Below are 59,895 nucleotides of genomic sequence, written 5' to 3'. Positions count from 1 at the left end.
GGTGGTTTGACTTTGTGGGAATCTGGAAGCAGGTACCCAGCCATGTTGGTGTGAAGCTGGTGCCCTAGTTTCTTTTGAGAAGCCCCTGGGCAAGATCTTTTAATCAATTAGCTACTAACTACCAACGGGGCTAAATGGGCTTACAGTCAGATTAATCGGTGCAGGTAATTTATTTTTTCAACGGTAATTAACATATCTCCAGCAGGGCACAAATAGCTGTTTCAGCAAACTGCAAATGAGACTCCTTCTTAATAGAGAGAGCACCCTGATTCGATGGCACTGAACAAATTGATTTCTTTGGATAATTCCTTTGTTCATTTTTTCTTACCCGTTCCATTAAACAAGCTCTGGGCTGCGGTTCTTAATCAGCCAGCTTGACCCTTTTTTTCTGGGACATAAAACACTTTTTTTTTAAAAAGCTCAAGAAAAAGGCAATTCTCCTATTCCAGAACCGGTTACGAAACCCTTATGAAACGTACCTGTAGTCATGATCCAGTAGGATGCAGTTAGAAGAGCCTGGAGCCTGGAGATGACTGAACACAGGAAGGCATTTTGAAAGCCGCTGGCCAACATACTAGGAGACACCCATCGAATAACATGCTGGGCCTGTTAATAACATCAAGCCCACCCTGGAGAGGATGTGATCTGTGTGCTGCAAACGTTATCCAGCGCTTGCAGCCCAATCCTATCTCATTCAATTCAATGTATTTTTATATAGCGCCTTTCACAAGGTTGCCCCAAGGCGCTCAACAGTGCAAGTCACAGGACCTCCTGCTGTTAGGGGGTGTGGGGTTGAGATGCATGAAACTGCATGAAGGACTGAGATCAGAGGCTTTGCTCTGGTCAGGAAGGTGGCAGAAATCCATTTGGAGCTCCTCAAGCCCGTATCTGAGGGAGAGTCTTCATTAGCCCAGAGAAAGATGCTGATAGTCTGGCCAGACAGTCTCACAGTTTGGTCAAACTAAAGAATATAGCGTGGCAAAGCTGCACAATCCTAAAATTAATCTCCTACAGTCAGTATGCTTAGGCATATTATTTTGATCCACGTTTTGAATGGGATTCATGGTTGTCCATACTTTCACGGACGATCTTAAATTTGTCTTTAATCTTAAAAGGTCTGCACACCATCTCGACTACTTATGTTACTACTAATCTTATGTTAGTGGAAGAGCTCTGACTGATCAATGCTGTTGAATATTGTTTTGTATTGTGGAATTATTCTGTTGTTGTATAGTATTATTGTTGAATGCTATATACGTTTATGAGCTCTTGATGTGCAAGACCAATTCCCTTAGAGGCTATAAAGGTTCAATAGTAACTGAAACACTATTTTTATATTCCAGGGTAAGAAAGAATCAGCACTGAGGAGGGCATTTCAATCAACAACATAAGTAAAATCTACACATGTGCAATCTTATTTATTGCATATTGTTTACACGTCTGTATTGTTTCCAATCAAACTGTTTACTTGTTTACTTGTACAGTGTCTACTGTTTGTTTGTATATTGTCTCGATGCGCTGTTTGCACTTTGTGTTTTTACACTTGTTTTAACAATAGAGAGACTTTCCGTCAGTAAGAATTCCATTGTACCAGTACATGGACCGGTTACACATGGCAATGAAGTTCAAGTTCAAGTTCACAGCAACATGTAAAACCCCTCATTTGCATCTCCAAATTGACCAATTTTAAAGGTACGGGCTGGGCTGATATTGCTGATATTGTCTGCGATACAGAACGAGGCAAGAAAACGTCGAGGACCTGAAGCGGCCCTGTGACATTGTCAACAGACAGCGGTTATGAAGATTGCTCTTTCAATCCAACAGAAATACTGCTCCTCACCTTGAGATGGTTTTGCCAACAAATACTCCTTACTTGTTACCTCTACAGGCAGATCACGATGGAACGTTTCTGCGGAGAAATGCCTGCTGCACAGCCTGTTCTTATGCGCTCGTACTGTACCTCACCTGACATTAGACCTCACAGTGACTAGTGAGCACTGCGTCACAATTCTCGCACACCCTCAACAACATGGCGACTAGCCAATACATTCACAAAGCTCACAATTTGTGTGCTTCATTCAGAATGTGTACAATCCTGCTACACCATCGATTAATTTATTTTGCTACCGAGACTTGATAACCGGTCTGAGAACCTGGAACTGCATTTCCCCCTTTAATTCATCCATCAAGCTAATTCGGTCCTGTTTCTCCCTAATGACAAGAGCAGGAACAGCCACCCCTGTTTCCCAATCCATCAACATCTAACCAGCATTTCTTGGGAAGCCGGGAGTAAACACAAACGGAAATAAAGCCCTGCAAACTCCATACAGACAGGCGTCACAGCAAAATGACCTTTCACATGCAAAAAACAAAATTCCAAACCGGACTCTGACTGAGGCGTGCCGCAGGTCTCAGAGCTGGTTCGCAATGGGCAGCAACCACCCTGGATAACAGCAAAAAAAACATCGACAGGTTGATCCGTCAGATCGCTTTTGAAGTCCGTCAGGAAGGGGGGGGGGAGCCATTCGGCTCATCGTGCTGGTTGGGTCGTTACTGACCTGAGGAAACAAAGCGTTTCTTGATCGGCCCCCTCAGAACTAGGCGACGCAGTTTTGGATTACTTTTACAAAGAGCAGCTCGCAGGGCAAACATCCAGTCCACTTCCTGACCCCCTTATACAGGGTCGCAGGGGGAGCCGGAGGCAGGATACACCCTGGACAGGACGCTCGCCCATCGCAGTACACAGGGAAAATATCCGCTGTGCATTTACAGGAGGCTATACCACCTGCCTCATCTTTCACATGACCCAGGGCTCTGCTGAGCCAGGAGTGCTCGTGTCCTTCATTTCATCTTGTTTTCCTCTCAACATCTGTAAGGAAGAGCCGAAGAAACCAACCTCGCCATCCGCCCATGAGCACAGCAGATGTACGAGAGTGGATTGCGAAGTAGGGCAGGCCTGGTTGGGGGAGGGAGGGAGGGGTTGTGATGAATTAGCGCTGACATCATCTCGTTAGAGGACCCAAGCTGATTAGCCAGAATCTCAGCTTTTGCCACAGTCAACTATGATGCACGCTGGCCTCTAACACTGGGCTCATTATTTTCTGTCTCCTCCCGTCCTCTCTGTGTTGACGTCCTTCCCAGCATCCTCCCACACACCCTGCAGAGCCGGGGAGCCCACATCTGAGCCCCAATATTTGGATGTGTGCCTGCGGTTGTAGGTTCACCGTGAATCTTCCCCAATTAAGCTCCGATTTGCCAGAAGAGTGAAGTAAGTAATGAGGAGTCTGCTAGGAGCCCTGACAGAGGGAATTTAATTAACGTCAGACGGTGCCATGAACCCCAACAGGTGGCACCATGTGCATCTGAGCTTGTAACACTCTGACGAGCTGTTCTGACTCAGCTTCTTGGAATCAGCTCGGAGAAATACGCTCAGAAACTATTTGTCTTCCACCCAATTACTCTGGCCCAGGAGTCAGGCTCCGGTGGATCTGAAACTTGATTTTGATAACCACGGGACCTCCGCCAAGGCTTCCCATGTAGCACGGGCATGGGCGTCAGACATTCACCCTCTGGCGCACAGGACGGAGCAGGACAGAGGAGTGGGCCGCCTCTCGCCAATGTCTCAGCCAGCCCGCGGGCACCGGGCACATCACAGGAGGTGCCGTTTCCCCAGATACCAAAGGACGCCCTGGCCCACACAGCGCCAGCCTCCAGCGCTCCAGCGGCTTCCGTTTCTGGAAATGGCGCCATCTGGCTAGCGACCATGAAGGGCTGCAGCAAAAGTGATGTTGCTCAAACCCTGCCAGCTGCGTAATGACTGAGTGAGTGTTAGTGGGGAGAGCACAAGAATGCTGAGGCTCCTCAGGACGAATGGTCTCAGCTGTTGGAAACAGGAGCTTGTACTTGATGAAGCGGAGACATCAGCGTGAACGAAGAAAGAGATGGTCCGTCCTTTTGTCCGCCAATCTGTCTTTGGGGCACGTGTCCAGCAAGCTAAAAGAAACGTTCCACGGCCCGCGGGCTGCTCTGCGGGGCTGTCCCACTGCAGAACTGTCACCGGCCCCCGCCCGCACCCCCTGAAACCCCACACACGGGGCTCGGGATCACAGGACTGAGCCACTCGGGGACGCAAACCCTGTAGGTGGGAAGCACCACACCCACGGCCGCCTCCGAATGCCATCCCACAGGACTCCGGTGCGACTGCTCCAGTCCCAGGACCGACAGGACAATATCAGGGAGACAGTGAGCCAGGGATAGGGTGAGGACAGGACATGGAAACATACAGAAAAGAAACCTGAAACACTGGATTATCTATGTGTATCTCCAATAAAACCTCCATTGCGGACTTGCCAGAGCCTTTGTGCTACTATCACTACTGACCGCATGAACTACTGGGGTAGATGTCCATTACATCTACCCAGCAAACGGCACTGTTGAACTACAAGCAGATGTTTTAAGAATTTGGACATTTGGTGTGCTTGATTTTTTTTTTTTATATTGGATTCTGCTTCAGAAGGAGTCCCTGTGACAAGCCGGTTTTCTTTCTTCTGCCTTAAAAAAAAAAAAATCTACAAACGGAACAGGAAGAAAAGGGGAAGAAATGGTTTGGAGATGACAAGGACCAGCCTAAAACCTCCCCGAACAGGAGCTCTCCCTCCTGAGTGATCAGAGGTGAGCAGGAACCATCGTGAAGGATGGCTTTAAAATGGTTGTGCAGAAAATAATGGCCTTCCCTGCGCCAGAATCCTCTTTATCAGCGGTATTTATGGCGCCCATGAATAAAAGATGCGTCAGGGCTGGCTGACAGAGTCAGGAGGCCATCTGTGTAAGAGTTTTTGACGGCCCGCTGGGGCTGTGGCAGGAATACTGATTAACCCTTTTAGCGTGGCGCCGCGAGATTTCCACACCCGTCCAGCCGCCGGGCCGACCCGGGCCGCGATAAGAACGGGAGAAACAGCGATTCTGGATTAGTTTGTTAGACCGTTATTAGTAGCTAATTGATCACAGCTCGTTTGATTTTCCAATAGCTAACTGATTCCAGGATCTCATCCAGGGTCTTGGCTTCATCAGCATGGCTGGGCAGCGTGTCCCAGACTCCTACAACTCTTAGCGCAAAGAAACACCACCTGCTTCTCAGTGTTAAATGTGTGTCCATTTTCTGTAGACTGCAAACTGCAAACAGACAACAGCTTTGGATGAGGCTGACTGTTATATTTATTGTCACCAAAGCTCTTAAATTGCCAATGACTCTCAGGGACACCGATTTATTAGTTTATTACCTTCAGAATCATTTCTCAATAATATTCAATTGCAATCTGGTGTCAACACATAGTGAATCATCCAATACGTTTCCGACTTGATTCTGTATTTTAGCTCAATGAGTGGCATCTGTCCAAATGCACAGAAAACTACATTTTCACAGTAAGAGTGAAGCCCCAATTGCCATTGAAATATGTATCACTATAAAGAAAAGTTCTGACCCAGTCAGATACCTGGGATTTCGTTTTCAGAAAGATATGATTGATTTCAATTTCTGGTTAATACTAAGTCCAGTGGAATACATGTCAGAAACACCCTGGGCTGGTCTTTCAGACAATGCAGACATACAAGAAAATCCAACAGCTGTGCGATAGAGAGTGATTGAGCCAAGCTCCACAGGAGCTCACGCACTTGTCATACAGCGCTTTAGCACACCGGTGAACATCTTGATGGACTGTAATGGGGGAATCGCGCTCCAGACATGTCACATTCTCTACTGGATCCAGTCACATGGTGCACAATCCATTAACGCCACCCAGGTCTCTACATGGCTCTGGGCCATTAGCAAAAAGCCCATTAAGTATGTAATTATGCCTCACCGAGACAGATTCGTCAATTAAACACAAACAGGGCTAATCCGGCATGATCTGTGGGGCCTTTTGAGAAGCTCTTGGATTCGAAAACGTGGGACAAAGGGAGGAACCTGCCGAGACATTTTAATTCAGAGATGCCTTCTTTCCAAAGATGTGCCATTTGGAAACGTCACAGCCCCCGTTTGGCCAAAACTTGTTCTGTTCCCAGATGGGCGAGTTTGAGTTTGCAGCACCTCAATCCTCTCTCCCTCTTCCTGCAGGCAACCCAAGTGACTCCCCCACTGCTTCTGAAAAAAGGCACTGGATGGAAAAGGGTTCGGTTTGGCTTTGGTTTTCAGAAATTGGCAGATTTAATTGTAGCTCGAAAATCCCAGATTCCCATCTGATGTCCAGTTTATCCAATGCATCCTATCTGTCATTAGAAGAGCCCTTCATTGTGCAAAAAAAAACTGTTTTGCAGCCCTGGGAGGCTCAAGAATATAAAGAACACATAAAGAAGAGGATGCCGTTCAGCCCCTAGTTTGCTTGATCTATGATCAGAACTATGATCTCTGGGCGCGAGCCGTGGGGCACAGTGCTGACTAATGCTTTGCGGACCGGAGCCGAACTGGAGTGGGCAGGGGGGTTAACGAGCACTGGCCTTGACCAGCCGTGTGGATTTCCCAGTGCACACACACGAGGCTCACAGACCGTTCAGAGGGACAGCGAGCTGCTTTTCCCCACAAAGGGCACCTACAGGAAACAGGCAGCCACTGTCACAGCTCCAGCACAGGAGTAACCCTCCCAGCCAGAGGCAAGGGCACAGGGAGATCTGTGCCTGAGAGAGCCTCACCAAGCCACGTTTAAATAGCACAAAGAAATGGGACAGCGCCTAGCACGTTCTGAGCTTCACCCCGTTTTAATTTCCTATTGTCATTTGCATTTCACAACTGTCTAGTCGCTTCATTGCATCCATTAAATCCATTTCAGTTTTATTCTAGTATTACTTTATGCCTGTTGCCCTGAGCAAGGATTACAGTGAGTGTAATCATAGAGCCGTGATACTGCTGCGGCGCTCTGATCCAGCAAACTGGAAAAGGAGGATTCAGAGTTCGCCCTGAACCAGCTCTTTAAAGTTCCTATCTTTACACGTACATATGGCACACCTGTGCTAGTGAAGCAAGGGTACTTGGTTCATGAGTAAGCAAGACTCATTAACACAGATTAACTAAATTCAGTTGAGTAGAGTATTTATTGTCTTATGTACACATACATTGGAATTCTTAATCGCGCTGATCTCTCGGGACATACACAGTACAACACACAACACTACACAATGTAGACAACAGGAACAATAATTAGATTGTGGAAAATTAGTAAATTAGGAGTGCAGATGTGTATTGAGTCTGAGGCCCTGCAGTTAGCTGTTGTTGAGGATGCGCTTTGCAGGGGGATAGAAGCTGTTCAGTAATTACTATCCAAGCTCCTATCTGATCGATCCAAGAAACATCCCTGGTTTTGGGGGAAACAAACCTTATCGCCATTAATTAAATACTAAACCTGGTATCAAAGCCTGTGCTGACTTTGGAGATGGCGGGCACAGTTATCAGAGAATACATCTCTCACAGGCAGTCTTCACACAGGCTGCAGCCTCTCACGTCAATCTCACACTACAAACGGGCTTTCGCCAGTTGCCTGTTAATGCGAGAAACACTGAGATGTGTCAGGGGATCACAGATTCACTGCGACACTGGAAAAAAAACGTGTCAGAGCAGTGCTGCTCAACCAGGGATATTAAAGGTCAGCACATGCTCAATTTCTGGAATGTCAATGGGTTCCTTTTTAAACCTGTATCATGTATTAAGAAAATGAATGCAAAAAACGATAATGCAAAATTAATTGAAATGATTGTAAAAAAAAAGATGCAAGAAAAATGCTCAGAGGATATTGCCAGGCAGTGACCTATGCTGTAGATTTCATGCAATTTGCTTTCTTTAAAGAATGAATGATTGTGTCTAGCCCATACAGTGTTACCCGATAATTCCTCACCATTGCTTTCTGTGGTGCGAGAATGTCGTTTTATTGCGAAATGTGCTTTTTGTGTATTGAAAAGAGCTTTGAGATGATTGCTTTCAAAGGTGATATATAAAACAGAATTTCTTATTATCATTATTTGTTAGCAATACTTTATTTTGCAGGAATTTGATCAAACGCCAATGAAGACGGACAAGTGATGTTTTTGGGGGTAACTCAACTGGCCGCAGAGAGCAACAAAAAATGCTAAAATGGGGCTGTCGGTAATTTCCCCCTTCCAGTTAATGAGGCGCGAGTCAGGGAGTGACAGCTGTACGCGCAAATTCGGGAGGAAGGAGGGACACAAAAACATAAATCCGCAAGACGCACAATATTGATTAATTCGACAAGTGTAAGTGGGTGTGATTAGGATTTTACCCCTTCATGGATCTTCATTTTACAGCTCATTCATCTTGGATATCAGTTACACTGCATCAGAAAACAAAAAAAATATTTGTGGGGTATGGCACAGTCTGGACTTGAACCAGTAAACTCTTGGGATTTCTGAACATGTCCTGGGTGCACTCTGCCTTGCACCCGTTGCTTGCTGGGATAGGCTCCAGCTCCCCCACAGCCCTGAATGGGTCGAAGTGGTTAGAAAACAGATGGATGGAGACCAACTACCACACTCTTCATCTCACTTTACAAATCCCCAATCAGCCTGTGTGTACTTGAGTCGCTCCATCTCAATATATTGCAATATATGAGATGCTAATACAGAACTTCAATCGTCCCCTTCCAGAGTAGAATACAATAAGACCGACAACAATTTCACACCAAAATGGAAGGACTGGAAAATGAGATTTTCCAAAACACGCAGACAACACTGGTGTAACAGTGGCTGAGGCCTGCGATCTGCTGCCTTGTTTTTAGTCAGCTTTCTTGTGTTTTTTCAATAATTTGTTTCATTTCTCTCACCAGTTTCCTTTCCTTGGCCCCATAATCGCATGCATTACTCACCTGGTTTAACTGCAACCTGTTGGGGACAGGAGATCTTCTCTCTTGGCTTGCAGTGTTGTGGAGGTTTTGAACCACATAGTTCTGATCGTACACTGACAAGCTAAACTGAGTCTCTTTCGTCTTGAAGGAAGACAACAAGGGACCTGAGATCCTCAAGGGTACTTTTCACTGAATCCCACAGAGAAATCGATTAACAGCAAAAACACAATCCGGATGACCCCCGTGAAAACTGTGGGGCTGTGGGAGTGTGGAACAAGTATGGTATAGTATGAGGTTGCAGTCTTCAATCTGGATTCTTACAATAAATGGATGAGTTCCTTGAATCAGCTGCTAACTACCAGAAGGGCTAGATAGCCGAATGGTCGACTGTGTTTGGTTGAGAGTTTTAAGAGTTTTCACCTCTTCTCTGCTACGCGACAGGTTAAACTATTTTGCGTGTTGCATACACCGAAATCTAGCATAAATGACTATTGTAAAACCAAGCCAAAAAATGTTTGACCTAAAAACAGCATCAGTAACACTGTTCATTTAACGACAAACTAACGTCGTTTAATGCTATCAGAACTGCGTAGCGAGTATTTAACCAGAGAAACATTTTTTTTTACAAAATAATCAGCATTTTCTGTAAACGTAGCATATGCTGAAGTAAAAATAACACGTACAGAAAGAGTAAAGAAATTAACCTGTAAAAATACACTTTCGAGCCGTGACCCAGATCGGTATAAAAGACGTTTTCTGACTCATCCATAGGAAAAAAAACGGGGAATATAATAATCTAACACGCTTTCAAATTCCTCAAACTATGAGTCATAATTTAAATTGTTATCCGCCGTGGTAAAATGTGGGGAACTGGGAGAACAAGCAGAAAATAAGTCGTAGCCAAGGAAGGTTTTAGCTCTAAATTAAGGAGAACTAACCCCTGAATCATCTGTAAATTCAATTTAAAACACTGGCTTCCTAAATGGCGGGAATCATCTGCCTTTAAAACGCAAGCAGTATACTATCGATTTTTTCCTTGGAAATGATCTTTTATATGATAATGCATTTCACTCCACACTTAATAGCACTGTTGTTGCTGAAAGCGAAATTCACCCATCCTCCCTGCAGTCAGACATTTTTACCTGCAAATTGGAAAATACATCATTATTACCTTGCCACTCTAGACCTTCTCGGGTGAACATGTGCTGACTCGGGGTGCTTCTTGAACTTCCTAAACCTGCTGTCCATTGTGGATCGTCCATCGTATCGGCCCCCCCCCCCCCCCAAAGTACCTACTGGTTCCCATCTCTATAAGTAGCCCAACTGCGACTTATGTTTTCCTGTGATCTGAAAAAACACTGCGTTCGGGAAAGACTATTTTATTTTCTTCCCTCATCCTAAAGGTAGGACAAATATATTCGAAGGTAAAACGTGCATTTTTGTTCGTTATTTGTCTTGTATTAGCAAAACAATATTAGTTTATGAAGATTTGTATAATAACACGTTTATAGGTACGAATCACTACGCTACAATGCAAACCTAATTCTTAGGTAAAGGAAGAAATATAACGGGTTTCAGAATCTCAGGAGTTCGCTATGAGGGCAACAAGTACAGGCTTTGCAACATTTAATTGAGGTTGTCAGGTTTTTAATGAGGTTCAGAGCTCTAAGCGTTGAAAAGGTATTTTTAGAAATGAAATGAAGCGACTTGTCCATTAGCCCCTAACCATACTGTCAAATCATACTGTATCTTGTAAGGATAAGCATATAACCAAATATGTCCCAGAATTAACAGGGGACCTTACAATTAATTATATTAATTTATTTTTAAAACTGATAAATAGTGAATCCAAAAAGATTTGAAATAGATTCAAATTTGTCAGATGTATTTGGAAAGTTTAGATACAGATAACGAGTCTGTTGTAGAGGCTGTGCATTGATATAACTCTCAGAAATGAACACAAGCAAGCAAAGATTTTTTTTTTCTAATCAACGTTCATTTGTTTTATTTGGTTTTCAGGCTCCACATAATCTGAAGAGGAGAAAAACAGCGAACAAGTTACAGACAGGCACACTTCCGGCAGTGAGAGAGGCCAAGAGGCAGAATTCTGGTTTCCCTTCCTTCCGCAATCATACTCAGAGACCCCCAACTTCCTGACCGCTCCCCCATAAACGAATGCGATGAATGGTAATTGATTTCTAACCCCTTTCTTGATGACCTATCAATGTCCCCCCAAATATTATTTGTCCTATAATTTCCTTAATTCTGATAACTCTGACATGGATACTTGTTGTGAAAGGTGCTATATAAAAATAAATTGAATTGAATGAAAATGTTCTAAAGGGGGATTTATTTGCTTTTGCTACAATGGCATTCCTCAAACCTGGGGGAGTTAATACCAGAAAATTCCAGAGGATGGAAAAAGAGGCGTCTGTTCTCATTTATTTTGCGACTGTGAGTTGGGGCTCTTGGTTAAAGACATAAGCAGAGGAGTTATGGTGTTGGTGGTGGACAGTAGTATGCACAATGAGTTTCAGTAAAATGAATTCAGTGGCTCTGCTTTCAGTCTAAAAAGCAGTTCTCAAATCCTACTCCTAAACCAAACCAGCAGGTTTTACATGTAAGCATTAAATCGCAGGTTTCTAAAGACTCAGAGTAGTTTAACTGTAATTCATTGGGAGGCGATGTGCAAAATTAAGTAACGTAGAAAGCATTTGGCACAGAAATGATCAGCCCTCAAGGTGCCGAGTTCCCTTAATTGAGCACATTACTTTCTTAATTATTGCTTAATTGGACATTGCTTATTGCTTAATTGGCCAATAACTTACAAGTGTTTGTAATCTTTAGAAACAGGTGATTTAGTGTGACCTATAAGACTTACTGGAATGGGGCTCACCAGGACCAGGGTTGAAGTCACTTGATCTAATCACAGAATGGTAGATTAAGTTGAAAATCATAAGGTGTTTACACCTATTGATGACAAAAAAGAGCAATAAAATAAGAGCCTGGCATATGAGATCTCATCGTCACTGGTTATTTGGTTCATCTTAACACCATTCTCCCTGTTAACTACATTATTTGGTTTGTTAGTCCTTTTTTTTAAAAAAAAAAGACAGCTCTTTTAAAAAGTAAGATGGACAGAGTGACAGAAATTCAGTATCATTAACTCTGTAGCAAGACGCCGGGTTTCAGAACACCAGCCGTTTAGGTCGATTTTTGTCATGTACAGATGAATAAGGCAACTCAAGGACAAAACATCCCCTTAGTTCCCTGCTTAAGGGTTCCTTAAGGGTCTGACTGAAAAAGTGGACTCAGTGAAATCAAAGTACAGATGAAGGAAACAGTATCTATACTGCTTACTTAAGATTTTTAGTTTTTATAGCATTTTATACAGCCAGAGCCTGTCAGAGGTAATTGAAGTGCACAGTTTAGGTCCCACCTTTGTCCTCCTCTTATTAATTGATAATCTGTTAAGAGCTGTTTAGACAGGGGAAAAGCATTGTACTGATCAACCTGATGAGAGTCTGAACTCTCTTCACTAAAATGTACTGGGAAACCACATACCCACGGCAAGCTCTTTTGGGCCGAGCGAAAAATAAAGGGGATTCTTAGGAAAAGTAAAAAAGCATCTTAATCTGGCGATCAAACACGGTAATAAAATGTTCAGATGGAACAGAAACACCAAGGGTGGGGTGGACTGGGGTGGAGAAACTCTGGCACTTGTGGGGTACTGGGGGGGCGGCTATGAAGACTATTTATAGAGCACATGAAAGAATAGTTGAACACAGCAGGAGTTCCCAAACAGAAACGTCTGGAGTATGGAGTGGGATGAGGCGGCAGTTTTTCCAGTCTGATATTATATCAGACAGACCCTGAACACAAGAGGATAAGAACAGAGACATTTCTTTTTTTAGGAATTTTGGTCATGGCAGCAGGAAGGTGCCGTCCCGTTAATACGAGCTGTTCTCTGTTTTGAAACTGAAACAGGGCCTTGGTTGCACAGAGCTTGTGGGAGCCGACACTCCTGACGAGCTGAAAGCAGAGAGGAAGGCCAATTGCCTGTTCTCGTTGTCTCAGTGTGACACTGTTCATGAAGTGCAATCGATTTTCCTTTGTGTTTGTGATACTGTCCGATGCGACTGTCTCTACTGTAACATTACACTGCTATTCTGCAATCACCTTCACTATATAATGCAACTCGTTCAGGGGTATAAAGAGTTGAAAGTATTCTCTTACTGCCTGTTATATTTTAAAAGAGGAAATGAATCAGCTTTGTGGACTTTTTAGAGGAGCACTCTATAGGTTGCTTTTTCAATTAACTCTTTTATGAAGAGCATGGCTTCACAAAAAAGCATATTTTGTGTTTCTTGTAATTCTTTGAAGTGATCCCTTTCCTATTGAAGAGAGCTCTGGGATATGCTTTTCTGAAAGTAACCAAGAAGTATACGAGAAGGATCAGGCCTACATGAGCTCAATACATAATGAGTTGCTGGAACGGGAATTGAAAACGAATTAACTGTGATGAATGATCATGAAGCAGACAACTGCCAAACAAAAGCTGTATAATAATGAGTGAATCTTCCCCCTTTGCCCCATGCTTTGAAAAAGTATCAGATCCTGGAAATTTGATTTAGCCTACTGAGTAGCTACAGTATATCATCATCAGTCGTGACTCATCTATGACCAAATTGCCCCCTGAGGTGTACTCATTGTTAAAAGAGATACAGAAGTACTTTCCTAAAAAGAATATGTGCTCTTTTTAGGAAAAGAAAAATGCATGCAGTTTCTTTTTGTTCTGGTTTTCTGTTCTCTATTGCTTGTCTAATGGCAAGACCGAGCACCGACAGTGGAAGATCCCACTCTGACACCAACATCCCATACTCTACCACCCATATGTAGGTTTCTGCCTATGATTGTGGCCTTATTCCATCAGACACTGCCTGTTAGCCCTCTTCCTCACCGGGAGACACACTGCCAGTTTCAAGAACACATTAAAGCTTTCGTTTAGTTGGTGTCACAGACAAAAAAAAATATGGATGGTTTGGAAAAGGAAAAACAAATGTGTTAAAGCATTTTCATGTCTCATTGGTACTAGCGTTCAGTCTCTAGTTCACTACATCTTACATTTTTCTTTTTTTCTAACCAGTGGGTTTGATTGGCAAACAGAGGGGATGAAAAAACCAAGCACAACTGTGCCGTAGTATTTGAACAGAAAATGTGTCTATAGACGCCTTTCTTTATTTCCCTTGCCTATAAATGAGATCGTTCCTGGCCGCTTTCTGTGTGGAGAAGCGGATAGGATTCTGGGCTTTGACCCAAAGGATTGCAGGCTCATATCCCAGCTGGAGAGACACTGGTGCTGTATCACTGAGCACGGTGCCTCACTCTGTGTGCTCCAGCCTGCATCCAACCGCTACCAAAAGGTTACACCATAAAAAGAAAATAACCTCTGTAAGAGGCTTTGAGGAAAAGCCAGCCAAATACATCAGTCATCTGCTTTGTCCCGCTGACTAACATAAGGACATCAGAATGCTTTTCAGAATTAATCAACCAAGGAATGGGAAACAAATGATTTTCCTTATTATTTTAACCCGTCTTCTTCCAGAGCTTGCACCGCACATGCTCGGATCCAGAAAAGCACTGAACCCGCCTGTCAAACTCATCCGGCTGGTTTCCCTTCCCTCTGTGTATTTTGTTTGGCGGCTGCGGGTTCACTGTTTCAAGATCTCGCGCGTGGGGCGAGGAGAAGTGTTGTCTTGGCTTGCTGTCTTTAATGGCAGGGCCTTTCTCAGTGGCTCTGCAGGCTGTGGTAGCGCACAGGCCTTGCAGGGCTCTGGGAGGAGATACAGCACCAGGGTCGTTTCCAACAGACACGCGCCAGAAAGTGTCACTCACACTGGGGGGGAGAAACCTGAGAAGATCTTCCTGTCAGAGGGGCGGAGGAGACTTTAGTGTTGAGGTATCTGACATACAGGCTGAAATTATGGCTTATAGTCTTATGGCTTCAAGTTCAGTGCATCTCTTTGGATTGGGCGGACTAAGCAAAGTGGCAATAGTTTGGCCAGAAGGCTTTCTTTGACAAAGGCCTCTGGAAACGTGTGGCACAATAAAGGATGAGGGGATGATCTTGCCCAGACCGATCTCATGGGCTCTCAAAGTTTCTTGGCAAGACTAGGCTGGGGCAACAGTTTTGAACTGCCCCTGATCTGCTGAGCAGTGAGGTTCCCGGTGCAGAACAGCTGCCCGGTGTCACCCAGGTGGGGCTCCACTGGAGTGGGGGGTTGAAGTGGGTCCCCTCCTACACGCAAAGCACTTTAAAGATCCTTTGGGATGAAAGGCGCTATATACATGGAATTCATTGAAAACAACAGCATTGTAAAGGTGTCAGCCACACAACTGAGTGAGTATAAGTTTTTGGTCTTGTTTCCAGCTCCAATATATTGAAGTAATTCACCCCTCCCCTAATTTTTTTTTTACCAAAAAAACCCACTGTTCATTTTGTAAACCCCTAATCAACATCTTCACATTATTCTGTAGCTGCTACAAAACAAAAAGTCTCTATTCCTTATAGAGGTAAAAAAAAAAATCAAGAGAAATTCAAAAGCAATACGAATAACAACAATAATAATAATTATTACAACATTTAACAAAAAAAATGAACATCTCAGTTTTGGCAACGTTTCCCATCCTGCAACGGGAAGAACAAATGGTGGGGAAAAAAGGAGTTCTAGAAAAAAAGAACAGTGAAACAAAAGTACACAAGGGTACTCCGTTTAGCCGCTAAGTTTCAGCTAAAGAACTTCTCCCGTCACAAAAACACAACACAACTCTTTCTTTTGGTTTCATTTCGCTTCACTTCGGTAAAAGAGCCACAGGAGTTCTGTAAATGTCAGGCTGTAGTGTGCTGGGTTAACCTTTAACACTCATTAGGGTTTAATTCAACTCTGAAGACAGCAGGGACAGGAATCCTCTGGAGACAAATTTGATTTTTTTTTCTTTCCTCTTTTAGGCAGCTTCCCAATTTTTCATCTTCCCTATTTTGGTTATTTTCAAAATTCAGTCAGAGTGAGGCAGGACTGTCCAGTCTGTGTTCTCTCTGAATCCCATCTGTACTCCTATAAGCTCAATGGGTTGACGATGTTTAGCTAATCTAATTTAAGATCAATCACAATAGCCCGGAGCTCTGCTAAAACCATTCTGCACTCTCCACAGGCCCCAAGGTATTCATTGTTTTAGTAAATTAATCTGAATTTTGCATGGTTTAACCTATAGCTACTTTTGCATTCTGACATATCCATTTCCTGAAAGCAGATGAGATATTTTGGAAGAGGGAAGTTTATACTGCCACAAAGAATTATGAATCTGTCTGTGGCGGTGTTTTTGTGGCTGCGATTTCCCTGCTGTGTTCAAGGTTTAAACAGCTGTCAGCAACCACAGAACACACACTCATACAGTGTGTGCTCTCTCTCAACGCACACACGCATTGCTGTGCTTTGGTCATGAGTAAGTGTCGAGGAAAAGTAAAGACTATGAATGTTAAAATATGCGAGAAGTATTTGGTCATTTTCTGGCAGCTTTTTTTTTGGCAAATTTCAGCTCTACCTTTAGAAAGAGAAAGTAATCCATAGAAGAACACTTTGTAACGTCATAGAAAATCTCCTTGAAAATATATCCCATTTTCAAATTCTACTCTTCTCTTAAAAGTTAAACGTAGTTTAAGAAAGAAAACGCTCCGTCATTCCATGTCTTAAAAGCGAGAATGTGAACAAAATGCCGTCGGAAATATGTTATTATCACTCTTAATTTTCTTTCATAACTTTTGACAGGAAAATATATTTTTATATATATTGGCTTTGGCACATAAACAGCACGTTACATATCCCCGTGCTTTTTATTCGGCTGTGTAATAACGGCAACCTTTCAAGACAGGAAGTGGAATATGGATTTCTAGAAAAAGGAAAAAAATATCTTTTAAAATATGGCAGAAATAGTTGAAAAAGGAAAGCCATTTAAATTCTACATCTTTGGATATAATTCAGCTTGGTTTCCATACAAAATATTTGGGTAGGGTCACAGACTGGGATCCTTCCACGGGAGCAGTGACGCAGCCACCCGCCATTGCCGCGTACTCACGGCAACAAGGGGTTCCCACGGCGACGGGGAGGCGCCCACCAATCGGCTCGGCTTGGGGTCATGGCGGGGGCGGAGCCTCCTTCCCTTTTCGTATAAAAGCCCCGCGACTCCATCGTCCAAGGTGAGAAAAATCAAACCTTCTTCACGGTGGAAGAACATCATCGTTCTCCCATTTTCACATTTTCATCCTCTCCTTTTTTTTTTTCCTGTCGGGGGGAGGGGGGTGCGTAAAGACCGTTCTGAAAGGGCCCGAACACATTAAAGCTTAAATTTCCTCAGGTCCAACATTTCAAAACGAGCCTTCGTGACGAATCGGCAGGTTTGAGCTGGCTCGGGCTGGGTGGGCTGGCCCGCACGAAGCCGGCTCACAAAAGGACACACTGCGGGTGACGCAGGATGCAGCTCTTGATGAGCACAGGTGTATGTCTATATATAGCTTCGTCTGCATCCGTTTTCTCTCTCCCTCTCTCTGGTCAGAAGGGGGGCGCCGTGTCTGCGATGATGGTGGGTAAGGGTGTCACGGCAGCAGGGGAAAGACTCTGGCAGGAAAGCCATCCCTGGGGTTTTTAGCCTAAACTGAGCTCTGTCACTGACCACATGGAATAATAAATGACAGTGACGGGGGGGGGGCAACAAATCTAGCAGCAGAGAAATCAATCTGAATTCATGGGGCACCCTTTTCAGTTTGGGGGTTCAAGTACCCTGCCTCCTGCTTCTCATCCGTGAGCGGAAGTGAGTCCACTCCTCGCGTTGCCAAAGGGCATCGTCAGCAGGATGGAAATCGCGGGGCTTGAAAATCCGCTGTTGAGCACCGATGCGGGTTCTGATCAGCCCCAGGTGCTGAAGGGACGGAGCGGACTGGCGGTTCCCCTGGTCACTCCGGAGGTCAAGGCAAGGAGAGAGGGGCTCTGGTCCAGGGCGATGCAGTCGGGCGGGACTCCGAGACCGCTGGCAGGCTGGCGCGGGACACTGGCGTTGGCACACGGTGGGGGGTGGGGTGGTAATGGCCTCAGGAAAAGGACTATGGGTGGTTGAGGTAGTTTTCCCTGCAGGGGTTTCGTTCCCCGAAATCGCCCGCAAGGAGCCCTGAAACTGCTTTGGCTTGGACATTCTCGTCGAGGTGAGGTAGCTCTCTTTGGGTGAGGTAAAAGTTTGTTTTGGGGGAGGTGGGGGGGGGGGTATAGGCGTGTCCTGCGGTTCCTCCAAAATACCTGCCCCAAGGCTAGCGTGGCGAGAGACAGAATTTCCCAAACTAGGCCGAATAACAAATGGCTAAGGCTGCAGGCGGCATTTTTCCTGTGAAAGCGCTTCCGCTTGTGTCGCAGGAAGCGCTGGCCTGCCCTGTTGACGCCTTAGATGGCAGTAAGGACTGGGGCGAACTCCGAGCGTTTCGCAGTGCGCGCCTGGGAAATACACAGACGCCAATCTGGTCCTAAGGCGATCATTCAGGATCTGTATAGAAATATATAGCCACTAGTCTATAATAAGGCTTTGTGTTTTGGAGTGGGGCTCAGACATAAGGAAGACATCGGTTCTTTTTCTCCCCCATGCAGGCGCTACTGCAGGGGGCATCGGTGACCCCTCTGCTTCGGGGGCGGAAGAGTAAGGCGATCCCCAGCAGCAGCAGCAGCATGGCCAGGGCTGGGGGAGGGGGGGAACCGCAGCAGGCTGTGTGGGAGAGGAGGGTGGGGAGGGGGAGGCTGGCACCGTGTGCTAGCCAGTGCCCACTCCTGCGCTGGCGCCAGTCTGGCCGGCCTGGTGCTGCTCGATGAGGACCTGGCACTGAGACGGCCCTCCCCCTGGCACCTGCGGGGAACAGTCCCGGTTCTGCTGGGGGGCACAAAGAGGGCAGGTGTTAGCCGTGAAGTGGGGGAGGGGGACACACATATACTGTATAGTTCAGGTGGGGAGCTGCGTCAGCATGCGTAGGCTGCAAAGGAACAAGTAATGGGTTTATTCCCTGCTGAAAAGAGAAGAAAGAAAACAACGTTTCGGCCGTGGAGCTTCTTCAGCTGTGAGAAAGACAGGGCAGTCATGTAGGGGGAGAACAAAGGCTGGGAGAGAGGAGGAGCGAGAGGCGGGAGCAGGGGACAGAAAGGGAGGCCAATCAGGAGGTGTGAAGTCAGGATAGGTGATGTGAAGAGAGGTGTGAAATGAAACCTACAATGAATAGAGAGAATTTAGTTATTAATTTGAGAGAAGGGGGAAGGTGTGATCCCAGCTGCAGGATCATTTTAGTTTCTGTTGTCTTTCTGATGTATGAGTTAGGAAAACCATCTTTGCACTCAAAGATGGTTTTCCTAACCATAGTGTCCCTCCCACGCTACATTACCTTTGCTTTCTGCCCTGTCTTTCTCATACCTGAAGAAGGCCGAAACGTTGTGTTTTCTTTCTTCTCTTTTCAGCAGGGAATAAACCCATTACTTGTTCCTCTACTGTATATACTGCTCCTATTCAGCACTGCAATATTCCAACTGAACCACATTGTGGAAGGTTTAATTTAGCCTGTGACAAAAGGTATAATAAGGCAGAATAAAGGTGATTTGCTTTAACAGCTGCAGCAACTAAATCCTTCTACTTGATGTTAAGAGTAAAAGTAATCACATCCAAGGACATGACTGACTCTCAAAGTGTAAAACCAACTTTTGTCACGCGCTGAAGGACAGGACAAAAACTCACAAACAGGATGGCCGTTTCAGAGTGTGAAAGAAAGGTCTTTCTGAGCCTGTGTGCTGTATCTAAGAGCTGTATGGGAGAGCCTTGCAGTGGCTGTAAGCACAGAATCTGCACAAGACTGTGTCCTGCTCCTCTGGTGAAGGATTTCCCACAAGGGCAGGACCCCAGGCAGGGCGACAGCAGGCACAGCAAGAGACAGGAGACTTCGTGCCCCTCAGTGGAGCTTCACCCTACCTGAGGCACTAGTTCGATGGCTTCAGTGTTGCAGGTGACCCCTTCCTTGTGCATGCTGCTCTGCTGGGCCAGGGGTCCCTCTCCGTCTGCCCCCCGGGGGACCGACCAGCTGTCCTGGGTCCCCTTTCGGCAGAACAGGCTGTGGGAGAACAGACGCCAGTCAGTGCCCGCCTTATCCATAGCTGTGTGATTCAAGAGAGAACTCTGCCCTCCTGCTCTCCTCTGATCCCCGACAGAGCTGAGCTGCCTGGGGGTGAGGGGTTGTGAAGCTGGCACCGGGGAGAACCTGTGTGGGGCTGGTAGCCAGGGTAGTTGGGTACTACAGCAGGACACAACTAGCCCCATCCTTGTCCTGGAAATGGGGATCCCTGCTCTGTGTAAGTCCATGTTGTTTTAAGACCCCAATTTTTCTTATCTACCCCTCCAATTTGGAGCTGCCAACAGGTTTAAGACTCAGCTGCCTGGCACTGATTGCTGTGTGGCTCATGCCCACCTTTCTGAGCCAGCTGCAGGCCCAGCAGTGCCCTCTCTCTGGTGCCAGAGCGAGCCCGCGGGTGCCCAGGAAATCAGGAAACTTCGGGACTCTCACTGGCAACCAAGATGATCCCGGCCAACTCAAGCCCACCCTACCCCTAGAGGGTGCCGTGAGGGCTCTGCACCACTGCCTGGGGCTCCCAGGTCAGAGGCAGCATCGACACAGCCCAGGCCTGAGGAAACCAAGCCAGATCACAATCTGCACTGCACTGATGGTCAGCTGGGGAACCAGCTGGGCTCTGTTCAGGGGCCAGAGACTGTTTCGTTCCTTTCTGACGCAAGTGCAGCAGCAGTCTCTTCCAGAAGAGAACCAGAGACCTCAGGGACTGAGCAACAAATTGCGCTGACCTGCGCCATTCATCACTTTAATGGGATTTTTATATCACATGGTGAAAATCAATTATTTTTGAGTCTGCACTCAATAAACTACCATTATTTTTTACCTCCCGCCCCCCATTAAAATCCTTGTATCAGTTGCAAGTTGTATCCGTGACCCTCTTTCTTGATGGCATTACAGAAACGTGTTAATGATGTGATGTCACCCAGTCAGTTATGGGAGTTTATAACCCAGCATATAAAAGCAAAGGGCCAGGAGCTCACAATTATATACTGAATCACTGGGAAATAAAAAGTGGGACTCCCGATCCACAACTACGTGTTCCGTTTCAGGTTTCGTGAGTTGCACGATCATGTACAATAGTCTATTGCCTTGGTTTTGTTCACTTACATCAGTACCATCAGATCTGCAGCTTGGAAAACATGAAACGGAACCCGAATCTCTTTTTCCCTTACCTGGATCGGACCGCTTGTGCCACAGAGCAGTGTTTAGATTGATTACAGACCCAAATATATCAATTCACGAAATGATCTTGGATCTTTGAGGGTTCTGCCTGACCTCTGAAACACACAGGCCTGCGTGTGTACAAATTTCAGCACTGTGATCATTTCTGCTCAGGACTGAAGGATGAAAACACGCAGATGTTATCAGACATCACCCGTTTCTTCCCTGTGCAGTTCCAATTAAATCTGGATTTATATATTTACCTTTTAAATCCACTCTTATCTCCCTTCTGCTTCCTGTCTGCATACATTTTCTATCTTATAAAGAAAATATCCTGTGTAAATCTAGCATAGGCATGCTCCTGAGCATAGCCGACAGTGACTGGCATGCCACTGCCACTAACTGGGCTTCGTTGCCCACTGTGGGAGAGCTGCCCACCGGGTGGCGTGTGAAGGAGATGAGGGTGAGCCCTGCGTGGGCAGCCGTGTGCCCTGTGCTCACCTGCGGCGGTACCCGAACATGAGGAAGAGCACGCAGAAGATGATGCAGGCCATGGCGATGTGGATGCCCACCACGATGCCCGCCATGGAGCCCTCGCCCTCCTGCCGGCAGTTGCACGCTGTCTCGCCACCTGCGGAGAGCGAACCACGCCCGTCAGGCCCGCACGCAAGCACCGTCCTTAATCCGGACCCCAGTCAAGGGCCGGTTGATGCCCCCCCGCTTCACAAAGACCCCATGCCCTCGGCTCGTTATTCAGAGAAACGAGCCGGGAGAGGAAAGACCAAAGAGCTCTGCCGTCACGCAAGCTGTATGAGCAGACCTGGCGAAACACCCTGGGACAGCTAACACGCTGTGCTCCAGATTGCTTTGCAAACAATTCCCCCTGCAGACCCCCTAAGGAAGGTGAACCCACCGTCATTGAGGAGCAGATTCCTGTGGATTATAATGGGACTTTTCAATTAGCCAATCAGGACCTAAAACGACAATTGACTTGCCAAGCACATACATTGTTCAATTAAGTAATTGACATCAGCTGACCAAACCAACGTGCTGGGGTTCACCAGCCCTGATCTAGGGCCACCTGTTTGCCAACAGTCTTGATCTTAAGTGACTGACTTATTTATTGTAACAAAACGTCTCCAGTCCATTAGTCTACGCTGGGGAAAACCTGGTGAGTGTCGCTTTGCCATAACATACATAAGACAATTTCATTGGGCTGATGTTTCCAAGTGCACAGTGAAATGCACTGGGTAATTTCAGAGCTCTCGGGAGCTCTGGTTGAGATTTTGTTGCCCTCTCCCCGACATCTTCTGATCCCTAGCCTCTCTGCACACACCAGCAGGAGAGAAGTCCCCTACGCCAAAGGGCCAGCCCTCTGGTGTGGGGAACGTCAGTGCTTCTGGTGCGTGCTATCCCTGCAGCGGCCCAGTCTTGGTTCACCTCTTGGTGCCCCGGTCCTGCAACTCGCCTCAAACGTGTGAAGCCCAAACAAGGAAGCGCAGCCAGGGCAAGAGAAAGAAACGACACGTTTTTGCCCAGTTTGGGGAAAATCAGAGATCATTGGCCACTGGAAGCAAGAAATAAGAAATACTCTTTAGGCCCATGTGAGTGTTGCAAGAGGTTCCAGAGCCGCCAGTCTTGCCCCCAGCACACCCGCCCCTGACTGCCGGCGTCTCTCACCCGTGCTGGTCCTGGCGCTGGCACCGTCCTCGCTCAGGGGCACCAGGCGCATGGTGCCGTTGCTGTCCCCGTTGCCGTTGAACGCCACCAGCTTGATCTCGTACACCGCCGAGGAGTCTGGGAACAGACAGCACCTTCAGGATGTGCCAAGCACAGAGGAGGAGCTGAGCATCGAGCAAAGAGCTTGCGAAACAACTCGGGTATAAAGTTGTAGAAAGGCACTGGCCAAGAGAAACATTTCCAAGACACCAAGCATTCCCTTTCAGCACAATGACATCAATTGTTAAGACGTGGTGTAGCTTACAACCCGGGCACTGCCTAGATCAGGCTGTCTCTCCAAACTGAGCAGCTGGGCATGGAGGAAACTGGTGAGGGAGGTCACCGAGAGGCCAACATCAGAGTTTAATTGGAGGTTGTGCTCTCCCCATTCAAACCTATACTTTTACCTATCCACCCATTTTCTATCCTCTTCATCCAGTACAGGGTCGCGGGGGAGCTGGAGGCGGGCTACACTCTGGACACTGGGTGGGACACCAGTCCATCACAGGGCAGACAGACACAGACACACACACTCACACCAGGGCCAGTTTTCCCAGAAGCCAATTTACCCACCAGCACGTCTTTGGACTGTGCTGTCACCCAGATAAAACCCATGCAAATACTGGGAGAGCATGCAAACTCCACACAGACAGCACCCCAGGTCTGGAATTGAACCCGGGGCCCCAGTACAGCGAGGCACCACTGCACGACTCCCTGTTCTTTTAGACACGCTAATATTTCAACAGACCTGTACAGTCAGCTTGGGGTGGAGGGATTTGATCTTCACAAGCCTGTCTTATCTTTGTTTTTCAGGGCTTTGCTTAAAAACTGTTCGCTTCACATTGTCTCTGCTAAAGCTCCCCCTTGAGATCTTGGTCTGACTGAAAGAGACTGCCTTCTCTCATCATGAAAAACTAATCCCTGGCCAGCCTTAGTTCTGCATTTTAATCCCAACTTAATTTTTATTCAGTGTCTGTGTCTGCTCCATTTTTATAATGACCATGTGTCTTCTGTTGCACCTCTTTCCACCTGTGTTTCCTATATGACTATCCTGCAATTTTCTATCCTTATAACTGTTCGTTTTGATGGGCTTTGAGATGCTACTGTTAAAGGCGCTATATAAAACAACGTTAATTATCGTACATGACTTGGGATTTTATTACTTTTTTTTCTTCTGAATGGGGAAGAATGGGTATTTTCTAGGTATAGGTCACAAACTCAAAGTGCATTTTGAAAACTACAGAAAAATGAGATTCTGAGGGATTCATTGAGTTGTGACTCAATGTATTCCACAGTGTGGATTCATACAGGTGAGCGGTACTGGGAGGGAGGATTACTGTAACTACTGTAAGGATTGATATAACTGGATTCTGCACTGACACTACAAGAGTGAATGAACAGCTCTCCAGTGAGGGTGGCTTGGCAGGCACTGACCCAGCTGGCTGAGGATGAAGGAGTTGGTGTTGCCGGGCAGGACGTGGGGTCCCTGGAAGTCGGGCTGCGGCACCCTGCGGTGGTACAGCTTGAAGCCCTCCACCTTGCCCGGCTTGCTGGGCAGCTCCCAGAAGGCCTGGACCGCGGTGGCGTTGACCATCTTGGTGAAGAAGCTGGGTGTGGCAGGCACTGAGAAGGAAAAACAAAAAGAGATTGATGTCACATCAGCTGGATCCAGGCTTCGGCGTCTTCTCCTCTTACCGATCAGCTCTCTGCCGTCCTCTCCTGTGTGCCTGTGATACTCGCCTCATCTGCATGGCTGTGCTGCCCCTGTGTCATGACTGCTAATTTGTTTCCTTTCCTTTCCTTAGAGGCAGCCATGTCACCCTGCAGCTCTCAACTGGCTACCCACTGGAGCTCAGCAGGTGTGAGCCTGGTCAGTACCTGGATGGGGGACTCCTGAGAAGCTATGGTTGCTGCTGGAAGAGGTGTTAGTGGGACCAGTAGGGGGCGCTCACCCTGCGGTCTGTGTGGGTCCTAATAGTGGTTGGGACACTAAACTGTAGTGGGCGCCGTCTTTCGGATGAGACGTTAAACCGAGGTCCTGACTCTCAGTGGTCATTAAAGATCCCCGGGCATTTCTCGATGAGAGTAGGGAGTTATCCCGGTGTCCGGGCCAAATATCCCCCCTCGTCCTTTACCGTGGCCTCCAAACTGTCCCAATGTGTGACTGGCTTGCACTTGCCCTGCGATGGACTGGCGCCCCCTCCAGGGTGCACCCTGCCTTGCGCTCACTGCTTGTTGGGTTGGCTCCGGCTTCACGCAACACCGTACGGGACACAGCGGTTTGGCAAATGACATGACATGACTTTCCTTCAATAAATACCCCCCCAATTTGGAATCGCCATTTGCTTCTGACTCATCTTCATGACACCGGGAGATTGAGGCTGTGCCTGAATGGCCACCTGTCAGAGCCACTCGCCATTTGACGTGCTACAAATCACACACTGCCTCATGGGAGACAGGCTGACCAACTGGAGAGGCTCCTGACCAGCACCGGCAAGCTTGCAAGTGCCTGGAATGTCACAGGAGTTGATTCTGCCCCGAAAATGGATCAAAACCCACCCATCCCCAGGGAAAATACCTGCCACAGCTGGTTAATGACATCTCCTTCGTCACGGTACTTACCTGCATTCATCTTAGGGTGCAACTCCTTTGATTCTCAACAGGATCTTCCCAAGAGCATCACCCCTATTGAGCCCGATGGCCGCCCTGAACCTATGTCCCTCTCCACTACGATGACACGTTCCCATCCGCTCAAAGGAAGTCAGCACCTGGCCCCTCCCACCTACCTCACCCAGCCACGCCCCCTAACGTCGTCCAATAGGTGTGCTGGAGTAACTCACCGCCCCCCAGGGTGGTCGCCACGACGACGTTGGACTGCTTGCTAGCTCCGAGCGGGGAGTAGGCCTTGAGGTAGATGGAGTAGGTGGTGGCGGGCTCCAGGTTGTTGAAGGCGTGCTGAAAGGTGGTCTTGCTCACGGCCTCCTGCAGCTCACGGCTGTCCGGCTCTGGGACAGCAAGATGGGCAGAAGACAGAGGTCAGCCAGGCCCTCGGCATCGTGCCAACACAAAGAGTCTGCCCACGGGCACCAGAAAACCTTCCTTATTTTGGAGAATTTTAATATAAAAAGTGGCTTTATTTTAAAAGAAAGCGGTTAGGGCTAGAGGATGAGGCAAAAGAGGCAACATGCTTGTCCAAAAACAGGCCCTCCAGGGATCCATCTATCCACCTTTCAACAGCTTTGTCCAATCCTGGGTTTTGGGAGAGCTGCAGCCAATCCCAGCATGCAACAGGCACAAAGCAGGGTACACCCTGGATGGGATGCCAGTCCATCACAGAGCACACACACACACACACACACACACACACACACACACACACACACACACACACACACACACACACCATGGACATTCCTACCTACCAGACTGTAGGAGGAAACCAGAGCATCCAAAGAAAACCCACACGAACATGGGGAGAACATGCAAACTCCACACAGACAGCATCCCAGGGCAACACTGCTGCAAGGCAGCAATGCTCTGCGCCACCGTGCTGCTCTCCGCTGTCAGCTCTCGATATTACATCACATCATCTGCGTCTGCACCGAAAAACCAGGCCCAGAGCAGAGCCCTCACCTCCCATCCTGCGGATGTGCAGCACGTATCCGATGATGCCGTCCGTCACCTCTGGGGGCGGCTGAGCCCAGGAGAGCTGGACGGAGGTGGGGGACAGCGGCGTGGCGGTTAGGCCCTCGGGGGAGGAGGGCAGCTCCCGGGCCAGGGACACGGCCAGGCGGGCGCTGGCCTGGTTGGTGCCTGCGCTGTTCTCCGCGATGCACTGGTAGATGGCCTCGTCCTCCGTGGTGATGCGGGTCACAGCCAGGGTGCTGCCGGACGGGAGGGAGCACATGGGGTTTTACTGCCAAGTGCGGCGGGCAGGAAATACACAAACCCAGAGGGCACAGCTGGCACAGCGGGGGAAAGTCAGCACCTACTGCAGAGCAGGAGCAACAGTCCCAGCGCAAGAGTTGACTTCTAAAAGAGGAAGAGGTCGGGGTAAATTGGAAATTGCTCTTTAAGAGTTAACAGAGCAACTGTACGCATCCAAACCCAGAACATCTGATGTTAATGTTCATTTTAAAAGCATCCTGGGCTTTGGAAAGGTGCTTTATGAATAAACGTTGTGGTGTTATTATTATTATCACACCTGAAGAAGGCTCCACAGCCAAAACATTGTGTTTTCTTTCTTCTCATTTCAGCAGGGAATAAACCTGTTACTTGTTCCTTTGCAGCCTACGCATGCTGACGCAGCTACCCACATGACCTTATTATTATTATTATTATTATTATAATTATTATTATTATTATTATTATGCGCACAAGCTGTTACTGGGGTTCTTGGCAGTTTTACGTTCTTACTCGGAAAACAAACGAAGAAGAATTTCCACCTTCTTGCAGAACCAGAATATATGTTTGCTGTTTTGGAATCATTTGTAAAAGGACCTGTTTTTACACGGGAGAGCTCGGAGTGGAGTTATTTCCCGACCAGAGACAACACTGACATCTCGTGGCAACGGAGGGTAACAGCGCCGAACAATATCTGCTTGATGCAGTGATGCACACTATCACTAATAACTCCTCACACTTCTATAGCGCTTTTCTGGACACTCCACTCAACACACTTTACAGGTCATGGGGATCCCCTACAGCACCACCAGTGTGCAGCCCCACCTGGATGATGTGCCAGTCCGCTCCCCACACACCAGCTCTCAGTGGGGAGGAGAGCAGAGTGATGAAGCCAGTTCAGAGATTATTAGGAGGCCATGATTGGTAAAGGCCAGGGGGAAATTTGGCCAGGACACTGGGGTAACACCCCTACTCCTTTTAAGAAACGCCCTGGGATTTTTAAGGACCACAGAGTCAGTCTCTCAGTTTTACGTCTCATCCGAAGGACGGCGCCTGTTTACAGTATAGTGTCCCCGTCACTATACTGGGGCATGAGACCCTCATTTGCCCAATTCATTGACCTCAGAGAGGCTAATGTCCAAAACTTGCAGTGTTCAGATAAAACTGACAGTGAAGTCTCTCTACATTTTGGCAGAAGATATGTTGGCGAGTTCATCTTTAGCTGTTGAGCAAGTGAATTCCTGCTTTTTAATTAATTTACCACGCTGAGCACAGGAATGCCGAAGTCCTAGGTTTACCACTCCTTTTTAATTTTCGTCTTCGATATCATTCACCTCCGGCAAAGCGCCAGAGGGGTTTAAAAGTCATATTCACAGTGGGAATCATTTGGCTAAAAGAAGGAGGATAAAGGTAACACATGACATCCGGCTCTTCAAGTACGTCCGTGAAGAAATGCCTTTAATATACAACCATACAGTACATACAAACATGCACACGAAAAACCTACATTGTGCATTCACAAATACACACACGTACATACATATTCATTCTTGCACCGATACATACCAGCATATAGTATAAAAAGCCTAGCTCACCATCTGTACACTGCTTGTGGATTTGGTACAGTTGATGGCTGGCCAGAGGCGATCTTCAGATAGGCTCTTCCCTTTCTATTAGTGTTTAATTTCAGAATGTCAGAAATTGGCTTCTCAATTTTGGGGGAAATAAGCTCAGTTGAACCTGCGATGCAGCAGCTATACAGTAAAATGAGCGCTGTGGAGCGAGCGGACACCACTGTAATGCAGTTATTAAAGTTTTTCAACTGAAAAGTAGCCTATTCTGATACCATTATAACGGGAACAATTTATCCCTACTGATCGGCCTGTCTCTTTTTTCTGCCCTCACTTTGATCTCCCAGCGTAGTCCCATGAGGTGTCCTATTGAATAGCGAATCGGGGGCAATTTTGAAGTGCCAGACAACAGCGTGCGGAGGTATGAAAACAGGGCTCACGTTGCAATGCATACAGAAGACACCCGAGGGCCCTCCGTCACCTCAGCGAGAACCGCGTTTCTGCTGCCGATGGTTTGCAGGACACGATAAACGCCTTTATGGAGCTGGTCAATACACGATTTCTCTCTTTCCACGGGAATGTCCCCACGCCCGGGCCCGTTTGGAAGGTAAACCAAAGGTCACTGTTGCACCGAGCCCAGTTTTCACATCACTCTTCCGTACATCCAGGTTTCCTTTCATTAACGTTGTAAGAACCCTGCACGTTAATGGACAAGTAAAGGTGTATTCCCTGCTGAAAAGAGAAGAAAAAAACCCACAAGGTTTCGGCTGTGGGGCCTTCTTCGGGTGTGGTCAGTTAATTAAGTTAATATCCGTTAATAAATCCAGGTGAAATGGATACCTGGGGAGATCGACTTGATAAGTATGGTGCTTCAATACATGAAGCCGAAACGTCATGTTTCTTTTCTTCTCTTTTCAGCACGGAATAAACCTTTCCTTGTTCCTTTGCAGCCCCTACTTGAAGTACTTCACCCTGGGCGTTATACCTGTATCCCTTGCAAAGCAGGAGTGTCTCGCTGGGGGGCGTGGGACAGGCGACCGTCTCCCCCGCAGGGTCTCAATGGGACGGGATTCCCGAGCTCACCTGTTGTTGTTGGTCAGCTTGACATTGTCCCCCGGCGTCAGGATCTTGCCGTTCTTCAGCCAGATGAGGTGGGGCTCCGGCACCCCCTGCGCCACGCACGTGAACACCGCACTGCCCCCCGCAGGCTTGGAGACGGACTGCGGCCACTGCAGGAACTCCGGAGGAGCTGCGGGAGAGACGCAAGAGAGGTGTGGCCCGTTGAGTTTGTTCGTGTGCTAGTAGCTAACCGATCCAAGGATATCCCCATTTCTTGAAAGGTCCCCGGGTAGTCTTGAAAAGCTTGTTCCAGTCACCCACCACCCTTTGTGTAAGGTGTAAAACGTGCTGCTGCCACTGTTATATACAGTTTCATTCTGCCTGTAATGCATTTCCTCTCAGTCATCCAGAGGGGCAGCAGAGGAATGAAATAAGGAGGGAAGCAGATTTCTGTGCCTGGTTGCCTGCATCTGTAAAAACCTGTGTGCTCCTGTGTATTTTTTCTTCCTTTACTTTTTATTGTACTTTTTTTTGTCTTTTTCTTTATCCATCATGTATGGCGTCCTTTGGTTTGGAAAGTCACTTTATAAATAAACGTTGTTGTTATCATTATCATCATCAATACTAATGTACTGTGGAAAAGAAAGGGAGGAGAGAGAATTGATGCAGGAGAGGAGGAGTTTGGGAAAGGATACAAGCAACAGAAGCTCGGAAGAAGAGGGAAAGGAAGGCAGGAAAGGGAGAGAGGCAGACATTGGTAACTGGAGGGAAAACAGGGGAAGGGGGGAGAAAGAGGGGTGCGGAGCTTGTGCAAGAGATGCAGGGAACACAATTCAAGACTTGCATTCAAAACCTGCCACTTCGAAACAAAACCCCATAGAGCCTGGCCAGGACATGGCAGCTATTCTAGATTAAAAAAGCTGCCACAACTACCAGGCTCTGTTATATACAGTTTACTTGTTCAGTTCATCCTTAATTCAAGTACACAAAGGTCAGGCGATAAGACTCCTGATCATTTCTCAACGGGATGTAAGCGTACCCTGCACTACCTCAATACCTCCAGCAGAGGGCAGGACTGCACCCCAGTACTTCTTTTATTAAGTCTGCTTTGAATTTGCATGAGCTACAGAGACCTTTTAGCATAGCAGGGGGACTGGAGGCATGGGCAGGGTAGACAGTTGGATACATATACCTTCCAAGGATCTGGGAAAGACACTGGGAAACTTTCCAAGACATGGTAAGAGCGCTGAATGATCAGTCACCTAGTTCAGGTGGATGGTGGGGAGTTGATTTTTTTACATGTCAATTTTTGTGATCATCCTTCTCAGGTCCTGGTGATTGTAACCCCTACGCAATCATCTAATAATTAATAGATAGATACGAACCAGAGCATTATCATTGAAAACCGACCCCCCCCCCCCCCTCCTTACAAAGCCAAGCCGTTAACCCCGCCCTACTCTGGAACACAACCACGCCCCCCTCCACTCGGCCCCGCCCCTCAGCCCCCAGCTTGTGTTGAGAAGGGACCAGATGTGCCTCACTGCACAGCACAGTCCCTGACACTGATCTCAATGGAGGACAATGCACATCTTACACAGGCTGGGTGTCTCACCCCTGCATCTCATTGATCTATCGCCTGCCTGTGAAAGGAGCCCCCTCTCACAGCTATTGAAGGGGCTCTGGGAAGGGCCAGGGAGGACCAAGCCTTTTCAATAGGCAGCCATTAATCAATTTAGAGAATTCATTTTTCCACCCCAGAGCCCTCATCTCGCATTCAGTTTCTCCTTCCCGGGGAAAAAAAAAAACAGAAAGAGAAAAGACGATTCCCAGTTTTTGTCACCTCTGAAAATAAAGAGCCCGACAAGTCACTTTTTTTTTTTGACTTGTCAGTTTCACACCTTTCCCAACGCCTTCAAGACAGTGTCTCCGATCTGCCAGAATCCTGAGATCCTTTAAAAGCAAGAGAACGACCCCCCCCACACACACCCCCCACAGCCCCACAAGTCAAAGTGAGAGAGCCTTCTCAGTGCAGACAGGGAGCGAACTCACATGATCATCCTGATCTGCAGCACTTTGCCTCCCGGAGCACTGCAGAAACTCGGATCAGGCACAGATTTGCCTGCTTCAGCCTAAAAGCACAACCTTGGAGGCACCCTTGATGGAGAACCCCAGAACCCCAGAAACGATCAGGGTCAGAACAAGCCGTGAGCTCCTTTATCACTGGTGAATTCCTGAAGGATTAAGCCCTCTATCAGTCTGGAACCAGGCCCGGGGTATTGGTCTGGTTACCAGCAGGACCAATCCGTGCTGCGGTTTGGCACAGGGTCTGCGCTGGACGTTGGAAATGAGGCCCCTGTTCTGCACCCCAGCACTGCCTTGCTGGGGAAGAGGCTGATGGTTTGTGCCCAGCTGAATGGAGAGGCGGGGGGAGGGAGGGGAGCAGGAGTCCTCCCAGCCCCCCACTCCACACACACAACTTCGGAGAGGCTGTCTGAGGGTCCGGGGGGCTCCTGTCATTAATCTAATGAGCCAGCGCCACTTCTCCTCCTCAAGCACTCTTCACACTTGAACTTCGGGGGAGCAGTTTATCTGTGGCTCCAGACAGGGGTCTCCCCTCCCCCCCAGTTAATGACCGAGGACGGGGGGGCTCAAGTTGATGATATCTGCAAGCCCTTGATTTTGAAAAGATTGTTAAAAGACGAAAAACTGGTTACTTAGCCTGGGACACTACACAGTCAACTGTATACCTGGATGTGAGAACATTCTAGTTCTTTTGTGGTCAATATCTGCTCCCCTTGTGTCACATATCATACAGGCCAGGAGAACTTTTTCACTGAATTCACACAGAATCTTCAAGTTTCTCGATATGGTTCTAGGTCTCTGTAGAGGCGTTATCTATCCATCCAGTTGCTGTCTAGCTGTCTCTCCAGCTTATATGGAGTTTATCTGAGCATTGGACTAACCTTTTCAAATTCTCATACTGTAATCAATGGATTTCAATTGGATCACGACTGGGTTTTTTTTCAGTTTTGTACAAATGTGATCATGAAAATGTGACTTGTGAAATTGAAACATATTATGCATTTGTATAATTGAATATTAAATGTGATTTTAATATCTAAGCCTACATTAGGTATCACTCTTTATTGCTATTCATCTCTCTGTCTGTCAGATATACTCTACGAAGGTTCCCCTGACTAATCACGGCTAATTTTCCCTTTGTGGATACTGAAGACACTCTCTACTAATTAAGTGTAATAAATATGATTTGTTTAACTGTGGTTACACGTGTACTCTGTACATTACAAGCAAATAGAAATATATATACAATAATATAGCAGCAAATTAAAATAAGGCAAGTTAGATGTAGGCTGGGCCCATTTTTCTAAGCACTGTAATGAAAGTTTTCCCTGTCTCGTGAGAAGATTGTGAGTTACATTACAGGTCTGTTCCTGTTCTCTAACTGCCCTAGTCTGAGGTACCGGCTGCCTGAGTTCTTCGAAGGGGCCGTGCTGGTGAAAGCATGACGTCGTGTACTGCAGCCCTACCCAGGAGAGGGAAATGACAGGTGAGCCCCAGGATGGAGCTGTTTGGAAGCACGCTGTGGGTTAAATAAGAAAGCAGTTATCCAGGGTGTCTAGTGCAGGCCGAAAACACCCAGATTCATCTTCTGCTAAACCAGATGTTTCCAACATGTAAATAACCTCCTTCCTGCAGACCACTGTTTTCTAAAGCCCACATTACCATATGGCCCTGTCTTTGTCAGCATATTAAAGGCCCTTTCAGAATTTTGCATGAAAAATCCCAATTTAAATCCCATTCTGTCCTGGGAAAATGGCCGGAACCCCTCAATAGCTGTGGTGTGAACACAATAGCCGTTCCTCATCCATCTTCTTCCTTTCTCCCCTCCTGCCCTGCCTTGTGAACTTGGCTGGGGTCAGGGGGGCGGCTGACCGCCAGCTGTGGACAACGTCGGCTCCGATGCCCACACTCCCCGTCCCGGGACCGCAGTCACCTCCTCCACGGGCCATCCGTCATCGCCGCCACCCCAGAAACAAAAACCCCATCGGAAAACGCTGCTGCGGGCCTAGGGCCTATTGTCGGGGGTCAGAGGTGAGAGGTGAAGGGTCGCTCCTCACACCCACACAAAGCCTCCTCCCCTCTCCCATCCACCTCCCCCGCCTTCCTCCTGCCCCCGTACCTCAGATGGCTGTCCATTGTCCCACGCCCTCCCCCACCGCCCTGCCCTACATCTGCGCCCCCACAGACGCTCTCGGCGCCCCACCTGACCGCTGCCCCCCCCGGGTTCAAGAGCGAGCTGTTCGGGGGCCGGTCGGGGCTGTGTGAAAGGGCAGACATCCTCGGATCTCCCCAGCCTCCCATCTGAGGCACGGAATCCGGGATAGAGAAAAGAAATCCGCTACACGCAGAAGAGTAATTGACCTAAAACCTGAACACCCCTAGATGATCGTGTTGGGCGGCTGCAAAACGGGTTTGGAGACTGAACGCTAAATGTTTGAGCAAGTCAAGGGCTGTGAGATGCTGAGGATCCTGGGTGTGACATACAGATAGACAGACAGGCAGTCAGAGAGACAGAGGTAGACAGCTGTTGTTGGCTTCAGAGTTTTCGAGCCCCGCTCCCCTAACACTAGGCTTCTCAAGGTTCATTCGTTCTCAAGAATGATTCTTCATTCAATTTGCCTTTTCCTCCGTAAGTTCTTCTAAGCCTCCTGGGCTCGGAAAGGATATAGACTGCACACCTATTGCAAATAGACACGTGGGGCTCCTTTAAACTCCTCTGTACAGGCTTATCAATACAGTCCACAAAAGATCACCGAGAGTTAACCTCAAAGAGCCAGGCAGGAGGTATGCAGATGACATTCGCAGCGCCTTTTAATATTTCGCCTTTATCGAAGCAAAGGAGCGCGATTCGATTTCATTTTCATTTCATTCATGGGGGCCCCGCACCCCCCCCCTATCATTTTTGGGGCGAGACATTGCTGCTTGAACACGAGAAACGACTCAGAAAAGCAGGGGGATAGATAGGATTTTAGCTTTGGCTGAACTGCAGCGAACTGATTGAAAAAGACGATGACGTTTTTGTGTCGCATGCAAGGTTGGATCGATCATAAAACCAGTCGTGGAAGATGTTCTGGACACACCTTCTTTCTTAAATAGCCAAATGTCTTGCTGTCGGAAGCGCTGACGAACGGATAATCGGATTATCAACAAAGCGGATGTATAAATCTTACCACATTAATAGAGACAAAACCAGGGACTTTAGTTGAAAACTATTTCCCGGTATCCATCTTTAGCGGGGAGTGCAGAGACACATGCACACGTAATGGATCTCGTTTCCATCGTCTCATTTCTAATTAGTTAATCAGAAGAAGGAGACCCTGGTCTTGGCAAGAGCTCAGCCGTTAATGATCGCCGCAGTCTGTCTTTCACTGGCGAGTGTGCGTGTGTGCTGGGGGTGTCAGCTGACCCCAGAGGTCACGGCCACATCCAATACAGGTTAATGTAGTCTGGCCTGCCTAAATTCTGCCCCCAGCCTCATCCATTTTCTGCTCCCCTCCCCCCTCCCTCTGCGGCCCCCTAACCCTCTGCCCCCAACCCCCTCTCAGGGTGCGACTGGGATAATGTGGGACAATGGCCGTTGCTGGGATTCGCCCCCCCCAGTCACACCTCCAAGGCTCCGTCCTGCTGCTTGAGAGCCCGGCTGTCCTGCCTGGGCCGAATCAAATCAGTACAGCCCCCCGCCCCGACCCGGGACGCAGCAGGGGGAGACGTGCTTGATGAGACCAAAGGCCAGGAAGAGCCTCTGGGAAGAGATACAGCCCGAATGGCTGAGCCTCAAGCTGTTTCAACGCACAGCTCTTCTCCCATTTCGGGCCCAGCTGGTCTCCGACGGAAACGCCCTGGGTCTCTACGGGGGCGTTTCCCTGCCGGCGAGCGCTGTGTGTGCTCACGCCGAAGTGGGGTGCTGTTTGGACCCCCCAAACTGGGTTGTGTGACCTGTCCAACGGGATGTCGAATGCCGGAGCGGAGCTATATTAACCTACATTGTTTTAACTCCACATGAACACCAACCTATTTTATTTTATTTTAAAAATCACCGTGTTTGAGCATCGCGGTGTCCACATCTGTGGAAAATACTCTGGTTTACTCTGGCGGAGCGGTGTCACTGGGGCTCAGGATCTACGTCTGTGGCTGGAAGGTTGCCGGTTCAAATCCTGCGGCCAGCAGAGGAATCCTACTCCGTTGGGCCCCTGAGCAAGGCCCTTAACCCCAACTGCTCCAGGGGCGCCGTATAAATGGCTGACCCTGCGCTCTGACCCCCAGCTTCTCTCCCTGTCTGTGTGTCTCATGGAGAGCAAGCTGGGGTCTGCGAAAAGACAGATTTCTAATGCAAGAAATTGTATAGGGATCATAAAGTGATGTTATCTCCTGAGCGTTGTGGGGATATTGAGCCTGCCGGGGCGCGGCGTGCCGACCGGGAAGCCCGGGCCCGAGGGACGCTCGCTCACCTTGCACGACCAGCCGGCCCAGCGCCGTGCGCCTCACCCTGGTGCCGGGGCGGTTGGCGGCGCACACGTACACCCCCGAGTGCTGCAGGGACACGTCGGAAATCATCAGGTTCCCCGTCCCCAGGACCTGGATCCCCTCCACGCCGATGGAGCGGCCGTCTGCGGGGGCACAGAGAGCAGGGCAAGGTCAGGGGCGCGGGGACCCCTCAGGTCACAGAATGGTTGACGTTTATTTGTCATTCCTGCCGTTTTCAAGTATACAGTGGAACGAAATATCGTTCGTCCTGGGCCACGGTGCAAATACAGACAGGACACGGACATAGACATTGTAGACAGGATACACATAGTGCAAAGTGCAGATAGTGCAAATGACAAGGCAATACATAATACAATCTACACAACACACTGGGGGGATTTAAACCCTGTTTCTGGAATTGGGGTGGGTGCAAGGAGATTCCAGGGTGTTGAGGAGCCTGACAGCCTGCGGGAAGAAGCTGTTACAGAGTCTGGTGGAGCTGGGCCGTATATTCAGCTCTGTGGGCCTGAGCTGAAGACAGGTGATCACAGGCTCACCCGGCCACACAGACCCCAGCCTGCAGGCTCACCTGGCCACACAGACCCCAGCCCGCAGGCCCCACAGGCCACACAGATCCCAGCCCGCAGGCCCATCAGGCCACACAGACCCCAGCCTGCAGGCCCATCAGGCCAGAGAACCCAGCCCATCAGGCCACACAGACCCCAGCCTGCAGGCCCATCAGGCCAGTGCTTATGCAGGTTTCTGCAGTGAGTGAACTAAAGGAACAAATGTCCCTGAACACGACACCAGCTTACTATAGGGTTGTCTGAGCTGCGTGACCCAGAGTCACTGGTGTACAGCATCTTGCCTATGGGTACAATAGCAGTGTCCGCTTATGAGGACTCAATTCCCCATCCTTAGCCTGCTCCTGCACCTTTCCACATTTTCAGGCGCAAATTCCCAGTTCTTTGACCACCATTCTCCAGAAGCAGTGGGCCTCTGTGTGGTGATCGTGGGGCAGGAGCCAGAGGACTCACCCAGCCTGCTCCAGGACACGATTGGCCGGGGGTTGCCGGTGGCGATGCACTCCAAGATGGCCGTCTGGTGTACAGTGATGGTGAGGTTCTGAGGGCCGGAGAGGATGACCGGTTCTTTGTAGGTTTTTGGTGCCGCCACTGAAAGGAGAGGAAGAAAGGAGAGGCTGGAATTAGACAAGAAGAACTGAAGAGCAGTGTGGCGAATGTTACCAAACCCTGCTTGTTTCTTACATTCAAAGTTTAGGTGGAAACATGGTTCAGGTATTCAAAATCCTGAGGGGTGTTAATCAAGGGGGTTTCTTCAAAATATCAGCAACAATATTGCAAGGACCCGGAGACACCAAAGGAACCAAACTTCTTGGATTTTCCAGGACTACTGGGCCAAAAGGCTTCCTCCTGTTTGTGATCCATATTATATCTGTGCACTTACTGTACCTAAGCTTGCCACAAAATCAATGATGTAGCATATTTCAGTGTTCTTCACATGCAGGTATCTCATAATCCACATGGAACACATTTACAGTGTTTAAACTACAGCGCAAGGTTGTCTCTACGCGATGTGCATTGCTTAACTGCACACCTCGGCTTTCAAGCCAAAGACAGTCCGTTCAATTACGAACATGACCTGCTGTGCAACTACATACACGAAGACCTGGCTGCATCTGTAGACAGTGAGTTTGTGTTGACTAGGAGTTTGCATCAAAGCAAAAGCTTTAGTGTAACAGCTCATAACAACAGTGTCTTCTCCATCCCTCAGAGAAGTGATCAGAAGAGAAATTCTAATGTGGGAGCCATGCTACTTGTCCTAGAGCAAAAGTCTTAATCAGCCGCACAAAACGATCCCACCAGAGTGGCCAAAAGACGGTCATCTTGCTCTTTTCTGAGCGGGTGGACAGAAGAGGGGGCACAGAGGGACAATTAGCTTCTAGACCCCTTTCCGAATAGAAACGCTCTGACAGACCAAGTGAGATACGCTTCAGGCGCCGCCGATGCAGAAGGGCTGATGGGATAGCCATGTCGCCTGGACGCCCCGGTCGGCACTGGCGCGTAGCTCGGGCACAAGGCCTCAGCCGTGCCCGGCGGGGGGCGCGCTCACCGCTGACGTTGAGCTGGGCCTCCTGGCTGTAGCGGGTATTGGCGATGTTGGTGGCCACGCAGCGGTACACCCCCGTGTCGGCGCGGCGCACGCCAGTGATCTGCAGGATGCCCGCGGGCAGGAGCGTGTACCTGCAGGGCAGACAGAGGGAGGCCTTCAGCTGGACCTGGCACATCAGCCAAGCACATGCGGAACACTCATGCTTAACAAATCCAACACACTACCAGGAAATTGTGCTTTTTTTGTGCTGGAGATTCCTGTCTGGGCCACACCCCCCCAGAGAGGAAGGACCTGCCATCCTCAGTCACCTGACCAATTGGAGGAAGACCATTGGCCAGGTGACAGGTAGAACCAGGAAGTGAAGGCTTCCAGGCACTGTCAGCCTCTGCGTCGCCTCGGCAACCATTACCTGTTGTCCTTGGTGCTCAGAGCGGTCCGATTCTTCTCCCAGGTGATGTTGGCCTCGGGAATGCCGTTCACTTGACACTGGAACCGAGCCACGCCCCCCTCGTCCACCGTCATCGACTCCGGGTGGGTGTGGAACTTCGGGAGAGCTGGGGACGAGATCGAGAGGGTGAGGCTGAGGGAGACGAGCACTGCCCCCAGGAGACGCTGGCCTCAGCCCTTTTTGCAGCAGAACTGAGTTTCACTCCTGATTCTCCCCAGCAGATCAGCCAGGTCTCCTGGCCCAGTACTCCTGTTACACTTCCTCTTTGGGAGATGTTCCAGACGATTTTGGCCTGTCAGTGTGAACCCACTGCTTGTCATCTCTACAGAACACATGGGGCCCCCTTGTGAAGAGACACAGTGCGACAAGGAACTTGAGGGAACCTTTCCTATTGTCCGAGCACAGAAAGGGAACCACAGCACACGAGGCAGGTCTGGACCAGAGCAGGAGCAAGAACAATTCCTTATTTCTGGAGAACCACCGTGATCCGGGTGGCCCCAGGATCAAACTGGCCCTGCACACGGAATGACATTATCGCTCCCATTAAGCATCACGCCCCAGCTGAGAGAGCACCAGTGCACGATGGCCACGTGTAACACTGACCAGCCGATCATTCTCTCTGACCAAACCGGATTGGAGCCCCAGCTCCAGCGAATCATCCGTGCATCCATTTTCAAACCAATCCAATCTCGGATCATGGGGGGGAAGCTGGAGACTATCCTGGTGCAAAGCGGGGTACACCCGAGACGGGACACCAACCCATCGCGGAAGAGACAGGCACAAAACTCCCACTCACACCAGGGCCGATTTTCCCAGAAGCCAATTTACCTCCCAGCATGCCTTTGGACTGTGGGAGGACACCTCAGCCAAGCAATACTGCTCACTTGCAATTAGGTTTATCAGCGATCAATCTTTGATGAAAGCTGGTCACTCACCAAACTCAAGAAGTGACATTTCAAAGATGAATATTTAGAAACACTCGGTATACTTTCATTTCTGGTGTTATTATTCGTGTGCAGGATACTGAAGTAGTGGAGAGTTTGCTGGTCCACATGGAGTCACCACCTAATGCCCACCACAATGGTTTTTGTGTAGAATCTGCATTTGATCTATCTATCTATCTATCTATCTATCTATCTATCTATCTATCTATCTATCTATCTATGATTGGGGTTTATTCTTTGCTTTCACAAAGGTATATACACAGCAGCCATATCACCCTGTAACTCACAATGGGCAGCCCCACTGAAGCTCAGCAGGTGTGAGCTTGGTCAGTACCTGGATGGGAGACCTCCTGGGAAAAACTAAGGTTGCTGCTGGAAGAGGTGTTAGTGGGGCCAGCAGGGGGCGCTCACCCTGTGGTCCATGTGGGTCCTAATGCCCCAGTATAGTGACAGGGACACTATACTGTAAACAGGCGCCGTCCTTCAGATGAGACGTCAAACCGAGGTCCTGACTCTCTGTGGTCATTAAAAATCCCAGGGCGTTTCTCGAAGAGTAGGGGTGTTACCCCAGTGTCCTGGCCACATTTCCCATTGGCCCTCACCAATCATGGCCTCCTAATAATCCCCCTCTAAGAATTGGCTTCATTACTCTGCTCTCCTCCCCACTGAGAGCTGGTGTGTGGGGAGCGGACTGGCGCATCATCCAGGTGGGGCTGCACACTGGTGGTGCTGGAGGGGATCCCCATGACCTGTAAAGCGCTTTGAGTGGAGTGTCCAGAAAAGCACTATATAAGCGTAAGCAATTATTATTTTTATTATTATTATAGGTGCACTTGTCAATAATTGTTTGTTGAACTTGTGACATCTCTTTATTTATTTAGCATCATCTCTATCAGCCCCACAATTGGAACCACAGTGTGGAGCACTGGCCATGTACCTGGAAGGTTGTGGGCTCAAATCCCAGGAGAAACACTGCTGTTTTACCCTTGAGCAAAGTCCTTCACCTGAATTGCTCCAGTACAATGAACAGACAAAGAAATGAGTAAATCTGAGTCACCTTACTTGGTACGAACGCTTAGTCCTGATTAAAAGCAGAAATTGGTTAGTAACACTGGTGGGGATGGGAGGGTGACAGAATTTAGGTCTTCAATTATGGCCAGTGATAGGCAAAGGCCCCTCTTAAAAATAGGCCGGATGGAAAAATAGGAGCCAGGCTCCAAATCAATAAAGGGGAACTGAAATGGGAATGAAGTGCATCGCCATGGTAACCCCACTGCCCAGAGGTGTCCCCCTGTGCTCCATTACCCACGCTGCCCTGGTTTATGAGGCCAGAGGGAGGGGTCAGTGGGGAGGGACTGGGGGGGCAAGGAGGACGTCATTGTCTCTTTAAAAGGGAAGGGGAGGTCCGGGACAGGGGTGGCTATAAAATGTGTCGTTATAATCCCCCCCCCACCTTCTCCCAGGAGGCAATATCAAGTGAGACTGAGTGAGGCGCTGGAGAATCAAAATCAACACGATCTTGGTACCACGCTGGTTCTCGCCCTGGTCTTTCTGGGGTGCAGTGCCAGAAAAACGCATTTGTCACCTTGTAACGCCCGTGACAGCATCGGGGTTCAGCAGGCCTGAGTGTTTTGCATGTGGGGCTTGGATCCTAAGGGACAGTCGCTCTATTGAGCAACACGCTGTCTTCTTAGAAGTCAAGGGTTTTGTGCGTGATGGCTGCAAACCCTGCCTAAATTTTACAAGAGCTTTTAAAAAGGTTGGTGATTAATCCTAAGGGATCGGTTTTATCCCAAAGCAGTTCTGTGGAACTCTTGCTTTTAATAATAATAATAATAATAATAATAATAATAATAATAATAATTGCTTACACTTAGATAGCGCTTTTCTGGACACTCCACTCAAAGCGCTTTACAGGTAATGGGGATCCCCTCCACCACCACCAGTGTGCAGCCCCACCTGGATGATGCGACGGCAGCCATAGTGCGCCAGAACACTCACCACACATCAGCTGTGGTGAGAAAAGCTCTTGCTTTTCTGTGTTTGTTCCCATCAGCGCTCAATCATGTATTTATGTTGTTCTTATGTGGGATGCACAAACGTTCCCTGGCATTTCACATGTAAAATGCAGTCTGGATATATATATATTAATTTTGGTTTATGCATGTATTTACTGAGTTTTATGAATCCACAAGATCCACAGTATTTAAAGAACTTTAACTGGTGAGGATGTGGTGTCCATGGATTAGAATAATTTTACAGTGGTTGAGTCAGAGAGGGCCACAGGAACCTTGTGTGCATGTGTGTTCAAACAATCAGTCGCACAATCAAGTGTCAGCCCACACCCTGCATGGTCTAACATACAGTCACTCAATCAATAAGTCAACCAATTAATCAATTAATCCATCAAGTGGATCAGTGCAGGCTCTGTTTCTGCCCACACCCTGCATGGTCTAACATATAGTCACTCAATCAATAAGTCAATCAATTAATCAATTAATCAATTAAGTGGATCAGTGCAGGCTCAGTGTCAGCCCCCACACTGCATAGTCTAACATAGTCACTCAATCAATAAGTCAATTAATTAATTAAGTGGATCAGTGCAGGCTCTGTGTCAGCCCTCTACCTGCGTGGTCTAACATATAGTCAATCAATCAGTAAGTCAATCAATCAATGCAATCAATCAATCAGGGGGATCAGTGCAGGCTCTGTGTCAGCCCCCACCCAGCATGGTCTCCCACATACTCACAGGCCAGCTGGACCCGGGCCTTACGGCTGACCACTATGCCGTATCGGCTCTGTGCGGCGCAGTCATATTCCCCGGCGTCCGTCTCATTGCTCTCCCGCCGCTTGTGGAAGTTCTGGATCAGCAGTGAGCCGTTGGCCAGAACGCTGGCCCGCTGGCCCGTCGCCACCGGGATCCCATTTTTGCGCCACGTCACCGTGATCGGCCCCTCGCCCTCCACCTGGCAGCTCAGCAGCAGTGGGCGGTCCCTGACTGCTATGACATCACTGGGCTCCAATAGGAAGGCCAGCTCAGAGGCTCCACCCACATCTAGGGAAGAGAGGAGGGGCAAAGTAAGTTAGTTCCGCCCCAAGATGATCCTGCCTGATGGATTTCACTTTCCATCCTGCACAACTGGTAAGAATGTATTTTCACGATTCTTCATGAACACAAAGTGTGAATATCCAGAGATCCTGGCTGTTTTGTCACTCTCCACTAATTACCCAATTACTTAAAAATGATAAACAGCAGGACCGTTGAACCAGAAAACTGACCTGAAATCAACTCTAATAATTGCCAATGGAGCCAGATAATTGTGTAGGCAAGGGCATGTTTTATGTGAGTTTTCATGCCTTTTTAATTTGGACTTGTATTGAAATGTCAATACCAGCAGAGCAATACCAATAATGTTCACTTAACTCCATTCCTCTGTACTTAATGATGCATTGGTCGTTCATCAACAGCTAGGGGCTCAGCAGGAGAATACTACTCAACCAAGCTGCTCAGTTTCACCCCAACACAGAGACGTGATGTCACAAACCTGGTGTTTAGGCCAGGGGTGTTCCCAGTCCTGGTTCTGGGGATCCTGCTGCTTTTGTGCCATTTGGGCACTGAATTTCATGAATTGAACCATTAATAAGACCAAAAGTAGGTTTATTTTGAATCCGTCTGTCTTCAACCTGTTGCAGTTTTGCCTTTCAGCTATTGCACCTCATTGGTAACTGCAGAGCTCCAAAAGCTTGCAAAGGTCCCATCAAGCAACTTGTGGGCTCAGTTAAGGACTCATTTAAATGCAGAGTTTAGCTGCATTGAGAACCTGCAGTCCGTGGTGCAGCGTGTAGCTGTACTGCACACTGTAAGTGAACTTGATCTGTTGGGGGCACAGAACAGAAAACAGCAGTGTGATGGACAACTGCACTCTTCTGAACGTGAGGAAGGTGATGGTTTTCTCGCTTTCCGAAATGAACACAGGAAACAGCAGAGCATGTGGAGAGAGGCCCGTTGTCAGTGTCCGTATGTGCCAGGATCGATCCACATTTTCAGAACAAAACCAATTCGCACGAATCGGATTTCAAGCAACTCTTTATTTTCTTTCCCTTCTGAAAAATGCCACCCACCCTCCATCCCCGGGATCTTAATCAATGGGTCTCCCACCATTTGCAATTTCAAAGGCGCCCCTTGCTTTGCAAACTTGTAATTATCTCTCTGCCTCTGATTGTTTTGTTAAATGGCACCAGAAGGGTATGTTTCCTGTCAGCGAGCTGTTTGCTTTTGTGCTCACCACCAAGAAACCACCCCCTGCCTCAAGTCCCAGGGGTGCTTAACAAGGCCTGATCACAGGCTTTTACGAGAAGCAGGGAGGAGAAAACATTTGCAGCCTTACTTTCGAACTGCTGCAGCCTTATAAGAACCTAAGGATACAAAAGGCAGAGTAGAGAAGAACTCGATACACCTTCAAGGTCAGAGGGGAGGTACAGTGCCTAGAAAAAATTGTGTTACAGCAGGGAACCATGATTTATTTAACTGAGAGTTTCTGCTCTCATCAGCGCAAAGTACTCTAGCGTGTCAAAGTGGAAAAACAAAATATCCAGACATTTTACTAAATTCATAAAAAAACAGAAAAGAATTGAATGCATAAATATTCACCCCCTTGCTTTGCCACACCTGAATTACCTCTGAAGTAACCAACTCTCTTCTCCAAGTCACAGAATTACTTGACTGGAGTCCACCTGTGTGCAGTTTGCACAGAACGTGCTCATTAGTAATTTGTGAATTCATTTGAGGTTCTTAACAAGGCAGGGCATCAGCTTTAACAACAAGGCCAGGCAAGATGTTCCGCTCTCCAAGCACCCCTGGTTTGTTTTTCAGGTGTCCTTGCTATGTTATTGTTCACATTCAATTATGAATTTCTAAAGATGCCTTTAAAAAGTTTTGCGGGAATTCATTCGTCTTTTTTTCCTTCTTGATCGTTATTGATGCCGACCAGGCCCCTGAGGAATGCTTGCGTTCTGTGTCCGAAGATCTGCCTTACTGTGCTGGCTTTCAAATACCTATTCATTCCAAATATAAGCTTTACCCCAACGCCACAGGGACACCCCAGTCTACTGGAATATATTGAGGAAAACTGGGGTAGACCGAGACAGTATGATTAAAGAGATCAATGACAGATGAAACAATCAGAATATGAGTGGTTTTGTAGTAAAGATCTGGACAGATGCTTCACTACACTGGACCGTAGGAATACTATGATGTACTGTAGTAAAATGTTAGCATGGTATTCCTATGGTCCAGCATACTAATGCAAACACGTATGAGATTGTGGAGGGTTCATGCCTTGGCCAAAGTATCCTATTGACCAAAGCAGGCTTTCTTTCTCTGGTTCTGACATCATGCAGCTCTCTGACAGCAGTCGGACCCGGGCCTGGAGGATAAACAGGTCCATCGGATCCTCAGGGCAGGGCCGGGCGCAGTCAGCAGTTCTCAGCCCTCAGCAGGCCAGCTGATCCGACCCACCAGGCCTGTAGGCAAGCAGGGGGCTGGTCTGGTTCTTTTTTTTATAGAACGCTTTACGACCTCCACCACAAGGTGATGAAGAGGTGATGAAAGTTTATGGGGTAATAAAGTCCACAGTGAGGGTTTTTATTCCCACTTATAACTGGGATGAAGGCAAAGTGTGTGTGGGGGGCTGTGCTGTGGGGGGGGGCATAAAGGTAATTGATGATGCAATCATGGAATGGGCCACCAATTTCATCGATCACCCCGGGTTTTTAATTATTCCCCAGACTAACGAGCTAAGTCAAGGGAAAGACTCCATTTTGTACGCCGTCTCTAACGAGGCACCCTAGACCTTCACACCGCAAGGCCACTGGGACGGTTTCCACGTAATTAATGGCTTAACGAGCGACACTAATTAGATTAAGAAATGGGGTTCAAATAGGGCACAGGCCTTTTTCCCTTTTCAGAGGTCGGTAGTAGTCTAGGATATGGACAATCATTGTTTCTGCAATGATGCAGTGCAGAGCTGACAAACAGCACTGTTCTAATGCAAAGCACAGTGTAAGCACCAGAAAGCTGTATTAAATATGAAAACAAGTAGGAATGTAAACTTTGAATTCTTAACTAGCATTGATGTCATTCAATAAATGCTTATTATTTTTCACATTTTAAATACAAGATATATTTGTCTTCAGCAAGACTGGGCTCGGTATGAAGCAGAAATTATATCCCCAGGAGGTGATGAGCCTTCAACTGTCCAGTCATTTTCAGGAGTGCTGACTTGAAGTTCAAAATACAGCATGAACTACACCTGAACTCCTTGCATGATTTAAAAAAAAAATGAGCTCAGCATATTCATTCTGTTTTTTTTCTCTTTACACATCAGAACGGAAATAAGAAACACGCAATCAACACATTGACATATAAATATTTCATACGTTAAGGGTATAGATTATAAATCCCACATCTTCTTAACGGGTTCTGAACTAGAGGTCACAAGGGGAAAAAAGATGCATCCGAAAACAGGTAAACCTCTTTACACAGAGAGTTGTGGGAGTGTGGAACAGGCTATCCTGCCAAAACCTTGGCTTCCTTCCAGAAGCGAGATCCTTGGATCAATTAGCTCCTAACAGCCACACAGGCTTGACGGGCTGAATGGCGTTGTCTCCTCTGGAATCTTTCTGATGTTCTGAAATCACCCCAGATCACAGCTCCCTGTCTCCTCCATCCACCCCCACTCAGATTCCAGTCCCCTATAAACACCACAGTGCCACAAGTCTGACACCCGTTACCCAGAATGCCTGCTGTACATCGCGCCTCACAAGTTACCTCTGACTCTTCTCTTAGGAAGGGGGTGTCCATGTTTATCAGATTGGTTCTGGTCAGTAAAAAGCTGATTCTCCTGCTAAGAACTGAGGGGCTGATTTGCTCTTTCTTTCTTCCTAATATTCTTTAGAATGTTCTCTAACTACATCTGTTTAGATATGTTTGCTGTTAAGGAACATGATGTGCAGAACTCAATATTGATCATCGACCAAAACGTTTCAGGGAAAATGTTATTTTCCTGGGCAAGCTCATCTCACAAGAAACCGATTCCAAACGGCAAAATCTCAACAAATATCTTGGCACTATTCTTGATGACAAACTCATTTTTAAGGAAAACATGGACGCCGTATGTTAGAAGAGCCCACAGCGATTGGTCTTCCTATGAAAACTCTGCTCTTTTAATGTGCGTGCTACAACGTTGACTTTGTTCTAAAGAACTTTAATTGAATCCTAACATTCATTGCGGTAACCGGGTTTGATAAACTGAATACATTAATAAAAACAGACTGAGCAGGATTGTGAAGGTAGCCAGTAACACTGGTGTACAACAGCTCTCAGACATCTACATCAAGCAAATAGTGCACAAGACCAGTATAATCACTGACCATCACTTGCACAGTGACCTTCTTCCATCTGTATATCGATTTAGATTTTTCACATACAATAGAAATAAGTCATCTTTTATTCCAGTTATTAACCTGCTTCTTTTACTGTGTATTTTACTATATCAATTTATGTGTTTTTATTTTCTTCTTCCTCATCATACACAGATGTCTCTTATTTGCAAATGTTGAGTTGGTTCATATTGTGTTAATTGCCTGCAAAACATATTCTCCATCTGGGACAATAAAAAGACGTAAGTAAAGAAATCACAGTTTCACATTCCTCAGAAAGTAAACCGGGGATCACTGACTGGGGAAACTAATGTTCCACTTCTCTCCAGATGGTACGAAGTACACGAATCTGCTTCCCTGTGACTTCCGGAAGACGATCAGCAGCATGAGAAAAAGAGCTGATGACATGACATGAGAAGGTGATGAAGAGCAGACATCTTTTCACGAATTCGCCGTTTTCCATGACTGGCAGAGACACGACGTGTAACTATGAAATCACATCACATAACAAATCGAAACTGCAAAGCAGGGCTTTCAGAAGAATCCAGACAGTGATGCTGTAATTAAAAGTCAGGACATGATAAGGTCTCGATCAGCATCACGATAACAGCTCTCTGAGAGAGTAGGCCTTTAGGCCATTAAACTCAGGAAGAGCTCGACCTGCTTTATGAGGTTGTTGAAGACCCCCATGTGACGAGATGAAATAAATCAAACACTGGACACCGATATCTTCATTTTTAGGAGGGTGTGAGTGTGGAGAAGGAGGGGGTAACTAGGGTGACAACCCCACTGCAGGAGGGCTGGGGGAGAATGTGCACTTGACACACACTGATGGATGGCTCTTTTACAGCTTCTCCCTTTCCCTCCCGCTGCAGGAGATCTATGGCAGCCCCTCTCCCCCACCAGAGCGACACATGCCATTGAGCCCGACAGGGACACAGGAGTCGCACAATGCTGGTGGGTGGGGGGCAGGGGGCGGAGCCCTGGTGACTTCTATTTAATGAGAGAGATTGGGATTGGTGCAGGGGTGCAGGGGGGGGCGGGGTCTGGTGACTTCTGTTGAATCAGAGAGACTGGGATTGGAGCAGGGGGAGCAAGGGGGCGGGGCTTGGGTGACTTCTGTTCAATCAGAGAGATTGGGATTGGAGCAGGGGGCCGGGGGGGCGGGGTCGGGGTGACTTCTATTCACTCCGAGAGCAGGGTGGCGATTGGGCCAGACTCGAACAATAGTCCTGCCTTTACAATAGGCAGCAGTCGACCCCCCCGCTCCCTCACTTTCGCCCAACACCTTCCACTCAAGGCGCCATCTGCCCCCACCTCCCCCCATTTTTCAGATCCCCGTCCCTCCCTTCCTCTCTTTCGTCCCTTCACGGCCCATTCGCTCTCAGCTGCGGGGTGACTTTCCCATGCCACCCCATCACTCAAACCCCATCCCCTCCGACCGCCAGAGTCACTTTCATCACGCCCCCCCCCGCCTCTCTTTTCTTATTCCAATCAGCCCTTTGGGGGCCACTTGGTCGCCCGCAGACCCCGGGCTGCACTCAGAAGAAGGTCAGGTTCACTTTTTGACCTTCGAAAGTCCCGGCAATCCGCAATATACATAAGGACAAAAAGGACGGAGCCCCCCCAGCACGGAGAGGGGAAATCTTGGTCTTGAACTTGCATGATGAGATGTGAAATTGAGATGTTTCAACCTTCCAGCTGCTACGCCTGCTCCCTACTCCCCGAACCTCCCTACAGCCCCCTAAACACCTTAAACCCCAAGCCCAACCTCCATTAACACCCCCCCCCAGCCGAAACAATTGGAAAGCTAACAGATACAGGCTGGCTCTCAGCCAACAGATGTTTGATTCTTCTGGGATATCCTCTATCACGACCCATCACACAGATTGCTCATCTCACTGCGATCAGAGATTCGTGCCAATAATAATTAGAAAAAAGAAGCAACATTCTGGATATGATAATAGTCATAATAATTGCTTACACTTCTATAGCGCTTTTCTGGACACTCCCCTCAAAGTGCTTTACAGGTCATGGGGATCCCCTCCACCACCACCAATGTGCAGCCCCACCTGGATGATGTGCCAGTCCGCTCCCCACACACCAGCTCTCAGTGGGGAGGAGAGCAGAGTGATGAAGCCAGTTCACCTACATAGCACTTTCTTCACACACCTGAGCATGGCTCCACCACCAAAACATTGTGTCTCCTTTCTGTCTGCTTTTCCACACAGAATGAACTTCCACCTGATCCTCTGCAGCTCTGCTCCCCACATTAAGCCACAAGAACACAAGACAGATCACTGAGGAGAGGGGCCGTGTTGTTGGTATGAGTTATTAGGTCGGTAAGGGTCTCATCCAGATGTTTCTTAAAAGCAACCAGGATATTGGCTTCAACAACACAGCTGTGTAGCTTCTTCCAAACTCCCACAACCCATTTGAGCATAGGAGGCACGTCCTTGCACAAAGAGTTGTGGGAGTGTGGAGCAAGATACCATGTTGTTGAAGTCAAAGACCCTGGCTTTTTTATAACAACAGCTGGATGAGATCCTGGGTTCAATTAACTATGAACTACTGGACCATATGGGGAGAAAGGTTAGAAAGGAGAGGGCCATGCGTGTTTTCGTATATTCTTATGTAAAAGCATTTTTTTTTGTGAATAGACTAACTACCGCTGACAAAGTCAGACAGATCCACAACGGGTTTTTCTTGCTTTAGTTTCTGTGGCACAGACAGGGGACATCTGAAATATGGACAGACTGCTTCCAGCAGAAAGCATTGACACAGCACTGGGGCACAAAGTCCTCACCTGGATTATCCCACAAACTGCCCGCAAAAATCCATCTTGAGAGGCTCTAAGACACAGTCTCCCAAGGGTGGTAGTTTCACAGAGTGAACTCTGAGCCAGAAACTAAGAACGGGGCTTCTTTTCGTAGGTATCTGCATTTTTCGGCAAACTTGTTTAAGAAATGCAGTTGGGCTTAAAAAATGTCAGAACTTTGTGCTTTGTGACATGCAGCCTTCACAAAGTCGGTAACATTCTGGCTGAATTATATCATGAATGACTGAAACAATGGAGTTATCAACTGCAGTAGCATCTCTTGTCTATTGCCATGACATAATCAGAAATCCTATTAATGCAGCCAGTGGCTTCTGCTAAGCTTTCCAATTCAATTCAGCACCGATATATAGACCCATCCATCTCCTCTTTCTGTGCCTCTACATGGTAATAAAGTTTTATTAAGGCCAAACAGACTTCAGAACCCGCAGCCCCGTGATTGAGTGCTCAAGTTTAGAGGCTGAATTCAGCCCCCCATCTGTGGGGTGTCCCGAACAGCAGGCAGGATCCGCCCCAGCCCCCCCACCTTCGTGACCTCAGCCACTGCGGGGTCATGGGAGAGTTGCCAGAATTGGTGGGGGCAGTGGACAGCTTGAGCTCGGCCACTAAAAGACCCCCACCCCCCTCCTCCACCTTGTCTATTGTCCCGGTGCCCGTGAACTTCAGAGCCTATTGTGGCCGCAGCTCTAAGCCGCTGGAAAAGCAGGCGCTGGGTATCGCGATCAGGCAAACATCGGCAAATCCTTCACTGATTGCTTTGCGCTGTGCCTGTGTGCGTCCAGAGTTTTAAATTTAAACGTCCCGTCTCATTTCAGTCCTCGCTCATCAGTGGGGCATTAAAAAACACGGGGGAGGGGTCGAATCTTCTTCAGCCTAATTAATGTATTGCGCTTGGAATCGTGTGAGAGTATTAATGTGGCAATGCGGAGCTTTTTAAGTGCGTGATTGGACTCATGAGGTGTGAGATTTCCGTTGTGTCTTGCACCCCTTCAGCAATTTCACTTCGAGTGCCGTACGTGGCTTATTTATCTAAATACGTACGGGTACACGATGGAGGTAGAAGCGAAGTCGCTGAATACCCCCGAATGAGGGATTTTTAAAACGCCTCAAGCTCTTGGGAAGATAATACAGTTGTGATTCCCTGTTACTTTCAAGCACCAAGTGCTTGAGGTTGTGGAGAAGGGATAAACCTGTCCCCTTAAGACTTCCTCCCTGGTGGAGAGCTGTTCAGCACGGAAGGAGACAGTTTTGGGATCCTGAACCCCGATCCGAGAAGCCCTGATACAGGCATCGCCAACCAGCTCCCTACCGCTGCCCGAATCTGAAAAAGCAGATTGAAGCCACCAGAGAGAGAGAGAGAGCGAGCGAGAGAAATGGAAAAAAAAAATGTCTTTGAAAGTTTCTCTGTTTCTTTCCCCTGAAATATATTCCAGCCCCCTTTTGTGCGGGATTACAAATGCATGCGCGCCTGGAGAATTCCTCCCTTTTCTCTCTCTCCCGCCATTATCTCCCATTAAAGCGGTTGGATACGGCGCTTCGACAAAGGCTGAATGCAGCGCATGCGGGGCGGTCGGCGGGGAAGTGGGGAGCGGGCTCAGATCGCGGGACAGCGTGAAGCCCCGAGTCGGGGGGCTGCCTCTTTTGTCTCGCTAATGGGAGTTAAACTCCCTCCCTTCCCGGCCGACGGCGACTACTTCAAGACTTGGAGAGCAAACAGCGCCTAATAACCGCGCCGGGCATTGTTTAAAGATTGATCGTCATTATCTGGCGTCGACCAAGTTCAAAGCCGGGTAAACAGGGAGCGCTTCCGATATGGAAGTAAACACTTAACAGGGGGCTGTCTTCGGGGGTGTGGGGGTGATTAAGCGGGGCGATTTATTGCCGTTGTTTGTTAGGTGGGGCAAAACGCCCCTCAAGTAATTAAGCAACCCCCCAAAAACACTAAACCGCACCGTATGAAATCACTCGACTTCCTCCCGCGCTGTGCGAACCTGCTTTTTTTCAACTCCTCTGTCAAGGACTCCTCACTGGGTCAGCTCCGCAAAAGTTTTAATCACTTAGAGCCACATCCCCCTTCCCAGCCGCCAATGACTAAAAACAAACCATCATTAAAACGGCAATTTTGTCATATGGTAAGGTAATGGTCCTGAGGCGTTCATCGTTATTTTTTGCCAGCAATACATACGGATACCTGGAGAAGCCCTTATCAAAACAGGCTCTAGGTTTCCGCAGGAACTGTGACATTTTTACAGAAAGCTTTGTGAAATTGTCAGAATAGGGAGGGGGGTACATATGTCTTTAAATTGCTGCCACCGTTATAGTGGAATCAGCTCTCAGACAGAATTGTCATTATCTTCTGACGGTGGGAATGGTGGAATTATTCACCAACAACGTGCACTCGAAAAAAGTCCGAGGTATGGCGTCACACTTTTTGGCGACACTGAACGGGCTTCACTCTTCGGGGAATTGGTAGTGAATGGCAAAGCAGTGTTTTGTCCAGCTGTGACTGGGTGATGGCAGGCAATATCAGCTGGGCTCTAGAACTTCACTCTGACAAGAGTGGTGCTGGATCTGGCCGCACGCAACCTCTGTGAGAAAGAGCAGCTTAGAAGAACCACGCAGCAGATGATCACACAACCCAGTCTAACAGAGCTGGTGGCCATCAGTAAACCTCCACTGCCACCAGCAGGATCTCAGCCTCCAGAAAAACTCTGTTAGGAGGTGATTAAGGGATAAGATATAGTTTTTCAGATACTGTATCCCCTGTGTTTCTGCCTATCCAGAAATCAAGCCCAGCCCAACAGATTCTCATATGCAAGTCGAGGGATCATCAAAACAGGTTGTGCTCATTACTGGATTCTAGTGAAGGCTAAGGGAATTGCTATCATTAAAAGAACGTAGGTATGTCTTAAGACAGGGAGGAAAGGAACTGTCAAGAAGTACATGATCACGTGCTTTTTTGACTCATTTATTTCACGTAAAAAGTCTCTCTGCTTGGGGTCACAGTACTACAGCAGAAACCGACTGCACTCGATATTCAGTACAGACTACATGAAACGTCACACTTCACAGTGTGTGCAATATTCAGTACAGACTTGTGCTCTTCCAGTGTGCCGTGCGTGTGCCGTGCGTGCTGTTGCAGTGTGTGCAGTGTGTGTAGTGTGTGCTGCTGCAGTGTGTGCTACTGTAGTGTGTGCTGTTGCAGTGTGTGCAGTGTATGTAGTGTGTGCTGTTGCACAGTGTGCAATGTGTGTAGTGTGTGCTGTTGCACAGTGTGATATTGTAGTGTGTGCTGTTGCACAGTGTGCAGTGTGTGTAGTGTGTGCTGTTGCAGAGTGTGCAATGTGTGTAGTGTGTGCAGTGTGTGTAGTGTGTGCTGTTGCACAGTGTGCAATGTGTGTAGTGTGTGCAGTGTGTGTAGTGTGTGCTGTTGCAGAGTGTGCTGTTGTAGTGTGTGCAGTGTGTGTAGTGTGTGCAGCTGCAGTGTGTGCAGTGTGTGCAGTGTGTGCAGCGTGTGTAGTGTGTGCTGTTGCAGTGTGTGTTACTGTAGTGTGTGCTGTTGCAGTGTGTGCTACTGTAGTGTGTGCTGTTGCAGAGTGTGCAGTGTGTGTAGTGTGTGCTGTTGCAGAGTGTGCTGTTGTAGTGTGTGCAGTGTGTGCAGTGTGTGCAGCGTGTGTAGTGTGTGCTGTTGCAGTGTGTGTTACTATAGTGTGTGCTGTTGCAGTGTGTGCTACTGTAGTGTGTGCTGTTGCAGAGTGTGCAGTGTGTGTAGTGTGTGCTGTTGCAGAGTGTGCTGTTGTAGTGTGTGCTGTTGTAGTGTGTGCTCTTGCGGTCTCTGCTGCACGTGTAGTGTGTTTTGTAGTGTGTGCTGTGTGTTCTCATATGTTGTCTGCTTTGATTGCTTTTCGATAGCTTACATACTGTACCCAACCCTCCTGTCACTGCCCTCCATCACACACACCCAACAACAGCTTTATAAAAGTCCAAGAACACATGTCAAATTAAGGATATTATTGTGGCAACAAGCTTGGTGACTTACAAACCAACAGGTCAGACTGAGAAACAAACTTGCAGGTTTATAGACGCCTGCAATGTCTACAAAATCCTTGCCCGAACATTTTTACAGACAACAATATACATGCTGAATCAAAACACTTTTGTTTCACTTTTGTTATTGTGCACTGTATCCCCTCAGACCCACAGCACTAACAGCTGACACAGGCATCAAATGGAGGACTGATGCAGCTCATATTGAACACTGTTCTCCACCCCAACACGCTGGCATAAACCCACAAACAGCTCACTGTGATGACACTCAGCAAAGGCTCAACCAGATCCTGGCAGGGCTTGACTAATGGTAAGACTCAGTTCTGGAGAATCCTGATCTCAGGTGCCTTATGACATGGACCAGAGTCCAACCTGGCCCTATATCCGGACCCTGGGACCACTTGGAACAGAACCTGCCCCCAGTTAAACCTGTCAGGAGCCTGCTCACTCCTGCTGCTGCAGCACACAACTGCGTTTGCTTTGGGTATTTCTAAACAGCTTCATTATCACAAAAGAGATAGGCTGCAACAGGACACTGGGCCTGACAGGTTTCCAGGAGCCCATCCAGCTGGGGTAATTCTGACTCACAAATGTTAATCTCGTTTACCGGTTTAGTGTACAGAGCCACCAGGGTCAGCACTCTCTGGTACAAGCCTGGGAAGGCCTTTTTCAAAAAGAGAGCTGTTCCTACATTCATGCACATAACTCCTATCTTTCATAGCAGCTCCTGCTGGCTCTTAGAACGTACTGTTCATTTAGTTCATTTCACTGGTCAGATTATAGCTAGGCTGGGCTGATGAGCTCTAACGAGGGGGCAAACGGTGGTCTCTAGCTGCTTTCTTTGATGTAATTAGACCATACAGCTTTCTCCAGTGTTCTGATGTGGTCACAGCTCATCAATATTCTTATTCCCATCATGCATAGCGACTTGTGATTTCTCTGAAAACACCCTAAACCTGGAAATCGTTGCTCAAACCATATATATACACACGCACAGGGAATAGAGATGCTGCTTGAGAGACAGTGCACCAGGTTGATTTCATGCCTGCTTTGGATTAAGCTCCCTCCTCCTCCTCCTCCTCCTCCTCCTCCTCACTTGCCACCACCCTGTTTCTGAGGAATGTCCGTGTGGATCAAAGTGCCCCAGATCTGGCCCAGTGATAGAGGGTGGGGGAGTGAGGTATGGCCTTGGGCAGCTGCAGGGGGATCAATGTCCCCCCCTCTTTAATAAGACCTCAATCAGGGAGCCCCCACAGAAGCAGCCCACTCTCATGGAAATGAAGGTGGGGAGGATGTGAGCACTGGAGCAGAGGAGCTCCCGCCCCCGCCAGGCCCGGTGGGGATACACGCTTTAATCGCCCCTGTGTCCAGCTCCACACTCCAGAACGTCGCACAAACCTCGCTGCGCCGCTGTTTTCTCCCACTTGCGGTGGGGGTGGGGTTACACGTTACCAGAGACACCCCAGCTGGGGCCGCGTCCGTCTACAAACTCGCCCCGGACCGCGCTGTGAGGGTGTTTCGACGGAAAACCCAGAGCACTGCATCACGAGTGAAAACCGAACCTTCAACCCCCTTCGGTCCGTTAACATTTCAGCTCGACCCCCCTAGGTGTTGCTATCCGCGCGGTTTAAACCGGGTACCCTGCGACTGATCGACTGAGAGAGGCGGCTGGAGACCCCGGGCTCTGCGGCTCTCGCTGGCGACGCGCACTGTGAGAGTCCGGGGACAGTTACCTTTCCCTGAAGACGCGTTTTTCCCCTCTCTCCTCTCTCGCTAAAGCTGAGACGACCCTTCAATCATGCAACTTTGCGTGAGGATACTCAACGCACAACAGCTACCCTCCACCCAGAGCCACACTTTCCCCTGCGCGCTCCCTGCTCTGGGGAGCCGGAGCGGCTGACGGGAACGCGCAGCGATCGCCTTCCTGCACTCGTACCTGAGATCACGGTTCCCTTTAGCCCCTGAGAGTTCACACAATTATTCACCGTAAATCTTCATCGCCATCTCCGTCATCTTTTCGCCAGATCTCTAAATCACCATCCATTTCAGACATAAGTATGCCTGCGGACCAATTGAACGTTGTGACTAGCAACAGCAGCACCAACACCGGTAGAATGAGCAGTAGATGTTCACGTTCAAGAGCATAACACACAATTATACTAAATCAGTTAATGATCAGGGTATACTGCTTGTAACCGCGTTACAGTGCACACAGCCTAACAGAAGTACTAGCACAATACAAAACAAAACAGCTCTCGTCCGACCCTGCGCCACAAAACATAGTTAAATCATGACTAAATTCTAGACCACATTCCAAAATAAAGCGAAAAGGAAAAGATCTTTAAAAGCGATCAATACCCCCACACAACACGCCTACTCGAAACCGCCCTGATGAGACAGGTTTCGTAATCAACTTACTTTTATAGTTGTGTAAAATACGTTCTAGTCATTAGAGGGGAAAAAAGCAGCATTAAATACTAAACGCAAAATTGTTCCCCTGAAGTCTACAAAGCTTCAAGATTAGAGCCTCGACGGGATTAGTCAATTGATTCTAAAACTGAAGTAAACTTCCTGAAAACTAGTTTATTCGGAAGGCGGAAAGTAGAGAGTCCTGTACTTTCTTGCAATCCACCCCCCCCTTCCCCCCCACGGAGTCTGTCAGGAGGAAGACACCAGCTGCGAAACGTTTCCGAAGTAAAACTTTGCTTAAAACGTGTTGGCGAGCGTTCAAGTTCTGTGAAAAGCGCGCCACGCTCAGTTTACCTCAACACGGTCGTACATAATTACCTCCCACAATGTCGCGTTTGTCGCCTTGCCTGGCCTAATCACCTAATTAATTAGCCCCTATTAACGACCCTCCCTCACCACCTCTTTCCCCACCGCAGGGGAGGCAAAATATGCACCAGCACTCTCGTCTGCGTTAATTACCCCGGCTTTGATAGCGAGCGCTCCTGGAGAGCAACGGAGAAGCACTGAAATTGATTCAAATACGCGCAGCTCGGTCAAGATTGCGTCTGAGACAGTCCGCGGATCTCAAGTTCTGCCTGGCACATTCAGACTGCTGTGTTTTGGGTTTTTCTTTTACGCATACTACTTTACCTTCAGTTCGTGTCGTTTTTGGACACGCAAAGAGATTCGGCTGCATTCGCTCAAAGTATTAGTTGACGAAGCGGATAGGCAGGTTGAAGTAAGAAAATAACCAACGAAAATCGCTTAACTGGGAAGATAAGCAATGAGGGGGAGAGCTGACGGGCGAACCGGCGCAAATCGGCCCTTAAAAGTTTTTTAAACAACTTTTGGCTAGGGTAGTGATAGCTCACGCCGACAAGCGTCCTGTGCATTCACACCGATATTACGCACGTTGCATTGCAGAGTACAAACGGGATTTTGCAGCCCTCACTGAAGCTGGAACCCGACGGAAGGACCGTGGGACAGGTTGTTTCAGCGAGCTGCTGAGGTTTACCATAGTAAACTCGTTACACAGAGGCCGAGTTTCCTTGCCGTGGTCTGAGGCATTTAACGTGCGGTTAACACCGCATTGCTCTTCGTAATAAAGAGAAGAAGCTGTTTAGACCGAGAATATCTAGAGATTCACAGGACGAAGTCTAGTTCGCAAAGTGAATCGGCTCGCTCAGTGTTTTAAGTCACAGAACGCCTGTTAACAGAAAGCACCTTCGCAAATTCGCTTTTTTTTAGCGATTTCCCCTTTCAATCGGAAAAGAAGCAACTTTAACGTGACAGACCACCAAACCAGCTAACCATTAAGCTTCAGCAAGCGATCACATGAAGTTCATACGAGGAGAAGAAGCTGGTCTGGTCTTCCAAAGCGCTTTGAAATCGAAGCATTTCACGCGTATAATTTAAGAGAGGGGATTCTGTGGTTAATTACGACAGAAAGAAATTCGATTACAAAAACTAAGCGACTTGTCAGAATTGACCGAAAATATGCAGTTAACCTGTGTAAAGAATACTGATCTGGTATTCGACTCCTCAGCGTGCGTAAACAGCGAAACGGTTTCTGCTCAAATTGGGACAGTTTACGGATAGGCTCTCCTCAAAGAACAGAAAGGAACTACAAAAGATAGGCACCTTATGAATCATCAGGTTTGGGGTAGACATTTCGGCTAATAGACCTTTTCTCAGACTACACGTCAGTGTCCAAGCTAAAATCAACCAAACTGAAAAGCAGGGGATCTCTGTTCATACATTTCCGAATTTCTACACTTATCTACGCGTCTCACGCGTTTTAATTCCGCAGGCTAACGAAAATCAATATCCATCTACAGTAATCTAATTTTCCCTCCGTACAAAATCGAACAGGTATTGGGCTGTTTTTAAGATCCTCGTAAAAGATAATAGGGTATCCAAAATTGCGTTCGTAAATATCCCGTAAAAGTTGATGTCTCATGTTAGGAGACTGCATTTTTTTTTCCATCCAGCGTATTTCTAGGGGGGTCAGGGAAACACGATTATTAAGGCGTAGTGAAAGCGTTGCTTAACCGCGTCAGCTCTCGGTCCCGGCAGGACCGGACAGATGGGGCCTGAGCTCGTAGCAGGACCGTGGGGTTCCGTGTGCCCGAACCTTGGGCCTTACAGAACAACAGCCGGTAGCTTCACAGATACGCGCATCAGCAACTCAAGAGTCAACGCAAAAAAAAAGTTCATATTGCAGCTGGTCTGATTAGAACTGGGCTTAAAGTATAATTAGCCAGCGTCAGTCCGCCTGGCGCATGGAGTTATTAGAACGCAAGAGAAAACATTTTTTTATTTTAGACAGCTTTACAACTGCAAATACGACTTGTGAGTTCATGTTCATCAATGATCTGTCTCATATCTGTCAACGCCTTTTCAAATCGTTACGAAACCAGTATTGTTTTATACGCACACCGTTTTAAGTTTAAATAGCTTTATTATCATTATTATCACGGGAGACAAACGACTGAGTGACGTCGGTCACTGATTACACAGCCCCCTGTCCGGGAGATGGGCAACGGTGTTCCATGGGAACAATAGGTCACTGCTCGTCCCGGGCCCGCAGAACGTGTCATTCAGGTGATCGCAACGACGAAAAGGGGAAAAAAAACAGCTCACTTACTTGAAAAGACAACTGCCACCAAAACAGCGGCCAACATCCGTGTCATTTTGTTTTAAAGCCAAGCCGTTTCCAGCTCGGGAGGATGAAGAAAAACAAAATAGGTGTCAAAACTTCTCGTTGGGTTGAATCCCCTTTCACTCTTTACAAAAAAAAACAACCTTTTTTTAAAAGAAAATAAAGTATACTTGGGAAATTAAATCCTCAACTTTTTTAAAAAAAAATCTTCCCCTAGCTCAAAAACCTCCCGGAAAATTTTAAAACGAGCATATCTTCCTCTTCGGGTTTCGGATAAATCCGTCATGCAGGGCTTGTCGGGGAAGGGACTGCTGGCCTCGTCCGGAGGTCTGGCCGTGTACTCGCAGATCTGCGCCGGCCTCCCTCTGTGCTCTTTCCCGGGGACAGCGGAGATGAGTGATGCGGGGTATTGTTGTCTCCGCCGACACTCCCGGTCAATGAATGGACATTGATACAGCAGCTTTTCGGACTTCCCCCGGCAGGTTGGTGACTAGCGGGCCAATGGCAGGGCGGAGGGGCAGGAGGGGCCGGCCGAGATCACCCCCCCCCCCCCTGCGAAACCAGATTGAGAGTCATTTGAATACAAGCGGCCGGCTGCTGTCCGCAACCCCGTTTCTGTCGGGGAATATCGCCGAAAAATAAAAAAAAACACCGAGCGGACGAGACGGCAAGGGAAGATCTCTACACGTGTACACACACACACACACACGAATGTATGGAAATACCGCCGCAATCAATTGACTTTATATGAGATTGGAAGTTCTGATCACACGAATTGATCGTGAAACACGTCTCATTGAACTTGACGCCAAGAGTCCATTAGTGGTTATTAATGGCGATCTAACCCCCCAGGTTAAGAAAGCGCATCTCCTTCATGTAAATTATCATGTTGATCTTTTTTTTCAGTCATAATTCTGGTCACATTTACTTTATGTCGT

The 59,895-nt window shown here is 47.9% G+C and overlaps 1 protein-coding gene and 1 long non-coding RNA gene across 3 annotated transcripts; one reads left to right on the top strand and one right to left on the bottom strand.

The window, feature by feature from the left end:
• Positions 1-10,126: 10,126 nt before the first annotated feature.
• Positions 10,127-11,176, top strand: LOC148639888 (uncharacterized). The gene is made up of 2 exons (XR_015930715.1): positions 10,127-10,246; positions 10,863-11,176. It is a non-coding gene; the product is annotated as an uncharacterized LOC148639888 (long non-coding RNA).
• Positions 11,177-16,722: 5,546 nt separating this feature from the next.
• LOC148639887 (immunoglobulin superfamily DCC subclass member 3-like) lies at positions 16,723-59,500 on the bottom strand. Of its 2 annotated transcripts, none has more exons than XM_088621528.1 (14): positions 58,943-59,500; positions 42,274-42,579; positions 38,542-38,686; positions 38,133-38,263; positions 37,037-37,174; positions 35,984-36,142; positions 29,478-29,643; positions 26,554-26,804; positions 25,761-25,925; positions 24,355-24,543; positions 22,882-22,998; positions 21,703-21,832; positions 19,887-20,025; positions 16,723-18,806 (listed from the first exon to the last, which is right to left on the bottom strand). In XM_088621528.1, the coding sequence occupies exons 1-14, from the start codon at positions 58,986-58,988 to the stop codon at positions 18,690-18,692; spliced, it is 2,199 nt and encodes a 732-aa protein (XP_088477654.1). In that variant the 5' UTR covers positions 58,989-59,500; the 3' UTR covers positions 16,723-18,689. The 2 variants fall into 2 exon arrangements, with proteins under 2 accessions (XP_088477654.1, XP_088477655.1); XM_088621529.1 differs by having other exon boundaries at positions 16,723-18,803.
• Between the last annotated feature and the right edge of the window lie 395 nt (positions 59,501-59,895).

This window comes from Lepisosteus platostomus, chromosome 26 (genome assembly GCF_059453375.1).
Source record: "Lepisosteus platostomus isolate fLepPlt1 chromosome 26, fLepPlt1.hap1, whole genome shotgun sequence".
Classification (NCBI taxonomy): Eukaryota; Metazoa; Chordata; class Actinopteri; order Semionotiformes; family Lepisosteidae; genus Lepisosteus; species Lepisosteus platostomus.
This window is presented reverse-complemented; position numbering and strand designations above follow the sequence as displayed.

Bases quoted from the DNA above. Each gene is read 5' to 3' on its own strand.
- LOC148639887 (XM_088621528.1), bottom strand. From the start codon at position 58,988: ATGACACGGATGTTGGCCGCTGTTTTGGTGGCAGTTGTCTTTTCAA. The intron at 42,580-58,942 runs GTAAGTGAGCTG...TCTCTTCCCTAG, and splicing joins GGTGGCAGTTGTCTTTTCAA to ATGTGGGTGGAGCCTCTGAG. The intron at 36,143-37,036 runs GTGAGTCCTCTG...GTGCCCCCGCAG, and splicing joins CGTGTCCTGGAGCAGGCTGG to ACGGCCGCTCCATCGGCGTG.